This window comes from Eurytemora carolleeae, unplaced genomic scaffold (assembly GCF_000591075.1).
Source record: "Eurytemora carolleeae unplaced genomic scaffold, Eaff_2.0 scaffold23, whole genome shotgun sequence".
NCBI lineage: Eukaryota > Metazoa > Arthropoda > Copepoda > Calanoida > Temoridae > Eurytemora > Eurytemora carolleeae.
The window spans coordinates 370,094-441,579 of record NW_019396045.1 but is presented as its reverse complement, the minus strand read 5'-3'; the positions used below and the strand labels follow the sequence as shown (position 1 = coordinate 441,579).

The 71,486-nt window shown below is 31.7% G+C and overlaps 6 protein-coding genes and 3 long non-coding RNA genes across 11 annotated transcripts in view; 6 read left to right on the top strand and 3 right to left on the bottom strand.

Annotated features, from left to right (window-relative positions):
* The window catches only part of LOC111702273 (para-nitrobenzyl esterase), an 18,561-nt gene extending 15,653 nt beyond the window's left edge, over positions 1 to 2,908 (top strand). For both annotated transcript variants that reach the window (XM_023473912.1, XM_023473922.1), the window contains 4 exons: positions 655 to 751; positions 1,266 to 1,408; positions 1,938 to 2,066; positions 2,348 to 2,908. In XM_023473912.1, the coding sequence (XP_023329680.1) occupies positions 655 to 751; positions 1,266 to 1,408; positions 1,938 to 2,066; positions 2,348 to 2,414 (436 nt within the window). In that variant the 3' untranslated portion in view covers positions 2,415 to 2,908. The remainder of the gene's footprint in view (positions 1 to 654; positions 752 to 1,265; positions 1,409 to 1,937; positions 2,067 to 2,347) is intronic.
* A 4,267-nt stretch (positions 2,909 to 7,175) lies between these two features.
* Positions 7,176 to 17,010, bottom strand: LOC111702200 (receptor-type tyrosine-protein phosphatase eta). Its single transcript, XM_023473817.1, has 9 exons — positions 16,911 to 17,010; positions 16,384 to 16,453; positions 14,792 to 14,845; positions 14,248 to 14,326; positions 12,346 to 12,447; positions 11,264 to 11,369; positions 10,750 to 10,827; positions 9,496 to 9,635; positions 7,176 to 8,919 (listed from the first exon to the last, which is right to left on the bottom strand). Exons 3-9 carry the CDS (start codon positions 14,839 to 14,841, stop codon positions 8,797 to 8,799), a joined length of 678 nt encoding a protein of 225 aa, XP_023329585.1. The 5' UTR covers positions 14,842 to 14,845; positions 16,384 to 16,453; positions 16,911 to 17,010; the 3' UTR covers positions 7,176 to 8,796.
* A 117-nt stretch (positions 17,011 to 17,127) lies between these two features.
* On the bottom strand, positions 17,128 to 18,736 carry LOC111702195 (uncharacterized). The gene is made up of 4 exons (XR_002765374.1): positions 18,633 to 18,736; positions 18,469 to 18,571; positions 18,066 to 18,128; positions 17,128 to 17,166 (listed from the first exon to the last, which is right to left on the bottom strand). It is a non-coding gene; the product is annotated as an uncharacterized LOC111702195 (long non-coding RNA).
* A 7,312-nt stretch (positions 18,737 to 26,048) lies between these two features.
* LOC111701742 (uncharacterized) lies at positions 26,049 to 29,732 on the top strand. Its single transcript, XR_002765261.1, has 3 exons — positions 26,049 to 26,109; positions 28,457 to 28,562; positions 29,655 to 29,732. It is a non-coding gene; the product is annotated as an uncharacterized LOC111701742 (long non-coding RNA).
* A 303-nt stretch (positions 29,733 to 30,035) lies between these two features.
* On the top strand, positions 30,036 to 35,026 carry LOC111702231 (uncharacterized). The gene is made up of 9 exons (XM_023473853.1): positions 30,036 to 30,103; positions 30,622 to 30,721; positions 31,516 to 31,562; positions 31,713 to 31,761; positions 31,902 to 31,979; positions 32,273 to 32,347; positions 32,896 to 32,928; positions 34,175 to 34,309; positions 34,560 to 35,026. The coding sequence occupies exons 2-9, from the start codon at positions 30,683 to 30,685 to the stop codon at positions 34,629 to 34,631; spliced, it is 528 nt and encodes a 175-aa protein (XP_023329621.1). The 5' UTR covers positions 30,036 to 30,103; positions 30,622 to 30,682; the 3' UTR covers positions 34,632 to 35,026.
* Positions 35,027 to 38,077: 3,051 nt separating this feature from the next.
* Positions 38,078 to 40,027, top strand: LOC111701965 (uncharacterized). The gene is made up of 3 exons (XR_002765316.1): positions 38,078 to 38,166; positions 38,684 to 38,789; positions 39,962 to 40,027. It is a non-coding gene; the product is annotated as an uncharacterized LOC111701965 (long non-coding RNA).
* Positions 40,028 to 40,525: 498 nt separating this feature from the next.
* LOC111702184 (uncharacterized) lies at positions 40,526 to 46,544 on the top strand. Its single transcript, XM_023473797.1, has 7 exons — positions 40,526 to 40,599; positions 43,362 to 43,449; positions 44,342 to 44,388; positions 45,030 to 45,078; positions 45,459 to 45,554; positions 45,814 to 45,942; positions 46,054 to 46,544. Exons 1-7 carry the CDS (start codon positions 40,568 to 40,570, stop codon positions 46,114 to 46,116), a joined length of 504 nt encoding a protein of 167 aa, XP_023329565.1. The 5' UTR covers positions 40,526 to 40,567; the 3' UTR covers positions 46,117 to 46,544.
* Positions 46,545 to 50,070: 3,526 nt separating this feature from the next.
* Positions 50,071 to 52,441, top strand: LOC111702211 (uncharacterized). 2 transcript variants are annotated; one of them, XM_023473827.1, is made up of 4 exons: positions 50,071 to 50,283; positions 50,489 to 50,900; positions 51,210 to 51,293; positions 52,205 to 52,441. In XM_023473827.1, the coding sequence occupies exons 1-4, from the start codon at positions 50,092 to 50,094 to the stop codon at positions 52,312 to 52,314; spliced, it is 798 nt and encodes a 265-aa protein (XP_023329595.1). In that variant the 5' UTR covers positions 50,071 to 50,091; the 3' UTR covers positions 52,315 to 52,441. The 2 variants fall into 2 exon arrangements, with proteins under 2 accessions (XP_023329595.1, XP_023329603.1); XM_023473835.1 differs by lacking the exon at positions 51,210 to 51,293.
* Positions 52,442 to 55,689: 3,248 nt separating this feature from the next.
* On the bottom strand, positions 55,690 to 61,768 carry LOC111702318 (uncharacterized). Its single transcript, XM_023473966.1, has 4 exons — positions 61,661 to 61,768; positions 60,497 to 60,618; positions 59,174 to 59,289; positions 55,690 to 56,298 (listed from the first exon to the last, which is right to left on the bottom strand). Exons 1-4 carry the CDS (start codon positions 61,736 to 61,738, stop codon positions 56,195 to 56,197), a joined length of 420 nt encoding a protein of 139 aa, XP_023329734.1. The 5' UTR covers positions 61,739 to 61,768; the 3' UTR covers positions 55,690 to 56,194.
* Between the last annotated feature and the right edge of the window lie 9,718 nt (positions 61,769 to 71,486).

Genomic DNA, 71,486 nt, shown 5'->3' with positions numbered 1-71,486 from the left:
CTGCTATATTAATCTTCTGCAAATAAAACAATATATCTTGTTAACTTTTGAAATATTTCATTCTCTGTGGTTAAGACAGTATATCCTGTTTCTACTGGTAACTCTTGAAATATTTTATCCTCTGTGATTAAAACAATATTCCGAGTTCTGATTAATTAGCATTTTAGATGACTCATTCATTCCATACAATGTAATAATGTCAGGGCATAGGTGGGTTGGGAGGAGGGAGAAGGGGGGAGTGGAAAAAGAGGGGGGGGTCAGGAATGTTGAGCTTATAAACTATTGGGTGTGGTTGGTCACTTCTGATAATCATTTTAATTAACATATTAATAAATAAAGTAACAAATATCTTTAGAAATAATAAATAAAGAAAAGTGTTGATCTAAGGAGGTACACTTCTTGGTTGCACCTTTTAATCTCATGATCTAGTGGAATAAACAACATCAAAGCAATCATATGTGTATTTGATATTGTTTAAAAGCAAAAGCTTGACAATTAACTTGAAAGTTTACTACACAGTACTTGCAATTGCGTTGTTACATGTTCATTGGACCACATTTATTAAATTATTACTTCAGTTTAATGGTTGTCTTTCTATTCCAAGGTCTCCCTGTGTAGATTTTTTTTATCATTATGAATAATTTCTATTTATAGGTTTACCAGTATTCTGACAAAGTACTCTGTTCCTGCATACGAGTACAGTTTTGATTACAGAGGACAGTACAGTGTAGTAAATCTACAGGGTGAACAGGTAAAAATCACAATTAGTGTTAAAAAATGTGGAAGTTAAATTTTGTGTCCAATTGTGTAGTACAAATTAATAGAGTATATTTACAAAGCTTATTAAAGAAATATATCAAATATTACAGCATGTGTTGTACATCTTTGAGATTTCAATGTAATCTAGAAAAATTTTACAAAAATAAAAAGTTTTAAAAAATGTCATTACTAAAAATAAAAAGATTAGATTAAAACTTTTTTGGATAAAATAAGCTCAAAGCGGTAATCGAAAAGGTGAAATCATGACATTTTTTGGTATATTTATGTTGGAAATAATTGGTAGAGATTGTATATAATACATAAAAAAGTTTACCAAAATTTAAATCAATGGTTTAAAAGGTTAGATTATGAGTCTAAAAACTAAATGATAAAAATAAAAGACGACTTTTAAACAGATTTATTTTAAACATGCCAACACTAATTGACAGTTTTCGTGACTTTTATCAATCAATCATGTATTATAGATTATATTTATTTACTCCAAGGTTGACATGGGCGTGGCTCACGGAGACGACGTCCAGTATGTTTTCCAGCATATTTGGGGACAAGATCTAGAAATGTCGTCTTCTGATTCTAAATTCTCTAAGAATGTTTATACAACTCTTCTAACTAACTTTGCCAAGACTAGGTAAGTCATTTATATAAATTATAAAACTAGCGGAAAATTCTAAATCGTCACATAGATCGATCAAAATGAAGCTAAATGTCCAATTTTAAATAAGCCCGTAAGAACTACACATTTTGGAAATTATCAAAAGTCATTATTGAACTTTTATTTAACCAACTCTGTACATTTATTAGCGTATCAAACCCAGTTTTTATACGTCATGTTTAATGTTTATTGGGATCTAACTAACCCTAGCAATGAGACAATATAATCATTTCAAACCTAGCGCCCTTTAATTTTATATCACTCTTAGCTTTTTAGATGCTGATTTATTTAGGCTTTTCTTTTTAGAAAAATATTTAACAATGAAATATTTCGCAGATTTTTCTTTTATAATAAATTTTCGAAATATTCTCAATGGCGCCAAAAAAAACCTGCCCTGGGATCAGATGTGAAATAATTAAAAATGTTGGCACAACAGAAAATCAGTAGACAAGCCAAATAAATAGATTTTGGAAAAATTTAAAGTTTAATTGCAAATATTGTTTAGTGTCCCGACCCCAACTATTGATGAGTTTATCTCTGTCTCCTGGCCCCCTGTCTCTCCTACTCTACACAACGTAATGAGGATCAATAATAAACTTAAGCTGGAAACTGACTTCAACAAGGAGAGGCGCAGGTTTGGTTTTTTTTTATTTTTTATTTGCAGCTTTTAATTGGAACATCTTAGAAATTCTCAAAATCCATAATCAATTTAGTGTATGCCATCAACTGTTCGTAAAAAAACAGGTCTCTTTATATTCATCTTAGTTTTTCATTTTTTGGACTTTGAATGTTTCAATTTACAATAAATCTATTTATTAAATTAAAGATTAAGTGACTGCTGTATAATTTTAAATTAAGTCCATGATTCCTTAATCATTTAATCTTTTAAGTTTTCTAAAGTACTGTTCTCCCTAGGTTCTGGTCTGAAACTATTCCAGACCTCTTCAAGGCTTCTGGGAAGAAGGCGAAGAGTGAATTGTAATCGTTCAACAACTTCATCTTGATTAACATGGTTATATTTAGTTCTTCATATATGTTGTTGTGGGCCATGTTACAGGTCCTATAAAACATGGCACAATTAACACGATTGAAAGATCAACTTCAATCCAAGGATATCTCGAGATAAATTGCGACACAATAATGTGAATTTTTTTCGAAAATAATAAAGAAATTTCACTTAAAACTTGCTTTTGGGGGGACGGATATGGATGCTGCAAACTATTTCAAAGATATAAGACGACCCTTAAGTGGTCTCACAACTTTAGAGTTGCAAGAAAAAATATATTTGTTTCCGGTGCAGGTGGGAGCTAAAAAAACTTCTCATAATTTGCTTCTGTCGTCTTTCCTCACACTTTTACTATACTGTATGATTTTCATAAAACTTTAAACCTTTTATAACAAAATAAAAATCGTTTGTTTAATAACCATAAATTTTTGTATTGTGTATGTGAAAAAAAATTTAATAAATTCAATAAAATTAACAATTTATTGAGAAACATTCATGATTACAGTCAGGTTACTTGATTTAGATTTTTTAATAGAAATTTGTTCTTGCTCCGTTTGTCCAGGATGGGGCCATGTAAATTATGTGGCCCGGGATGGGGCCATGTCAACTAAGTGGTCCAGGTTGGGTGATGTTCATTAAGTGGACCTGGTCCTGGATATATGTATCTGTAGGGACCATAACCGTGTCCTGAATGCTCTCTGAGGTTGTATTGATCTTCATGTATATTTGCTGGTTCATATTCTTCCAGATTTTCAATATTTTCTGGTCCATATTTACTTATTTGGCCGCGGCCTAAACCAATTGGACTTCGCATCATGTTAAATGGCCCAAAATGTCTCCTTGGTTCCGATTTGTATAGAAATGGATAGTATGGACCATTTCCATATCCTTCTCCGTAACCTAGTTGTTCTTGATCGTGCTGGTGTATGCGATGTCCAGAATATAGACCACTGTCTGATTCATCTTGAGAAAAAGGTCTATCATGATTAATAGGTCTGTAATCATGTTCCTCTGTATGTCCATATCCATATTCAGTAGTTGGTCTTCTGTGTTGAATATTAGGTGGTAAACCGGAATATTTTGGTTTCACTCTCAAATCATAAACTTTAGATGATGGTTGTCCATATCTTGCCGGGACATAATCAGACTGTACTGGGCCTAATCCGAAATAATACGCAGGCATCCAATTGTAAGGATTCTGAATTTGATAAGTCTTGGGCTTAGCAGTATGTTTGTCTTTGGTAGGAGGATCTGTAGTTGTTTTTTCTTTATTGTTTACTTTCCTTGAATATTGCGACTGCGTAAAATATGTCCAGGTGTCCAAGGGAGCATTGGGGGGAAGAGCCCAAATAATTGATGCTTCGGTTGGATAAGAAGATGTTGTTTCTTGTGAGGTTAAAGTAGTTGAAGATTCTGTTGTTGATCTTGGTATTGAAGTAGTTGGAGTTGATCTTCTTGAAGTTGTGGTTGTCGATGATGTAGTTGATCTTGGTATTGAAGTGGTTGGAGTTGATCTTCTTAAAGTTGTGGTTGTTGATGATGTGGTTGATGTTAATTTTGTTTCTGGGCAACTTTCAATTGTTATGCTTTACCCAACCTAAATTTAACTACATTTGTTTGATGTTAATGCCATCTAATGAAAGGTTTTTGGTCTCAAATTTAAAAAGATAAACATTTTAGTAGGGTTGGGCTAGGTCTAAACACTGGCTTTGTACCGTTAACAGAACGTTGCCCAAGTCTAGTAAGAATTATTTTCAAATAAGCTTAATTTTTGGGAAAGTTTAAACATGTTAAGTGATTTTAACAGATCTGAGATAATATCAATAATATTATTAATAATTATGCAAAAATGAATATTACCTGGTATATTTTAAATATTTTCATTTTAGCCATAATATGTTTACTCATTGTCAAGGTTGACCTTCTACTGCCATAGGATTTGACCGACAGGCCTTTCTGTATTCTACACTGTAGAAACTACGCAATTTATAGATTTATATATAGTTTCTGAGAAATTGAACCGCACGGCAGTGAAGGTGGGTCATTAATTACGTGTTAGAAGTTTTACTAGAAACAAGAAAAATTTCTATAAGTAAATAAAGTCCCGTACATTATCGAAGGTAATATCACATCAATTGAAACTAAAATTCACCTTAGATTGATGCCTTACTGCTTACATCTGTTTTGAATCATAATTTCTTATCAACCTCCTGAGTTTTTAACTAAACCAAATAGAGAAACTGAGTTTTTAACTAAACCAAATAGAGAAACTGAGTTTTTAACTAAACCAAATAGAGAAACTGAGTTTTTGCCACGAACTCAAATTGTCTAATGCTTATATCTTTGCCACCTGATGGTGCAAACATTTGAAATTTCAAACTTAAATTTTTTGATCTAATACAATTCATAGTTTGAAATATCAAAGGTCAACGATATCGGGTTGCAAAGATATAGGGGTTAATTAATTAGAGTTTGTTGCAAAAACTCATTTCTTTGGCATCAACTTAACCTTCAGCGTTTTTTAATTCAACTATTTTGGTACATGTTGGAAGAAAACAGTATTACAAAAAATAATTGTGAAAGAGTAACGCAAACCGCTCTGAAAAACTATTTGCATTCGTTAGTTTCTGTGTTTGTGTGTGTGAGGTGTGTGTCTGTTTGTTTGAAGAAATCTCCCATAAAAGACTGTGTGAGGAGTTTTGAGTTGTTTGCCAAATTGCCCCTCCAACCTTTTTGTCTGGTGGATCATTACCCATCATTAGACGGACAATCGGACAATTCAACCCCAAACTATTATCCGTGTGTACTCTCAGTACACAATACACAACCCTGATTATAAGAACGCAACTCGGGGGGGGGGGCAACGGTTTGTAGGCCCCCTGATTGATTTCTTAGTAAATTATTTGTTTACATATAGGGATTCAGACAAAGGATGAGACAACCTTAAACTTATAAGATCAGAACGAACTAAAGGCTGAATTTTGTATTCTGAACTTGGGAGTAAAGTGTTAAAAAAGCAAATATTTAAACAGTTCAAAATTTCTAAATATTTTAAAAGTCCACAAACTCTCAAAAATTAACCAAGTTATTTCCCATCACTATTTGCTTGTAGATTTAAAATCATTTTCTTTACGAATTGGAGAAAGAAAAACAAAAGAAAAGACTGATAAATTACATCCGGTCGTATCTGAAGTCTCATCCTTTGTGGGTAACCAAGTATATGTAGTTGCTGCAAGTAAAAAATAAAAACATCATTTTTGACAATCAGGTCAAAAATATTTTTGCCTGTGACGCTTGAGAATGCAAGTTGACATACGATTTCAACAAAAAAATCAATTTCTTTTGTAATTTTTGATAAATTGATACGGCGTACGCTATATATGATTATAAGGTCGCTTATGGATGAATTTTTTGAGTAAATCTTTATTCAAAGAATACATCTATAAATACACATTTTGCAGTCTGTCCAAACTTTTGTGTTGGTATTGTGAATCTCGGGGATCAAACATGAAATCCAACTTATGTGATCTATCTATGCGGATTAATCTAATTACTCTTCGATATCCCGGGGTGGTCAAACCCTGCAGGGATAATTTAAATGGATGGATAAAGCATATATCGTTGAAAGTGTTTACACTCTCAGTTTTGAGTTTTAGACGGTTTAAAAATGCGACTTTTTAATCGTCTATTATGAAGATTTTTTTACTATTAGATGATCGATTGATAAAGATAATTGATGAATCGAGTACTATGTATAGTGTTCACAAAGCCAATATCCCGATTGCCAAGTACAGAAATGCTATTGCGGATCAAGAAGCTGATGATAGTCCTGGATTTAGATGTGCAGAATGCGCAAAATGTGTAATCTTTTAAAGGCAGTGTTCGCGAAAAATGAAAGGGGGTATAGGCTTAATGTGATTAAAAAGCGCTATTGATCGCTACTAATCGTACTTCTATCTGTTGCGTCTATAGGGAGAAAATTGTTAAAAACGACTTATAACGAAGAATGTAGTGTCCATACAAATTCTGAAAGATGCAACATTCAACTCGTATCGTAAACAAATCAATTTAATTCCAAACAAATCATTCAGATATTACAAACAATAGTTATCGATTATTTTTCGACGCATTCGTAAATATTTGATATTTCATAATATTTTGTATTTTTCATGATCTGAGAGTTACTTTTAAAAACATTTATTCCTGTTTCGAGGATTTGTGATAATGAAGACGACATTTTCATATTTTCCAGGAATGTTCGAAAATCCAGCGCCAGCGAAAATTATTTAAAAAAACAAAATCAAAAATATTATGAAATATTAACTATATACGAGTGCGTCGAAATCAACTTTAGCAGACCATGACGAGTTTCGATAACTCTAGGATATTTTTGAGCGAGTAGATTAGCTCGCGAAACACCATAAGCTATCAATGTCAATCCGGACACTATCTCTAAATAATGAATTTTAATCTGTAAAGTGTATACGATCTCTAAACCATAAACTATCAGTGTCAATATGGACACGATTTATCTAAACAATGCCCAATCTATGTCTATCTTCAAAAAGTGATTTTGGGCGCTTTTGCGTCGTTATACACATACACATATTTAAGCTAATCACAATACAGGTTCGACGTAGTTATTTACAGACGTAGCTATAGGTTAGGTTAACCGCAATACAAGATTTGCGTAGTTTAATGATTTATAGACAATGTGCAACGTAATTGATCTCTGTGTAACTATGGGATCTGCCACGGTATTTATTACATGTACACTCAGTACAGTGAATAAGTAAACTGATGTTAATAAGTACAGCACAGTATTGCCAGGAAGTCGCCCATGCAAGAACTAATTTAGCTCAATGTTTATCTCTAACACATCAATTTGGTTGGATAAACAGGCTTTTGTTACTCTTAAAATTTTATATTTTGAATTACGCAAAACTAAACTATAAGTTGTAAAGTATCTTTCTTGGTTCTTTTTTACAATAATATCACAACATATCAGTTATAACATGCAACATCAAGCCTGTTATAATCATATCTTTTAATTAAAGGAAAGGTTAGCAGTTTTGAAAGTGATTAAACTAAAATTTTATCATATTCAAATTCTGCGAACACTCCTTTTAAATCAAAACCGTTTTATAGACCTAAAAATTTAATTTAGTAATATCATAATATTTGATTATAAAAATGTCTCTTTTTATCCATCAAGGCCAGGAACGGAAAACATGGGAAATGATAAATGTAAAGTAAAAATAGATATAATTTTTATAAGCTATTTTTGATTTGAAATAATTGGGCCTGTATAGGCAAGTCTCCGAGTTTTGGCATTGCTTTTGATGATGAATTAAAATTAAAAGATATCTCTAATTGGCGTTCTAATTGCCATACTATTTTGTCACTTTACAAAAATGTATCAAAAACAATAACTGTGCAATGATTTTACAGTAAACGAATTAAAAAATATAATAAACATTATTTTTATAAGTGATAAATAAGTTAACCCATACATCAATAATAATAAATGAAACTGCTGCTGTAAGCGTAAATTCAAAGATGACAATGCCCGATACACAATATGGTAACCTTAAAAACTTTGTCTGATCAAGTATTAATTAGATATCAATCTTTGAATTATCATAACTTAACGAAAATATCTTCCACATTATTGATCAGATAAAGGTTTCAAGGGTACGGTTGGGAATCGGGCATTGACATCTCTATTCTCTGTTTGAAGGGTCAGTTGAAATTACACTTACATTACCTTTAAGTATAATAAAGAGTAAAGAAGGCGATCATGACACTGTTTTTAGTTACCTAGTTTGATTGTAAGCAATAAAAAATATTGTTAAAAAATTTGTATTCCCTGGGACGGCAGGGAGCTCCATTTCTTGTTATTTGTTTACAATAAAACTCTAGCTCCATGCTGTCCTATTACGTCACAGTAGGCATAAGATGGAAATAACCCGTAAAACTCCTTAGATTTGATTGACATGATCCACAAGAATAAATAATCTTTAAAAATATTACGTTTTGCCAGAGTTGGGAATGTATAATGGATATCGAGATCAATGATTGATCTTGATCTACAAATTAATTTATTATTTAAAAGCCTGTGAAGAATGTCGTCTTTGGAAAACTAACAGCCTATCAGAAGCCAGGGAATTTTGCATTCAACCAATGACAGAACAGAACAATTTAGAATATCCAAAATCAAGAGATCAAGCAGATTCTATTTGAAATTTAAAAGTGACCATTGTGGATATCAAGATCAAGCATTCGGAATTAAAGTTCTCAGCTCAGTTTCACTTTTCGTGCAGATTTTTGACGTTTACTCTGCACTCTGGTTTAATGGCTATAACTTGACATGTTCGAAACCAAAGTTATCTATTCCAGCATCTAGCACTGCATCACCTCCAACTCTTCCTACTCCATCCTCTTCATCTACATCATCACTCTTCAAGTAGACATCCAGCACCTACAATTTAGATTATGAAAGGGACTGTACACGTTATTTGAAGTGGTTTTCCATTTTATAAAGAGTGACAGTTCTGACTCAAAACAGTGCATTTAAACCTTTTTCTGGGCAAAAATGATGGAGCTTTTTTTCTAAAAAGTGACATGCTTATTTTTGCTGCAGAATGAAGGAGTTTAACAGAATTCAACAATTTTTTTAAATAGAAAAACGTCTATATTTTCCTCATTGTGACTCATATAAAGGTTTCTTAAGCCATCTTTATCTACTTAGAGATTATTACATCTCATAGGGACAAATTGAATATTTGCCATAAACTCAAATTGTGTCACCGTTATCTTTACAACCTCTCAAATTTCAAACTTAGATTGATTTATCTAACAGATTTTATATTTTGAAATATCTAAGGTCTACGAAGTTGGGTTGCAAAGATATGTGGAGTAGAAAAGCAAAGTTTGTAACAAAGACTCAATTTCTTTCTACACATTAGAACGGTTAAAAAATAATATCAAAATAAGTTTTTAATTACTTGGTTAAAAAATACTAAAACGAATGTCGCGGAGGTTGAAGATGGCTAACCTGGTATAAGAGTTTGTACTGTTCAAATGCCTGAACTAGTTTAGGTCTTAGACTCCTTAGTTGGAACACAGTTTTCATAACATCAATCTCAGCTTTATGCTGGGCTTGGTAGATTAGGGAGGTTAGTGCTATATAGGTTCCTAAAATATTGGTAGATTAGGAAGGTTAATGTGCTATATAGGTTCCTAAAATATTGGTAGATTAGGAAGGTTAATGCTATATAGGTTTCTAAAATATTGGTAGATTAGGAAGGTTAATGCTATATAGGTTCCTAAAATATTGGTAGATTAGGAAGGTTAATGCTATATAGGTTTCTAAAATATTAAAAGATTAGGAAGGTTAATGTTATATATGTAGGTTCCTAAAGTATTGGTGGATTAGGAAGGTTAGTGTTATATAGGTTCCTAAAATATTGGTGAATTAGGAAGGTTAATGTTATATAGGTTCCTAAAATATTGGTACATTAGGAAGGTTAGTGCTATATAGGTTCCTAATATATTGGTAATTAGGAAGATTAATGTTATATGGGTTCCTAAAATATTGGTAGATTAGGAAGGTTAATGCTATATAGGTTCCTAAAATATTGGTAGATTAGGAAGGTTAATAAAATATTGTTAGATTAGGAAGGTTAATGCTATATAGGTTCCTAAAATATTGGTAGATTAGGAAGGTTAATGCTATATAGGTTTCTAAAATATTGTTAGATTAGGAAGGTTAATGCTATATAGGTTCCTAAAATATTGGTAGATTAGGAAGGTTAATGCTATATAGGTTCCTAAAATATTGGTAGATTAGGAAGGTTAGTGCTATATAGGTTTCTAAAATATTGGTAGATTAGGAAGGTTAATGCTATATAGGTTCCTAAAATATTGGTAGATTAGGAAGGTTAATGCTATATAGGTTCCTAAAATATTGGTAGATTAGGAAGGTTAATGCTATATAGGTTTCTAAAATATTGGTAGATTAGGAAGGTTAATGCTATATAGGTTCCTAAAATATTGGTAGATTAGGAAGGTTAATGCTATATAGGTTCCTAAAACACTAAGCTAGGATTTTATTCCCAATTTTGCGTTTTAAAAATTGTTATTAACTTCTCTTAATCCCAACTAACTCAACCAAAAATGAAAAATTATTTTTTGATTTGTTTGCAGTTTGTTTTAGAATCCAATCTTGAATTATTGTCAGAAAACATTTCTGATATTTAGTTTAGGCTTAAAAATATATTTTAATTAATTTGTTGATTAAAAACTAAACCTGTTCTACCCACTCCCGCACTACAGTGTATCACAGTGAACCCTTCTCCACCAAAACTATCTGCTATTCGCAAAAATCCTAAAGAAAAAAAATTATGAATTTTTTTTTTAATATTTCAAAAATTAACATGCTAAATAAATATCTATATGACTAACTTCTATCTAACTAACCAAAAATGTGATTTTCTAACTAAAAAGTTAACGGATAAAAAAAAATTTTAAACGTTAATATTTTTGCCAAAACATTAAATTTACACATTTAAAAAATATATATTCAAAACCAAATACCAAATTCAGTTTAATCTTTTGTGGGTGACCCTGTATTTGATGCTGATTTAAAAGTAAAATGGGTCTGTGTACATTGCACTCTTGCTTTTTTTTCTGTCCGTAGAACTATTTAAGACATGAGTCCGGAGTGTAACAGTCGTCTTTTTCTTCTAAAAATGTATGGGTTCCCACTGTATCAAACGCATAACTAAGAAACTAGGCTATAAAAGTATGAGAAATAAATTTACCTAAAAGATTATTAATATTATTTGGAACACCATGGTCTGGCCAACTGGTTAGATGTAGCTGCTTTACAATATGGTTATCACATTCTGGTTCATCTCCCAGCTGTACCTGTACATTGTACATTATATACTTTATGTACAATATGGTTATCACATTCTAGTTCATCTCCCAGCTGTACCTGTACAATACATATATACTTTATGTACAATATAGTAATCACATTTTGGATCATCTCTCAACTGAACCTGTACATTGTACATTATATACTTTATGTACAATATGGTTATCACATTTTGGTCTATCCCCCAGCTGTACCTGTACAATAAATATGTCCTTCATGTACAATATGGTTTTCACATTCTGGTTCATCTCCCAGCTGTACCTGTACAATACATATATACTTCAAGTACAATATGGATATCACATTCTTGTTCATCTCCCAGCTGTACCTGTACATTTTACATATACACTTTATGCAAACATGGAGTATTTGTATAATGCAAACATAAATAAAGAGGTCGGAATTTTTGTGTGGATTATCGTTAATCTTGAACGCTAGATCTTGATATCCAATGTGGACGTTTTTATATAATATATATACAAAAGTTCTGATTAAACATCTAAACGGTTTAATCGAAAGCTGTTTATGATTGCAAAGTCACTTTTTGTTTGATTAGAGCTGGAAACTCTTCTGTTGTGGATAGCAAGATCAATACTTGCTCTTCTGTTTTTGTTAATCTGCAGATTAATTTAGTCTTTATTCCATATCCAGAAAAGTTTCTAAATTTCGACCAATCAGGGTCTCGCTTACAGAAACCGAACAGCCAATCAAAAGCCTGGAAATTTTGCGGCTACCAATGAAAGAACTCTTATTGGTCGTAACCCAGTGGGGATATCCAAAAAGAGAGGATTGAGCAAAAAAAAAGAGTCCAGACCACCGCGGATATCGAGATTAAGCGATAGGGATTAAGGGTGGTATCCAACACAAAGGTTCCCAGCAGAGTAGAAATTAAATTTAAAAAATTTATGAAAATAATATTTCTGTAAATGTCCAAAAAAGACTAAATTTTTACGGAATAATTACCTCAATAGTTCTAAGGAAAAGTCCAGGTTGGAGTTCAACTTCTTGTTTTGTAAACAAACTGACGTCATCAAAATGAAGCATTTGTCCATTTGGAGGCCAGTACTAAACAATTAGTTGTTTTAATTATTATGTATTTAATGACCCTTCATTGAAGGACATTTCCGATTTTCAACGGTACTCTTGAAACCTTGACCTTATCTATAATATATGGAGGATATCCTGGGATTTTTACTGTTGTGTGCTTTTTTAAATTCTGGTAATTTCTTTATTATTTCAGAAGTAAGAAATACGGAAGTCGCAAATAATATAATCAGTTTTAAAAACATGAATTTCAAATTCATATTTAATCAGACAAATGTTGTTGGGTACCACTGTGAATAGGACAAACCACTCGATCAATGGATTGTCCCTTGCAATTACGTTTACATTCCATTTAAGTTTAAGTTTAGGTAAATTATTTTATATTTCAGAAGAAACGAAAACAAAATCAAATTAAAAGAGTAGGCAAATGTTTTTTTCTCTTTGATAACGAGTTTCTTTCAAATGTTAAAAGTTTGTTAAATGCCAAAATATGTAAATATTTTCGTTAAACTGGGTTCAAAAGACGGGATTTAAACGTATATGGAGTACGATTGCACTTGACCTGTAACTCCTTTTACCTGGTTCGAATCATGCAACGATTGGACTCATGTGAGTTATGTCCAACTATTGTATTTTATAAAAGTAAATCAAAGTATGGTTTATATTAAAAAGCGTCCTCTATAAAATTCGTCTGTACGCTTAACTTCAAGTGAGCCTTCAATCTCCATGCAACTATGGCAGAACCCGATTCACGAAGGTACCTCTTATGGCTTTGTCTGATCAATTATGAATTAGATAATAATGTTTATATATTATGTTTATCTATTTTAATTATTCATCTTATTCAAATATTTATAAATTAAAAAAATGTAACTTTTTCCACTTTTGTTGTTTCACAGAATTTAAGCCAGCAGACAAGTTTATCAGAAAAAGTAATAGCTCTGGAAGTTGAAATTTTTACCAAAAAGAGGATCGAGATTAAATTGTTTTGACAAAAAAGTATTTCAAGATCAGAACATATCTGAGGTTTAATAAAATATAATAAAATTATAATTTAAATCCCCAAGAAAGCTGTTCTATAAAATTGCGTTTTGAGGTGATATCGGCAGATTATTTCCACACAGAGATCATAAAGGGCTTGTCAATGGGATTTGGTAAAAGCCTCCAGATTACAGGTATATTTGTAAAATGAAATTTGTTTTACAAATGGGCAAGATTATCCATCTACAATATCTAAAAATCAATGATTTGCAAACACAAGATATTAACAAAAAAAAATATTATTGCTCAAAACAGTATACTTTTGTAAATCGTTAATTGTACTCTTAAATTACAGATTGTACTCTTAAAATAAAGATTGTACTTATAAATTAAAGATTGTACCCCTAAATTAGATTGCACTCTTAAAATAAAGATTGTACTCCTAAATTAAAGATTATACCCCTAAATTAGATTGCACTCTTAAAATAAAGATTGTACTCCTAAAATAAAGATTGTACTTCTAAATTAGATTGCACTCTTAAAATAAAGATTGTACTCCTAAAATAAAGATTGTACTCCTAAATTAGATTGCACTCTTAAAATAAAGATTGTACTCCTACCTAAATTAGATTGCACTCTTAAAATAAAGATTGTACTCCTAAATTAAAGATTATACTTCTAAATTAGATTGTACTCTAATAATTAATAAAACATCGACTATTACGTTGTTATTCCCTTTAAATTACCGAATTATTGCAAGGGAAAAAATAACAACCCGTTACTAGTAAAACAAGTATTCTGTAATTTTTGTCAAAAGTTGTAAAAAGTTGTTGATCTGACCTGGAAACATTTAACTCTTCCCCCCTCCATACAGTTGGTTAGATTGATAATATGTTGACTTCCCTTCTCTACTATCATCCTAAATAGATGGTTGGTTAGTTAGAAGTTAGTTAGTTAGTTAGCTAGTTAGCTGCTCAGTTAGGTAAGTAGTTAGTTAGTTAGTAAGTTAGTGGGTTAGTTAGTTAGTTAGTTAGCTAGTCAGTTAGTTAGGTAGTTAGTTACTTACTTGGTTAGTTATGTAGTTAGCTAGTTATGTAGTTAGCTAGTTAGTCAGTTAGTTATTTAGTTAGTCAGTTAGTTAGTTAGTTAGCTAGTCAACTAGTCCGTCAGTTAGGTAGTTAGTTAGTTGGTTTGTTAGTTGGTTAGTTAGTTAGTTTGTTAGTTAGTTAGTTAGCTAGTTAGTTAGTTACCTACTTAGTTAGTTAGTTATGTAGTTGACTAGTTAGTTAGTTAGTTATTTAGTTAGTTAGTTAGTCTGCAAGTTAGTTAGTTAGTTAATTTGTTAGTTAGTCAAATATAGTTAATTAGTTAGTTAGTTATTTACCTCCAGAACTCAACAACTGTATTCTGTTTAGGTCCTTGAGTAGCTATCATATCTCTAGATATAACACAGTTAATCCATTTTTGATCAAATAGGATATATATTTGATTATCTAACTCCTGGTATTCCACGGATATATTATTAGATATTATGTCTAATTAAGTGATAAATGATGGGGTTTGAAATGTTTATTGAAATTTTATTACTGAATATATTGGAGCGTTATTAAAGTATGGAGTTAATTGCTGTAGGGGAGCTGCTCGACTGCCAGTATTGAAGAATTCTACACTCGGAGCTGTCTGGAATAGAACTGTTGAAGGCTGCTTCTGTAGGGGAGCTGCTTAACTGCTGGTAAAGATGATTCTAAACCCAGCTAGCTGTCTGAAGTATGACTGTTGAAGGCTGCTTCTGTAGAGAAGCTGCTAAAAGTTTCTTAAAATAGAATCCTGGATCTGGATTGGTTTTCAGCTGTTCAATATAGGCTCTTATTTGGAAGGTGCCTTGGTCCGAAAAATGATGTTTTAATCTAGATTCCACGGATTTACATTTGATTATTTAACTCCTGGTATTCCACAAATATATATTTAATTATCTAACTCCTGGTATTCCACGGATATATATTTAATTATCTAACTCCTGGTATTCCACGGATATATATTTGATTATCTAACTCCTGGTATTCCACGGATATATATTTAATTATCTAACTCCTGGTATTCCACTGATATTTGATTATCTAACTCCTGGTATTCCACGGATATATATTTGATTATCTAACTCCTGGTATTCCACGGATATATATTTGATTATTTAACTCCTGGTATTCCACGGATATATATTTTATTATTTGACTCCTGGTATTCCACGGATATATATTTAATTATCTAACTCCTGGTATTCCACGGATATATATTTAATTATCTAACTCCTGGTATTCCACGGATATATATTTGATTATCTAACTCCTGCTATTCCACGGATATATATTTGATTATCTAATTTCTGCTATTCCACGGGTACATATTTGATTATCTAACTCCTGCTGTTTCACGGATATATATTTGATTATCTATCTCCTGCTATTCCACGGATATATATTTGATTATCTAACTCCTGGTATTCCACGGATATATATTTGATTATCTAATTCCTGGTATTCCAGTGTTTGTATAAAATGCCTTCTTTTTGAGCAAAAATTTTATGTTTTTTTAAAAAGAAAATGGTATTGAAGGTTTTAAAAGCTAGTTTTTGTACATTTTCTTTACACTTTTCAGATTATTAAATGCCTTTTTTTCGAAATCAGAAAATGTAAGTACTTACAAACTAGAGGTTTTTGCAGTAGTGAGATTGAAATTCCAAAATGAGAAAATATAATTTCAACTTTTATTTTCAAACTCTGGTATTGGCGGTAGTGAGATTTCAAATTCAAAATTGAGAATATAAAATTTCAACTTTTATTTTCAAACTCTGGTATTGGCGGTAGTGAGATTTCAAAATCCAAAATATATATATATTTGATTACCTACTCCTGGTATTCCACGGATATATATTTGATTACCTAACTCCTGGTATTCCACGGATATATATTTTATTACCTTACTCCTGGTATTCCACGGATATATGAGGCATTTATGTAATCAGACGGGGGGTTTCCTTCTTCACAGTCTAAATAATATTATATAGAATTAGTGAAAGAGACTCTAGAGGTAATTTTAATCGACATTATACGAATGAGATCACAAAGTCAAAAAGGTAATTTTGTATAAATTTGACAATCACCTTATATCTTGAATTGACTGGAGTAATATTAACATATTTATATATTCACCCACGAAACATGACAGTTAGTAAATAATTTGGAATGTCTTCTTCCCTGTACTGTAATAGATATTACAGACTTTTTGCATTTTTTCGTTCAATAAAATCTTTTACTAAAATATATTTTACTTTGAAATCAATTTTACTATAATATGACTACCATTAAATATTCTTACAATTCTCTTTGGTATTAAACAACTTAAGTATTATGGAGCATTTTAAATTATTCACCAACTGTCATGTTTCGTGTGACACCCTGTAGTTATCATCGAATGGTATAATGTTAATATAATTATATATTTACCTAGTTTAACATAGTTATCGTCGAATGGAATAATATCAACAAATCTATTCCTGGTTCTATTTTTCTCATCCTGTCCAATACTTCTAGACTTATTTGCATTCACTCTAAAAAAAAAATTACTTTAACTTTTAAAAGGACTGTAAGCGTAATTTTATTGCTTGATTTACAACGGTACAACGGTAAAAAGCTTTATCTAGTCATGATTGAATTATATAACCTTCTATGAAAAGCTGAAACACGAATAGGACCAGGACTTCTAGAAGACAAAAGATTTTCAACAAATCAGTAATTTTTTAATATATTGCTGAAGAGATGAAAATGTGTTATATTAATATTGAAAATTGAAACTTTCATAGCAGTTTTGCTTGATCCTTGTGTTCTACCCAATATCTATTTATATCTCAGATTGGAATTTTTTGGTTTTATAATTGAAAAGTATTTAACAAACATGTATTATTGTTTTTTGGTGTACGTAGTAAATAAATGATTTCCACAAACTCTGATTTTCTAATCCCTACATTTTTAAACCCCATGATGTAGTTGATTTAACATATTTCAAACTATAAAGTAGGTGAGATCAAATTATCTAAGTTTGCAGTTTCAAAGATTTACACCATCCTAGGTTATAAAGATATAGGCATTTAACAAATGCCTTACTCCAATAAGTTTTATTTTAAGTCTGTACCAATTCAGGTATAACCTTCTGTATCCTCAAGTATCAATCAATCGAGATACAACTCGCTCTCGAACTCGCTTGTGCGATCAATAATACTCAGTCTGTTTCAATCCAGATACAACGCTGTTGTCTGTTGTATTCTTTAGTATGCATTTGCTCAGATACAACTGTGCTCTCTATAATACTCTGTTTAATTTAATGCCTTAATCAAGCAGAGTTCTTATTTCAACTGATCTATATTTTGAGTTTATGGTATATTTTAAATTAAATGAACGTAAATAAATTAAATCCTAATATATGTTAATGATTAAGGACCGATAGGTTTCTCAGAAAGTAACGAGCGTAGTTAGGGTACAGATAATGTACAACGTAATGTATATAGGTATGTTCAGGTTTACAAATATGGGGTTTACAACTTTATTTATTACAGGCATTAGAAAATTTAATTTTATGACAAAGACTTGATTCCTTCATTTTACCTCTCTACTGTAGATTTTCTAAAAAGTCCTGACACTGGTTTAGCAAGAGGAATTTTACTTCGCCTAAACAAAATCATGCAAAATAGCAAAACATCGAGAAATTCATTAAATTTGTATCTCTGCTTCAAAAACAGAGCATGTAATGTATTTATATGCATGTATTTTATTTGTACCTGTATTACAGTACATATAATTTATATTTTTTACTATGTACATGTGCTTCTAGAATATAGTTTGTGATATGAATATGTACCTGTACTTTTAAATAGTTGCTTGTAAGTTGTACTATGTAACTTTACTTCAAAAATATAGTTATTTCTACATGTACCATGCACCTCAAAAATCTTGCTTGTACTATGTCTATTTATTTCAAGAGAATAGTGTGTATTTTCATACTATGTACCTGTACTTTAAGAAGAGTAAAAGGATGAAAATAAGTACTATAACTGAGACACCAAGAGATATAGCTGCTAGGGCCCATCCTTGTAAAGATTTATCAGGCGATTCTAAAATTAATCAAATTAGTAAAATTATCAATCATATTTTTTGCAGTTTATCAAAACTAACCTGTTGTTATTGAAGTTGAAGTTTCTGGTGTTGTTGTTGTTGTTGTTGTTGTTTTTGTTGTTGTTGTTTTTATTGATGCTGCTGTTATTATTGTTGTTGTTGTTGTTGTTGTTGTTGTTTTTAGTGCTGCTGCTGATGTTGTTGTTGTTGTTATTGTTGTTGTTGTTTTTATTGCTGCTGCTGTTGTTGTTGTTGTTGTTGTTATGGTTGTTGTTGTTGTTGTTGTTGTTGTTGTTGGCAATATTTCTGTTAAAGATTGTGTTTTTGGAATTGATGTTGTTATTTTTAAATCAGAAATTGTTAAACCATCAGAATTTGGTAAAGCATCAGAATCATTGCTGCTGATGGAACTAGTATTACTGGTATTAATATCATATAGTTTGTTTCTCTGAGTATCTGTGTCCAGGACGAATACTGTATCTCGTTTCTCCTGGATAAAGGCGGGACTTGAACCCTGGAGTAGAACTAGGAGAACAAGATATTTCATCTTCAAACCTACTAATTTTTATATCAAAAATATCATTTTTTTTCTGAAACAAAGTCAATCTTAAAACGGAAAACAAATGAACTCAAGTTCTTACCAAAACTCTGATTTTTAATTCCTAAACCCAATATGTTCAGAGACCTTAGATATTTTATACTTTGTATAATTTCAGATCAATTAAGGTTTGAAATGAAGTCAAACTTTATAGAAATCCAACGTATAGAAACAGCTCCGTTTAGCAACATGGCGTATTTTCCGGGAGAACATTTTTTATATTTTTGAGAAATTAAACGTTTTTGTAAAACATTGTAGCTTACCATTATCATTATCATAATTTCTTTTTTTAACATACCTTAGACATTAAAGGAGCAAAATAGTTTAATACGTACATAGCTACTGCTCTCTATTGTGTTTAAGGTCCCCCAGATTTTATTATGCACTGACAACATAAATGAATGATTATGGTTATACATAAAATTGCGTGTTACTATAGAAAAAGATATTTTATAAAAATGCTATCTACAGTTTCATTTTTAGAAAAAAAATTTCTTAAAAGTATAAAAAAAAGTTCTCCAGTAATGCTAATATGATTCATAAAATTCCGTTTTACCATTTAAATAAAAGGATTTTATGAAAACTATATCTACTTTACACTGATTATTGAATTTCTCAAAAATATAAAAAATGTTCTCCCGGAAATATGCCTACGTTGGATTTCTATAAGGCTTGACGCCTACCATTGTCAGGTTTAAAAGATATAAGGAAAATTTGAGTTTGCAGCAAAGACTCCATTCCAAGACTCCATTCCTTTAAATTAAGGGGGAAGGGTAGTTTTAGAAAACCGAAGTATCAAACTTTTGGAAAAATATAATAAGCGCCGCCTAATTCTACTTTCCTTTTGATGAACTTAAATGACTCACTTATATTTTGTCAAAATATTACACATAACAAACAATGAAGCACCTGAATGTTTGTCAACAGTTAGTATAGATGTGTAAATGTAACAGTATTTTTAGATTTTAAAACAACCAATGTCAAGTAAAACTTAATAAAAATTTTGACTCATACATGAAGATAAAAATTGAAATATCTGTATATTATCATTTTTCCTCAACTGTTTTTTTTTGGTGAAAATAAAAATAAATCAAGTGAGATAGTCTATATAATAATAATACATTTTTGTAATTCCACGGGCAACGCCGGGTACTCCAGCTAGTTATCTATGTTTTCTATGTGCATTGGAAATTAATTAAAGATTGATTTTTTAAAAAGAAGTTTAGGTTATTAAGCAAATAAAAATGAGATCAGCTTATGATTTAAATACAATAGCTGTGTTTACTGTTTACAGAATAAATTACTTTTTTTTACAAAAGTTATTTCTAATTTCTAACTGTATAATTATCAATTACATGCATTTTATCCTTAATTAAGTTTTGATAGAAATACAATTTTTATCGTTTGTTTGGAGGAAAAATTGATACTTTCTATGGCTTCCTATATATTTCAAGGTCTTTATAGAAGCCAGGAGGAAACAAGGAAGGTTCAACACAGAATTGGTACACTCTTCTTGCCTCGATGAGAAGGGGGGAGCCCCTATCTTCCCCCTGCCTGAGAAGGGGGGAGCCCCTCTCTTCCCCCTGCCTGAGAAGGGAGGAGCCACTCTCTTCCCCTTGCCTGAGTCCTGCTTAATTCTGATAAATATTTTGTTGAAAATAATTATTTTTAAAAAGATAAGAAAAATCAATATTTATTTTTTACAACCCAGCCACCCCCCATATTGATGATACATAAGGGATGCTACTCAACCACTTACTACTTATATATTACATTCTTCTCCTAATATCCGTTCTGTCGTTAATTGTTATGAAAATAAAACAACTAATTGTCGAATTTAAATGTCTACAAAAATGTCTTCCACATATCAATTGAGTAACTACATAAAAGGAAAGTATTCGTGGTTAACGATATAAAAATAATTATGAACGATAAAAAACTTCCGACGTGATCACCTGATTTCATTAGATAACGTAATAAAGCTGTGCACGTAATTACACCAAAACATTTGCTAAGAAATTCAGTCTTTGTCACGAACTAAAAATGTTCGAATCCCCATATCTTTGAAACCTGATTGCGTAAAACTTAATATTTTAAATTTAGATTATTTGGAAACTTTTGAATGGTTGATATCGGGATTAATGCTTGATCCACTCTTTTTCTTAATCTCGAGATTAAACAATGCTTGTTTTTCCCTTATGATTAATCTCCAGATGAATTAACCGATCTGTATTAAGGATATCCGATTCTAAAGTTTTCAGCTCTGAGTTTATAGTTTAAATATCCAACCCAAGGACTTCGCCATTGGGTTGCAAAGTTATGAGAATTTAAAAGTCAGAGTTTGAGCCAAAGCCTCGATTCCTTTCTTTTTTAAGAAATAGGTTAGAATCTATTAAAGGTATTCTAATATCACTTGCTGCCTGATTAGGCTAGTCTCCCGTAGGCCGTAATGTACGTTTGCAATACGGATAAATGCAGGTTCTCTGCTATACACAGTACTCGGAGAAATACGGGTCCTCTACTTTACACATAGCTCGGAGAAATGACTAATAACACCTGTTCTCTCTCTACCTCCGATATACGGGTTTACCTGCCAGAGTTTCCGTTCTTTAACAGAGGGTCTCCGTTAGTTTAGGAGGAATGGGAGAATAAAATAAACAGGGTTTCTATCAGTTCAATGAGAACTGGAGAGTATAATAAACAGGGTTTCTCTCATCTCTCAGTTCAATGAGAACTGGAGAATATAATAAACAGGGTTTCTCTCAGGTAAATGAGAATTAAAGAGAATATATTAAACAGGGTTTCTATCGGTTCAATGAGTACTGGAGAATATAATAAACAGGTTTTCTATTACTTCAATGAGAACTGGAGAATATAATAAACAGGGTTTCTATCAGTTCAATGAGAACTGGAGAATATAATAAACAGGGTTTCCGTCAGTTTCGAGGGGATTAGAGAATATAATAAACAGGGTTTCCGTCAGTTTCGAGGGGACTAGAGAATATAATAAACAGGGTTTCCGTCAGTTTCGAGGGGATTAGAGAATATAATAAACAGGGTTTTCATCAGTTTAGAGGGGATTAGAGAATATAATATGCAGGGTTTCCGTCAGTTTCGAGGGGATTAGAAAATATAATAAACAGGGTTTCCGTCAGTTTCGAGGGGATTAGAGAATATAATAAGCAGGGTTTCCGTCAGTTCATAGATACTGCTGAATATAATGAATAGGGTGTACGTCATGGGAGACTGGATAATGATTGTATATTGTATACTACTGTTAGCCTGTTAACCCTATTCCTGCTGGGGGGGTCAATTTGCCCCCCTCCTGTAGTTTTTTTTTACATAACTCAAAAAGTATTTGTCTGAAGCTGTTGAAATCTTCTGACTTTTCCTAAATACCCAAAGCCCTCCCTTAAGGCTTAAAACCGGGCTTTAATACTAACTGCCTGAATGACTGTTTTTTCCTGGAACAAACTAAATCTTTGTTTTGACCCACTTCCACTTGTCAGATTTTGATAAAATTTAGCTTTTTGGAAAGCCTTTGACATAAGGAAACGAATTGCATAAGTTTTTCGAAAAAAAATTGCATATTTTTTGCAAACAACCTGTCAAAGAAAATTTTCACATTTTTAGTTTTTCATGATTAAAAATTAGGTCATTTAAGATTTTTTGCATATTTGAAATGGCTTGGTCAATGGCTTTTCAAAAATGTATATTTTTTCATTTTTTGGACAAATTCTTTTTGCAAACATTTTTACTATATAACTGTATTTTGCGATAAAAAATTTAATTTTTGCAAATTTGCAATTTTTTTTTGCAGATTCTAAAGTAGAGCACAAGAGCTTTCCAATGATGTATCATTTGTCATATTTGGACATCAAACATGGGATTTAGTTTTTGCGATAAAAAATTCAATTTTTGCAAATTTGCAAATTTTTTTGCATATTCTAAAGTAGAGCACAAGAGCTTTCTAATGATGTATCATTTGTTATATTTGGACATAAAACATGGGATTTAGAGGGGGGTCAAATTGACCCCCCCCCCCAGCATATCCTGGTTTGCAAGTACCCCAGCAGAGATAGGGTTAAGTCAGGTACTTTCCCGATGGATTTGCCTAAGCAACTTCCCTAGGGTATTTTTCCCAGTGGCAATTCCTAGCTGTGTAATTCCCAGCCCTCTCATGCCCATCCTAGGCGCAGTGCTCGCCCCCCCCTCCTCCATTAAAGCCTACGATGCCTCATAGGGACTACTTAATAACCTTCAGGAAGCTGCCACTTGGGAAATTGTCCCTTGGGAAGTCGCCCTCGGCAAGATGCCTCTGGAAAATTCCTAATACATTATTGAAGAACTCTGTATTTCACCGAAAACATATTTCATCGGAAACCCGCCATTGCTCATCAGGGAACTCCTTGATACTTTTTTAACAATGTTCAAAGTTTAACATTGTTCATGTTCTCCATGTTTTTCATTAATATTTTCATTACTAAGTAATTAGCGAAATAGTTTTTAATAGCTGAAGGGCCCAAAATTGAAAAAAATAAAGTTTGAAAAAATTTTTGAAAAAATGTCGAATTTGTTTTTGCCTATAACACCCCCGCCACCCATGAGTGTCCACAAAAATTTCAGCCTATACGGTCCAGCCGTTTGGCCGGCTATACGCAACATATATATATGTACGAATGTCTTGTCTTATTATATAGATTTAGTTTTATTTATGTTCTATATAGGACGATTCCGAATTCAGTCCTTCATACACTATACATACGGTGTTAGAAAGCATGATTTGATGGATGCGAGGTCGGAAAGGGAGGGAGAGACCGGGAGGGAGGAGGGTAGGGAGGGAGGGAGGGTAGGGAGGGAGGGAGGATTTCTAAAGGAATATTTCTCTGGTTTGAAAAGGGCAATTTATTAAAGTTTCCTGTTATAAATGGACCACAAGAAAGCGAAGGACAAAATGTTGAAATATTATTAAATTTAATTTTCTTTCTTTAAAACATCAAGGGACAGATTAAATCAGAAAATGAATAATTATTGAGAAACAAACCTTTATTAGCTTTATTCAATTTGCCCTTCGAACGATGGACTTCAGAACTTCAGAAAATGTTATCAGAAGTCCAAACGTTTGTGTGAAGTGTTTGACCTCGAATTACTCCACACAATTGGTATTTTTAAATTCAATGCTCGATCTCTTAATAAAAGTTATCCCTGCAGGGTATGAACGCCGGAATATTGAAGAGGTATTAAATCATTTGGGAAGGTCAGCAAAAGAAGAAGATGATTGTTTGATACCGGTTTGATGCCGTTTTTTTTCCCGCACAAAATTGTGTTGACTTCAGATGTATTTACAGCTCAATTCTTCATTAATTTTATTCTGAAGAATGAATTAAAAAACGGAATATTGAAGAGGTATTAAATCAATGGGATGGTCAGTTTGAAACCGATATACTTTTCACAACAGTTTTGACTACAGAAGTTAGATTTTCGACCTTTGACGATAAACATATCTACATATGTCCTTATTTACAGCACAATAAATTAAATTCCCTTAATAATTTGATTCTTGACAATGCATTTAAAAACTCGGGCGCTTTAATGTTTCAAAAAATTGTAAGCCCCTGAGCTCGGGAAACATTTATATTTTGTAAATGTCCTCTTAGGGCAGCTTAAAATGATAAATTTTTTTTCCAACAAAGAGTTATATAATTTATATTAAAAAAGCAACAAATATTTGTAAAATAAAATCAATTATATAGGTTTACCCACAAGAAAGGATGAGACTCAAGAAACGAGACATACAACTCAAAAAACGTCCCACTCTAAAGATTAATTTTCCGTTAGATTTTACCCTTTTCAATTTATTATTTGTGGAAAAATTAAATGAAAAAACCCAAATTTTGTTGGGTATGGAAGACTTTAAAGGATCTGTACGCTAGCTCTCTTTTTTAAGTCTTTTATTTTGTGGGTAACCTTGCATTACATCCTGTCTGAATGACGACACAAATTGTATTATTATAAGTGCAACATTTTTTCTGTAATAAATATAATAAATGTAATAAATCTGATCAAAGTATGTAAAAATAATCAATACTTTCTAAACAGAAATGGACTGTTTTGTTTTTGTGTAAAAATCAGCTTTACACAATTAAACCGTTCTGCTTTTAACGATTTTTATGTCATTTATAATTATATTGCTTTTTATTTATGTGTGTCATCTACATTCATTTTCCACGATTATTGTTAGTGATTTAAACTAAAACTATTTCTGGATTTCCTATCTTGGGATTATAAAGTTTTACAACTCTGCTTATATGTACTCAGACTAAATTAATTAATAATTTACACTCCACAGTCGGTAGTCAGCTTCTGAAATATTTGTGATCATGTTTTGAAAGATAAAAACACATTTCTGGAAATTCAGACTTTGTTCAAAAATTAAAATTTCTTTTATTAGTGAGAATTGAGGAATTTTATAAAACACAAAATTATAAATTTTGCAGCCCTAGATCTGTACATTTAGAAAATTTAAACGCCATTGGTTCTAGCTTAAGCTACAAGAAGAAATTAGCAAAGAATTCTTCTCGATTTTCTGCGTGAGAGCTGCAGTGCACATCTTGGTTCGCAGTGATGATTTTCAGAGATTTCCTAAATTGCAACAACAACAAAATAAGAAACATCTTAAGCATAGAAAGTCTTTGTCACAATCTCGAATTTTCTAATCCCTATATCTTTGCAACCTGATGGTGTATACCTTCGATATTTCAAACCTAGATTATTTGATCTCACAGAATTCAAAGTTTGACATATCTAAGATGAATATAAGGTTGCAAAGTTATATGGATTAGAAAATCAGAGTTTGTGGCAATGAATCAATTTTTTTCAGATCTGATATGTTACGATTTATAAATAATTCCACAGTTCAAGTGTTAGATACATGTCAAGGTAAAATTGTTGATAAAAAGTAATAGAAGTTGACAAGTAACACCAAGAATAGAAGTTGACAAGTAACACTATAAAAAAGAAGTTGACAAGTAACAGTATGAATTCTGTTTGATCAAAAAGTTTTAATTTGAAAGGCTTACAGCACCAGGTTGCAATAATATATGGATCAGAAAATTATGATCATGAAAAATATCTGCATTTTTAATAGATGAATGGTACTTTGATCTTCTAAAGTCAATGTACAGTACATACAGTAATAAACAGAAGGTTGCAAAGGTTGGTTACTCTCGATGCTCTCCAATGTAAAGAGAATTTCGTCTCCCAAGGTAGATAAAAACCTCATATGACTTAACTATCGCTATAATCAGTGACGTCATATGAGGTTTTTATCTATCTATCTTAGGAGACGACATTTTCCGTACATTGGAGCGCATCGAGAGTAACCCCACTTATTATACAACCTGAATAAGCCAAAGAGAATAGAATATATATTAGAGAGGAATTTACTAGAAAAAAGTGTAAAACGGCCATTTTGTTGTACTGTTTCCATACTGCAGGAGTACTTCATATATTTATGCTATATAACCTTTTGGGTCCTGGAATATCATTTTATATAAAATATAAAATTAATGTTAATAGAAAACCAAATTATGAAATAGGCTGGTTTCTTAGTTGACCAATGATCATTTCACATGGACTCTATGCATTTCACTTTACAAACGATGATTTTCCGTTATAACTATAAATCAAATGATGTTTTTTATTCACCTAATTCATTTTATAAAGTTTATTTAACAACTTTAAAAAATTCGAAATTGAAATGAATAGTCTAGGGAACATACTGTATTAATGTACTCTACTGCATATAATTTGTGAACATTTACATGATTTGTACACTTTGAACTCCCTTTCAGGCTGAAAGGAACTGCAAAAATTCATACCATGAGATTCTCTAATATATATTATATTCTCTATGGAATAAGCATAAACAGTTGAATCTTTGTCGTCTTTGTAGTGAATCCGCGGATTAATTTAATTCCTCTTCGATATGCTGTGATGTTTAAAATAGCTTTCATTGAGGGATCAAGCATTGATCCCTCAAGTTTAAATTTTTTATAAAGTACGAATTTAAGAGTAGCTAATGATTAGTAAATCTTTATTTATCTGGTAATTCTTTATTACAGAGTTCTAATTTCTCCTTTATTTATCTGGTAATTCTCTAGTTTTTCTGCAAGTTTTTATTAATATTGTGGTCCTCAACTTTGTGCAAATGTTTACAGACTCAACAAAATTTGATAAACTAACTAAAGTTAGAAAAACTTTAGAACAGTAGCAGTTCAAAATGTTCAAATACTTTTTCGCCTCCAATTTTAAAACTCAAACAAATGTAATAAAAGGCTTCGCGTCTATTTTCTTATAACTATCTGAACCTTTCAATGTTACATTCCCTGTAAGCAATTTTTTTTAACATTATGAAAATTATTATATTCATTTGTATGTTCTGTACAAAAAGTAAAATGCACTTTTTAATGCATGAACACATATTGGAGTTAAAAACTGAGACACTGAGAAAGTGAGAAACTGAGAAAAACGACATAATCTTCTATTTTAATAATAAAGGTATCAAACATACCGTTGTGAATCCGGCATTAGCATCTTTGCATAGAGGATCATTTACGTTTACAGTCCCTTTAACCTCGCTTTAATATTAATAGAATCTTGAAATTACGTTTACAGTCCCTTTAACGAAACTTTAATATTAATAGAATCTTGAAATTACGCTTACAGTCCCTTTTACGTAACTTTAATATAAATAGAATCTTGTAATTACACTTACAGTTCCTTTAATGTAACTTTAATATTAATAGAATCTTGTAATTACGCTTACAGTTCCTTTAACGTAACTTTAATATTAATTTGAATCTTGAAATTACGTTTACAGTCCCTTTAACGTAACAATAATATTAATAGAATCTTGAAATTACGTTTACAGTCCCTTTAACCTCGCTTTAATATTAATAGAATCTTGAAATTACGTTTACAGTCCCTTTAACGTAATTTTAATATTAATAGAATCTTGAAATTACGTTTACAGCCCTTTTAACGTAACTTTAATATTTATAGAATCTTGAAATTACGTTCATAGTCCTTTTAACGTAACTTTAGTATTAATAGAATCTTGAAATTACGCTAACAGTCCCTTTAACGTAACTTTAATACTAATAGAATCTTGAAATTACGCTAACAGTCCCTTTAACGTAACTTTAATACTAATAGAATCTTGAAATTACGCTTACAGTCCCTTTAACGTAACTTTAATAGAATAGTTACTTTTCCTTTACTCTAGAGCCCGGGAACTCCTTGGTTTTGAGTGTTTTCTACATCACTTTATTCACCGCTTCTCTCTTCCTTTTCATCCTTGTGATATTGATAACTGTAGTACTAGCCTGCAGGTACATTACATATAGAGATAGAATTAAATTATTAAAAAGTGACAAACTCATGAAGGGACAAACTAATGAAGGGACAAACTCATGAAAGGACAAACTCATGAAGTGAAAAACTCATGAAGTGACAAACTCATGAAGTGACAAACTCATGAAGTAACAAACTCATGAAGGGACAAACTCATGAAGTGACAAACTCATAAAGTGACAAACTTATGAAGGAGCAAACTCATGAAGTGACAAACTCATGAAGGGACAAACTCATGAAGGGACAAACTCATGAAGGGACAAACTCATGAAGGGACAAACTCATGAAGTGACAAACTCATAAAGTGACAAACTTATGAAGGAGCAAACTCATAAAGTGACAAACTCATGCAGTGACAAACTTATGAAGTGACAAACTCTGTTTATGTCAATGATTTATTTCAAATGTTGGTTCTCTTTAAAAGTAACTTATAAATTATAAGAATTAAACAGTTTCCAAGGTGGTAGAAAAGCGAATCTTCTTCATTATTTATCAGATTTTGGTTTAAAGGGAACCGTTGTGAATGAAGGGTCGTATGAAATTACAACAACATTCCCTTTAATATTCAAGATAAACTCCCTTTAATATTCAAGATAAACTCCCATTAATATTCAAGATAAACTCCCTTTAATATTTCAGAGCACGAGGTCAGGTTCAAGATAAACTCCCTTTAATATTTCAGAGCACGAGGTCGGGTTAGAGATAAACTCCCTTTAATATTTCAGAGCACGAGGTAGGGTTCAAGATAAACTCCCTTTAATATTTCAGAGCACGAGGTCGGGTTCAAGATAAACTCCCTTTAATATTTCAGAGCATGAGGTCTGGTTGAAGATAAACTCCCTTTAATATTTCAGACCACGAGGTCGGGTTAAAGACAAACTCCACTTTAATATTTCAGAGCACGAGGTCGGGTTCAAGATAAACTCCCTTTAATATTTCAGAGCACGAGGTCGGGTTCAAGATAAACTCCCTTTAATATTTCAGAGCACGAGGTCGGGTTCAAGATAAACCACCTTTAATATTTCAGAGCACGAGGTCGGGTTCAAGATAAACTCCCTTTAATATTTCAGAGCACGAGGTCGGGTTCGAGTTAAACGATCCTGGATGATAAACCTTGATCTTATCCCTGAAGAAAAGAATATAATGAGGAAAATATCAAATAAAATCAGTTCAAATAATTTATCAAAAAAAATGTAAATGTACATTTAATTGAGTAACTTTCTAGTGAGAACTTTCTTTTTTTGAGGTACAATTCTTAGATTTGATGATCTTTATTAATTTTTGACTCAAACATTTTCTGAATAAAGCTGTAAGTGAAAACCCAACTTAAATTTTTTAATCATGGAAGTTTATGATCGATCAATTTTTTGGTTTTAAAAACAAATTAAATAAACGCACAAACAATCTTAAGTTTTTAAAACCTACGATCAATTTGATAAAAACTCAGAGATTCGTACGCTGTATATCCAGCTGAATATAACAGTGTAGAGGAAACCGATTTAAATCCTAGATATTCAAGGTATATACTGAATCCTAGATATTCAAGGTAAATACTGAATCCTAGATATTCTAGGTATTTACTGAATCCTAGATATTCAAGGTAAATACTGAATCCTAGATATTCAAGGTATATACTGAATCCTAGATATTCTAGGTATGTACTGAATCCTAGATATTCAAGGTATATACTGAATCCTAGATATTCAAGGTAAATACTGAATCCAAGATATTCAAGGTATATATACTGAATCCTTGATATTATAGGTATATATACTGAATCCTATATATTCAAGAAAGAAATTGTATTATATATTATATATCAGTACAACCTGATGAAGTAAACCTTTTATATTTCAAACTTATATTTTTTGATCCAACAATTAATCGATAGTTTGAAATATCGAAGGTCTGCGACATAGGGTTGCAAAGATATAGGGATTAGAAAATTAGAGTTTATGGTACAGAGTACAGACTTAATTCCTCGAGGAGATTATTCAAAATTATCTATATTTTTTAAATAAATAAATCTGATTTTAGTAGTAAATCTGATGAGGAATCGCGGAACTCCAGTCCTGAGAATGTAAGAGAAGTTCAGACTATGTTTGAACAGACTGAACAAGATTTGATTTTACGCAAGGCAAGAAGTTTCTCAAAAATTAATGGAAAAAAATTATTTGAAAAAAAAATGTCAACGCGACACTTTCTTCTACGATAAATACTTGAAATAAAAAGGTTCAGAAAAATATTCACAATTATGAATTGTTTTTACGACACCCCAAAGTAATTAAGATTTGTTTAGTTGTATTTTCATGATTACAACAAGTATATGTTTCCATTAAAAGCAATAATTAATAATGTAATTGATATATATAGGTCTATCCAATTTTACTCATTTTACAGCAGGGCGAAAAAGTTACTTTATCGACCTATAAGGGGATGAATTCATTTTCTCAAAAAATTACAAATACTTAATTTTTTAAATCAAAAAATAAATCATATTATTATTGTGATACAATTACATTTTAATATATTTGAATTGAAATTCTATTTTTTTACGAGGGCGGATTATGCAAGATATAAACAGGCGGTCCATATAAAACATATATACCACATTCATCCTCAGCTTTAGTTTTATAAACGTGGTATAAATAATCTTTTTATTTATTTAATAAATTATTAAAATGCTGAACGGACCGAACAGAATTTTTTGGTCTGGATTTAAAAATGATTTTATTTTATTTTCAAATTTAGATACTTGCAAGAAAATAAATAAAATGGACAAGACGCGAAATATTTTACTGTCATTGTTTAAATGTAAAATGGCAATTAAAAGACGGCAGGAAGGTTGCAATGATAAAAGGATAAGAAAATTAGAGTTTTAGGAGTTAGGAGTAATAATATTCGACTTTTAAACTAATTTTTTTCTTTTAGAATTTGAAGCGAACAGTGTCCGAGGAACAGGCGGATTTTGTTATCAGGTTTAATCTAGTTTTACTTATAACATATATTTTTACATATAAAGAGTAATCTCTGTTTTTTTCTGCCTTTTTGTTTGTTTGGTTGACCGATGGGCTGAAATGAAAAAGATTGTTTTTACTAAATATGAAAAGAATAATAAAAACTTTTAGATTACTGAACTGTCCTGATATCTACTTCAATAAGCTACCATCGAAACAAGTAAGATTCCGATATTCCATATGTTTATCAATGGTTAAAAAAGCTGCATTACATTGCCAACTTGTTTTTTGAAGATAAAATTTCTTTCAAATTAGAAATCTTGTTTAAAATTAAAAGATTTTAACATAAAACAATTTTAGATAAATGAAAAGAGAAGGCTCAGCTCAATTTCCGAAATTATCAAAAAGCGATTGAGTATACCAAAACTATTTGAAAAGGTAGGATTATTTTGAGTAACAGATTACACGCCACATTCTCTAATTCTTCAATCTACCCAAATTGATATTGTGATAGACTTTTGATATTTCAAAATATAAATGTGTATACCAGGAGGATGCATATATATGAAATAAAGATTTAAAAAATATACTTTTCAGTTCCGTTGTCCGGATTTGTATAATTAAACGCTTTAAAAGGGACAGAATATGTAAATTTCGCAGATTTTAATACTTCAAACAGCTGAACCCCCTTAAAGAAAATGGACAAAAGTCGATGCTATATTATTTTGCAGATATCAGAAGAAGAAGAAGTCGAAAGTAAAAGAACTTTCAAGACTAAATACAGAAGTAAAAGCCTCAGTTCGCAGGTTTTATTATTTTAGAATAGAGATTTGACCGATTTGAATAACTTCGTATAATTGTCAGTTCAACAATCTGAAAGTTCAAATTGTTTGTTATTTCTATATTAAACTATATTTGCCTTGTCTTTTTTTATTTCAAGCCAAACAAGCCATAACGACTCCGTTGGACATGCATTGTGTGGGACCTTACTCGACTCAGGGGAAGGTTGCAAAGGAAAGAATAAAATCAGTTCAGCCGTTTATGAAGTCTCATCTTTTCTGAGGCCGGGTTTAAAGAATTTGAACCGCAACATGAGACTCGGTTCAAATATGGCTGGTTCAACTTGAAATTTGAATCAGTGTTTCTAGATTTACGCTAGCGCACTAGTTGAACTGGTGATTCGAAGTTCAGCGACGCAGTTCAAATTCATTAAATTCAGACTCTGGGGTCCTTGTAACTTTGTAAGCAATGAATATAAAAAAATATTCTGTAAAATAAACTCTCTGCAAGCTAAAACTTCAAAGAAAATCTGAATCCAAAAAATGTACAAACACTTAATAAGAATATTTTTTAGGGTAAAAATGAGATAACAATACAACAAATACAGGTTTTAAACATTTTATCATAAGATACATTATGTGAGGAAGTTGAACTGAGTATGCAGTGTTGTGGACAAATTCTTTGGGATTCATTTGAGACAGATAATACATTTTAAAGATCTGTAAATCCTGAGTTTGAGCGAAAAGTCGTCGTTCAAAATCATATTTTTGGGTGGATACGTTTTTTTTTAAATTATCAAATAACGACTACAAAAAATGTTAACAAAATACAACAGTAAACTAATTAGTTGTTTAGGAACAGGTTGAAAAAATAAAAATTTATCTTATCATCGAAAATAAGTAATCTTGTTCAATTATTAGTTTCTATTTTTCATTATTCTAGTTTCTCATTATTTACAAAGATTTTCTGCAGATTTTCTGGAATTATTATCGAAAAGACGACATTTGAAGAATTTGTAGAAATCTGCGAATAAATTCATAGAAAATAAGAAACTCAATATAATAATGAAAATGAAATATCTGATTCTAGCATTGATTTATTGACAAAGTTCTTTTGAGAAATATGTTCCATCCAATTAGTTTACTGTATAATTTTTACTTTATTCTTTATCTTATCTTTTATTACTTTATCTACCCAAATTAAAGATTTTGAACGTCGACTTTGCGTTCAAACTCAGTAATAATACATCGTGGAAAATTTTCAAATGAATCCTAAAGAATTTGTCCACAACACTACATACTCAGTTTAATTACCTAGTTAGTTAAACTACCTTACATAGCCGGTCTGTCCCTTTAATGTTGATTTCGAAAATACAAGCCTTGGGACTTTTGAAATGTGGTTTGTTATTTTTGTGTCTTCAAACTCGATGGAGATCTTACGAAATTCGTCCAACTTTCATCAAATTGAATCAACACCTTCTAAATATCTAATATTTGTGTCAATTTTAAAAATTCCAAGAAAGAAGAACATATTTTGGAAAACGTTTAAAACTTTAAACATGTTTAATTACTTCAGACTTAAATAATAGAGATCATTAACGATTTGTATGTCGTCTAAATACCAATGCTTATTTTAATTAGTAATAGACAATCATAATACTAATACATGTTTAAAGCTTGTGTCTTTATGGTCTAGATAATCAAATACAACAAGTCAGTCATAGATTTTTATTACCTTCTTTTATGTCTAGTGGAATTCGTTTTTTTTATGTGGAACGTATTGATAATCCATAGTCAAATATATTTCAAACTTTTTTCTGAATTCTCATGTTTGTTGGACCCCCTGTATTACAGGCTCTGCGAGCAGTGGCCGAGGGTGAGGATAATGTGCAGGAGGTAGTTAAACCTGAGGTCTGGCAGCGGAGGTCAGGGGTTGCAGGAGACGGAGGTCGAGCTATACCAAAAGAAATAGTTAGAAGTCTAAGCGAGGTAAAAATTCTAAATTTAAAAATGAAAGTTTATTGATCAATGATTAGCACACCTTATTTATGATATTAAAAAATTTCCAGTTTTTAACATCTATCAGTAAAACAAAAAAATCCGCAAAATTTTTTTTAAAAATTAAACAACTTTAAAACAAACTTTATTTCTGAAAAAAAAATTTAAAAAGAAACCTAAACATTATTTTTTTGTTTCTTTAAACTGCTTTAGATTTAACTTTTTTTCTAAACTTGTTTAGGCTGGGCTCACTAATTATGGAAGATTGAACGGGGGAAGACGATCAGCTGTTATATTTTCAGAGGAATTCTAAGCGGTGTTGCGCACACACGAAATTATCCTTCAACAATCAACACCGAAAAATATCTCCTGATCTCACTGTTTTGCCAAACATTACGGACCTCTGTTTCTCCACAAGAACAAATATTTGTTATTCTAGTAGTGGCTACGGACTCCAGGGCCAACAAGGTCTCCATCTTTAAATGACTCCATGCAAAATGACAATGCACAATTCACACTTTTGTACGTTTTGTTTTACAAATTCTGTAGATTGTAGAATGCGCAAGTCACGTTAGTAGATAAAATAATCAGTTTAAGGGTACAGTTGTGAATCGAGGATTTTCATCTTTGTATTAAGGTTCACTGAGATGTTATCGGAACAGAGCTGAAAACTTTAGAATGGATAAACTTTAATCCTGACTTCTTGATCCGAATATCCACTTTGGAAACTTTTCATTTTAGTCCTTAATCCACTCTTTTTCTCTATCCTTGGATATCCGTTAATTGTTTTCTCCAATGAGAATATTTCTGTTCTCTCATTGGTTGCCCGCTTTTCTCTGAATGCCTGCTACAGTTTCTCAGATGATTAAAAATCAATTTTAATTTTATCGTTTTTCATACACTTTTAAGATAATCTTGCAAGATTATGTTAATCTGGAGATTAAGAAAAAGAGTTGATTAAGCCTTAATCCCGATATCCACCATTCAAAAGTTCCCAGCTCAGATCATGTTAATCCCAGATGGTAAAAATTGACAAAATTAAATCAGTATTTGATTCATCGCATAAATATATCTGAATAAATATATACTTTTTTAAACTCGCACTTAAAAATTAAACAAAAAGTGCTGTGAAGTCAAAATTGAATTAAGAATTCGTGTAAAGATGAGAGGATAAAATAAAACGTGGATGAAAAAACTAATTTAAGTTTTTAAGAACAATAAGTTTTCTTCCATGGCAAAAATACTAAATTTCTGGGACAAAAATGATATAAGAACTCGTAACTTATCTCAAAAATGATATAAGAACTAGTAACTTATCTCATAAATGATATAAGAACTAGTAACTTATCTCAAAAATGATATAAGAACTACTAACTTATCTCAAAAATGATGTAAGAACTAGTAACTTATCTCAAAAATTATATAAGAACTAGTAACTTATCTCAAAAATTATATAAGAACTAGTAACTTATCTGAAAAATACAAGTACTTCCCTCTTTTTTGTATTTAAAAATCTTAATGCTCAGACTTTCGTCAAAAAATGAAACTTTCATTATATAGTATTCAGTATTAATTCACTCACAAAACCTAGATTTTACAGGAATTTGGCAGATTTGTTAAAAAAAAGAAGTATACCAAAAGCAAATCAATTTTCGCACAATTTCGCACAAACTGCAAGCAAAATTGAGCGAAACTGTGATAAACAAAATTCCGCAAAAATGTGCGTTCTTCTCTATTATTATGTATAATCCATGCGGCTCTTTTTTATTTCCTCCAAAAAACTGCAGTACAAATTTTTGTAATAAAAGTCCAAAGGAGCAGGGTTATCCACAAAGGATGAGACTGTAAAGACGAACCAAATTTCTGAAAATATGACTATTTAAATCTTGATTTTTGGTTCTACGTGTTACGGCTTAATAAATGATTAAGCACAGAAATATGCCAGCTTTGGCCTACAAGTAACCTTGAAAGCATAAAAAAGGATTAAAATTCCGTACAATCGTCTTTGAAGTGTGAAGTCTCAACCTTTATGGTTAACCCTGTTCTTTGTGTTTCTTGTGTATCTGTCCAGCTTAGTAAAGAGTAGTTCGATAACTTTGTTTGTATTTACTTTCCAGTATGATAAAATTATTATAAATGTCAATTATTAAGAAATTGTTTCAGTTTATATTGAGATGTTTTGCGCCTACGAATCAAAGCATTCGCTGTTATCAAGCCATTTTAGGAACTTACATTTCGAGCAGAAACTTTTGATAAAGAGACTGTACGCGTAAATTCAAATAACCCTCCATGAGAGGATAGAAATTCACGATTCACATCTGTATCCTTCAATGCTTTGTCTGATTAAGTATGAATTAGATAACATGCACAGTCTAAGGGTGTGAATTTTTTCTGAAACAATTTTACAGAAGGAAAAAATTATTCTACAAGGAATATTAAGTCATGTTTATAAAATATATTTTTCACAAAAATCAAAAATGTGCCCCTCAAACGGGGGTTAATATTTAAAAAGTATAAGTGAAAATGAAAATTTTGAAATACTTATTGAATTGGGTATCATTAGAACCGAATTGAATTTCTCAATTCAAATCAATTTACAGAATCGAAAAATATTAACATTTGACTGAGTAAGGTCAAAAAAGACATTTTTTTAGTAATAGTGAAATTTATTCAAAGAAAAAATCTATTTTTGGCCATAATTTGCCCAATTTTCAATATTTTTCAATTCTGTAAATTGTTTTGAACTCAGGTTTTCAAGCTGGTTCAATGGATACCCATGTTATTAAGATTGTCAAATTTTTCATTTTCACTAACACTAGTGATTTTTTTATCATTAAACCCCATTTAAGGGGCATATTTTTAAATTTTGTGAAAAATCTATTTTATAACCATGCCTTAGAATTCCAAGTGGAATACTATTTTTAGAGAATATAATGATTTTAGAAAAGTTTTACTAAATTTTACATCTATAGGCAAACATTTAGGAACTATCCGAATTAAATACGTTTAAAACCCAGAAATATCTCCCCACAATATTGAGCAGATAAAGGTTTCAAGGGTACCTTTGTGAATCAGGCACTGCCATCTGTGCATGGAGGGTCACTTGAAATTGCGCCTCAATGCTGGAGTTTGGTTTTGTTTTCTAGCTAATCCTCGGGTTTGGTTTTCTGGTCAATGCATGAATTTGGTTTGGTATTCTTGTCAATGCTCTGCACTGAATTAGTTTAGTATTCTGGTCAATACTAAGATTTGGTTTGGTATTCTGATCAATTTTCTGGTTGAGTTTGGTATTCTGGTCAATCCTAAGGTTTGGTATTCTGGTCAATACTAAGGTTTAGTATTCTGGTCAATCCTAAGGTTTAGTTTGGTACTCTGGGCAATCCTAATGTTAGTTTGGTACTCTGGTCAATCCTAAGGTTTAGTTTGGTACTCTGGTCAATCCTAAGGTTAGTTTGGTACTCTGGTCAGTCCTATGCAAGGGCGTATACAGAAATAAATCTAGGGGGCGAAATTTGCGCGAAAAGCCAAAAAAAAAAATTTGCCCCCACCCCCCACCCCAATAGGAGCTTCTAGGGGGGGGGACAAATTTATACTGTAAATTCAAAACATTTGGCTTCTTTGATATGTTCAAGCACTACTTTATCTCTCCTTTAAACAAAACTAGCAAAAAAAGCATTGTTTCTAAAAATATTTGCACCTTCCCCCTTCCCCCCCCCCCTGTATACGCTCTTGATCCTAAGGTTAGTTTTGGCATCTGTGACTAAAAATTGTTTTAACACTGATAATTAGATCTAAAATGTTTAATACAATCAAGAATTCAACAGTTCATGAACTAAATTCATGTTTAGGTATTTATTCTTGTGATAAAAATGTTATAATAAAAAAACTTCTTCATCTCAATTTGTGAACAATTGGATAATCAACAATCGCACACCCGATTCACAAGAGAACGCCGTTCGTTATTCCTAGGAGAGCCAACAAACCAACCATACAGGGTTACTCAAAACGGATGAGACTTTAATGAAAACATTAAACGATTTAAGTTTTACAATCTTAAGTTTATACCGGGCCTTCTAAATATTTTAATACTGTATCTTCACTGATTTGATAAGGAAAAAAAATCAATGTTACAGTACAACTGTAGATGCCAGAAAAATATATTCCGTCGTCTGTGAAATCTCATCCTGTTGGGGTAACCTTTTTTTTGTAACAAGGCTATAAAGTCAAACGATTTAATGCAATTTGTCAATTTATTGAGGGCAGCTTATTAAATGGTTCAATGTATAAAAAAGTGTTGCTTTATTTCTAGTTAAAATATCAAACAATGACGAGTTTTCTTCCGCTTAGAACTTTACCCTATTATAGAACCATGGAAAGCATTATCACTGAGTGTCTTCTACATCTCATTATACACAGTTTCCCTTCTATTCTTCATCATTATCTTCATAGTTACCATAGTACTAGCTTCCAGGTAACCAATATAAGAGATAGATACCATAGTACTAGCTACCAGATAACCATATATAAGAGATAGTTACCATAGTAATAGCTTCCAGGTAACCATATATAAGAGATAGTTACCATAGTACTAGCTTCCAGGTAACCATATATAAGAGATAGGTAACTATAGTACTAGCTACTAAGTAATCATATATAAGAGATAGGTACCATAGTAATATATTCCAGGTAACAATAGATAAGAGATAGGTAACTATTGTACTGGCTACCAAGTAATTATATATAAGAGATAGGTACCATAGTAATATCTTCCAGGTAACAATAGATAAGAGATAGGTAACTATAGTACTAGCTACCAAGTAACCATAAGATAAGAGATAGGTAACTATAGTACTCTATATAGCTACCAGGTAACCATATATAAGAGATAGGTACCATAAAACTAGCTACCAGATAACCATAAGATATGGTTTTAGGTACTCTCCAAATGGCATTTTCCCGAGGGCAACTTCCCAAGTGACAATTTCCCAAGAGGCAACTTCCCAAATGTGCAATTTTCCAAGCGGCAACTTCTCATAGGTTAGGTTAGTTCCTCTGAGGAGCCGTAGACTGCAATGGGGGCCGAGCGCGTCGGCTAGGATGGGCTATGGGCCGAGCGCCGCGGCTACAACAGACTGGGGGCCGAGCGCGGCGGCTAGGACAGACCTGGGAAGTTCCGCTTGAGAAATTGCACAATTGGGAAGTTGTGCTTGAGAAAATACTCTTGGGAAGTTGCCATTTGGGAAAAATCCTTTGGGAAAGTACCTAACATCAAACCATATATAAGAGATAGGTACCATAGTACTAGCTACCAGGTAACCATATATAAGAGATAGGTACCATAGTACTAGCTACCAGGTAACTATATAGTACTTTGTGGTTTTCAAAACTTCAGAATTTGCGCCATTTTTCCCCAAAACTAAACCGACCTTATTCCCAAAAAGTAGCTCCAAACATTTGAGTTGCAATGGATAAGTAACCTTGAAACATTAACCTTGCTCAGGGTTAAAGTTATTTTTTTGGTATTAAAAAAACCTATTGAGGCTTCAGGACTGCGTCGTAATGTGAACAACTATCACTAAAATATATGGACGCGACTAATATTTACTATTTAAAAGGTATTTGCATAACGGGTTTATATTTCAGAACCCGAGGAAGTATAAGAGAAGACCGGTCGTGGATTATAAACCTGGAAAAGAAGAATTCAATGAGGAAAAATGTTTATCTGTAGATATATAATTTAGCATATTCTTGTTTACTTATTTTTATTTATAAGTTGATCAACAAAATCAGTTAAAATCATATTGCATTTACTATTAATAACGGTAACCAATTGAAATCTTTAAATGGAGAGTCACTTACAATCAAGGCTGTTTAATAAGGTTGCTTAATCTAGATGCGGTCCAATGGACAGTTTAAATCCGTAAATTACTTTATTGATCTTGGGGCAGTGTTCTTCGGAAGAGGGTTTGAAGGTGCACGGACAGGTTTTATACACGCAAACCGTCTCCCTAAGCACACACCTAACGCCATTTACGGTTTTCACTACTCAATGCTTTGGAGACGACATATTCCGTGCATTGGAGCCTATTGAGAGTAAGCAACCTTACTAAATAACCTTGCTCAAAACTATGTAAACAGTAATTTAAAACAACTTGTTGGTTCACTCAATGCACGATCTGATTCTTAAATATCTAAATGACCAGAGATTGCTACGCTGTCTATCCATCAGAATATAATCAGGAGAATATAATGGAGACTTCTTCCGATTTGAGATATTTCAGGTATTCAATTACGAAATGGAGTCTTGCAACAAACTAAAATTTTCTAATCCATATATCTTTGCACACCATATATCTTTGGGTTGCAAAGATAAATAAGGACTAGGCTTTTAGGGCGCCCATCTTCTATTTAAATTGTGAACACGTTCTTTTTGTTTACATTTTAAAACAAAGAAGAAAAAAATTTTGCGGATTTTTAAAAAAAATTCACGGATTTAAAGAATTTAAATTTTTTTACAAAATTAAAAACCCTTAAAACACATTTTTTTAAAATTTTTATCATTCGTAAACCTTCCCTGTGGTCACGTGATCCCACAAAAAAATCGGGCCCGACCGGTTCAGTCGTTATGACGTTTATTGGATACAAACAAACAGACGAACAAACAGACAGACAAGCCAAATTTATATATAGAATAAAAAATCAGAGTTTGAAGCAAAGACTCAATTCCTTTAGTGAGAGTAGTTCTTTATTTTTGTATTAAATTGAAAAAAACGACTTCAGGCACAAGATTTTCAGTGAGATAGATAAAGATATGTCCGTCATCAAAGGTTTCAATAATAGCTATAAAGTGAGTTTATTAGTTAATTATTAAACCAAAATGTCTGTTTTTAAGAAACCTTCTGCAGTACGCTTTATATGGCGTTCAAAGTAAACCGTTATAATCCAAATTTAAAACGTTAGTATAATTCTACGCCGATTCCTTTGGGTTCGAACAGGGTTCTGCTGACTATATCTGGGTTCGAGCAGGGTTCTGCTAACTATACCTGGGTTCGAACAGGGTTCTGCTAACTATACCTGGGTTCGAGCAGGGTTCTGCTAACTATACCTGGGTTCGAGCAGGGTTCTGCTAACTATATCTGGGTTCGAGCAGGGTTCTGCTAACTATACCTGGGTTAGAACAGGGTTCTGCTAAATATACCTGGGTTCGAACAGGGTTCTGCTAACTATACCTGGGTTCCAGCAGGGTTCTGCTAACTATACCTGGGTTCGAGCAGGGTTCTGATAAATATACCTGGGTTCGAACAGGGTTCTGCTAAATATACCTGGGTTCGAGCAGGCTTCTGCTAAATATACCTGGGTTCTAACAGGGTTCTTCTAAATATACCTGGGTTCGAACAGGGTTCTGCTAAATATACCTGGGTTTGAACAGGGTTCTGCTAAATATACCTGGGTTCGAACGTGGTCTAGCTGGACACATGACCGCATGCCCCCCTCTTTACAGGGTTCTACCTATATCTGAAGAAAAGTCTCCTTTTTAGAAACTATCTTACCAAACACTTGCTTATCTTTATGTTGATGTCTATTACTAATTTTATGCCGTCTAGTTTTTTACCTTTTTCTTTAAAAAATCCTCTAATATATATATATATATATATATATATAAATGTATAAAAGTATTTATTTCTCTTGATCAGATGTTTATTTGCATTGCAAAATTGTATCGTAAAATATGAGAATATCGTCATGTTGGCGGATTTTTCTTTAAATGAAAAAGATAAACTTCTTAACCTTTGTCGGCTTCGTAAACTTTTGAAAATATAAAAATGAAACATTAAATAAACAAATTGTGCCGGTTTCCTTGTGTATATCTGACTCAGTATAGAGTTTATAGTGAACATTGAAAAGTGTGAATTAAATTAAAACCTTAAACATGATAAAGTAAAGTGGTACCGATAAAACTCTGGAATAGAAACACCGCTATAGCGACGACTTGAAACTCTTTAAATATGACGATTCAAAGTTAAAATTAAGTTGTCTTTCTTTAATAAAGTCTTTTAACGGCTTATTTGATAATCGGAACGAAAGAAACAAGTTTAAAGTTTTAGAGAATCATGAATAAAAGAAAGTAAAAATTTGAAAAAAGTGGTCTTAATGCCGGGGAGGTCGATCGGGGTACATCTTTAAACGCTAAATACAGTCCATTAGTTTGTTTTTCGATATCTCAAACATTATTTAGTTTAATTCGGTTAATTTTTAATTATAATTTATAATGTATTAAAGAAAACTTTTGGACCGTTGCAATTTGTTGGATTAGAGCATTTTTTCAGAAAAGTGAACCATAGTTTCACAATAATTTTAATAGCATCCAATATTATTATCAGATAAGTGAACCATAGTTATATAATAATTTTAATAGCATCCAATATTATTATCAGATAAGTGAACCATAGTTTCACTAAAATTTTAACAGCATCCAATATTTGTATCAGATAAGTGAACCATAGTTATATAATAATTTTAACAGCATCCAATATTATTATTAGATAAGTGAACCATAGTTATATAATAATTTTAACAGCATCCAATATTATTATCAGATAAGTGAACCATAGTTTCACTAATAATTTTAACAGCATCCAATATTTGTATCAGATAAGTGAACCATAGTTATATAATAATTTGTAATGCATCTAATATTATTATCAGATAAGTGAACCATAGTTATATAATAATTTTAATAGCATCCAATATTATTATCAGATAAGTGAACCATAGTTATATAATAATTTTAACAGCATCTAATATTATTATCAGATAAGTAAACCATAGTTATATAATAATTTTAACAGCATCCAATATTATTATCAGATAAGTGAATCATAGTTTCACTAAAATTTTAACAGCATCCAATATTATTATCAGATAAGTGAACCATAGTTTCACTAAAATTTTAACAGCATCCAATATTTGTATCAGATAAGTGAACCATAGTTTCACAATAATCTTCATAGCATTCAATATTTAAAGATAACCTTATTTTCAGTAAATCTGGAGCAGAAGTTCAGAATTCAATTCTGGAGAATATGATGGATGAGGATGAAAACCACGAACAGGATTCGAGTGAACGACCGGTAGATTAATTATTTAAATACAGGGTTACTACAGTAAAAAAAAAACTGTCTAAATGACATAAAACTCGTTGGACCCGAAACGGATTAACTTAAAACAAGCCCTAACCCTTACTAAAAATCAATTTAATATAATAAAGACATTTTTGGCTGAATAATATATTTAATATCAGTTGACAATTAAAATCTAAGAAAATGATATCACGGGGCACCCCCCTGTATTAGGGGAGGGAGGGGGGAGCAATATTGAGTTTATACCAGAAACCTCTAATTCGAGTCGAATAAGGCTTGTTCCCTTGAGTATTTTTTTGTAGAGAAGTCTCCAAGTCATCGTAATGTTATATTGCAGTTCTAAAAGTTGACGGAAAACTGGGAATTTCCGTGAAAACTCTTAAAATGGGTATTTTATACACAAATCAGAGCCCAAACCAATACATGGGCGGGCGTGTGGCGCCCCTACATCTTAAATTAATGGTTTTTAGACTCTATTTATATATTTAGATTATCTCGAAACCGCGGTGCTTTCTTTCACTTATGCTATAAAATATTTGTTTTTCTCCCGAAATAGCTCTAAATATATTGCGGGTTTACAGGATCCATTCCAGGATAATAGATCAGGAAAAGTAATTATAAATTGAAATCATTATAAATCAATGCAAAATACAATTCATACAATGTTTCTAAATGAAAAGATTATCAGAATATACTTATGTTGTCAATTCTTGCCATGAAACACAAGACATATGCATTTTCCAGAGAATTGTGACCAAAAACCAGTCATCCCCCCCCCCCTTAAATACCCCTCCTTGGGGGGTATGGAAAGATTTGCTTACTATAGATACTTACGGATAAACTTTTTGACTTTTCTTTTGCATTTTCATAACACTTTTTTTAGACTTTGAATCGAACTTTATCTCAGGAACAGGCAGATTTTGTTATCAGGTTAATGCATTCTTTAATCAAAAGTTACTTTTCATTTTATTGATGTTACTGCAACATTAAAGGAAATTATCAGAATTTAACACGTTTAAAGATAAAAAAAGTAATATCTTCCTCAAGAGGTAGAGAGAGAGGGTAACATTTGGAATCGGACATAAACTTTAGACGGAGGGATACTTACTTTTAACTTTAAAGTCTAAATTTAAGTTGCATTTTATCTAATGTGTAAATTAATTATTTCAACTATTTAATTTGATAATATAAAGGAATTGAGTCTTTGCCAAAAACTCTGATTTTTAACCCCTATATCTTTGTGACCAGATGTCGTAGATCTTAGATATTTCAAACTATGATATCTGTTTGATCAAATAGCTGTAGTTTAAAATATCACAGGTTTACACCATCGAATTGCAAAGATAGGGATTAGAACATTTAAATTTGTGGCTAAAACTCAATTCCTTTAGATTAATAAACTGTTTGAATATTAATTATTTAAAAATAATAACTTGATAATATAAGTTTAGATTAATAAACTGTCCAAATATTAATTATTTAAAAATAATAACTTGATAATATAAATTTAGATTAATAACCTGTCCAAATATTAATTATTTAAAAATAATAACTTGATAATATAAATTTAGATTAATTAACTGTCCAAATATTTACTTCGACAAACTACCACAGAAACAAGTAAGATTCCAATTTTTTCCCCCAATTCTGCGATAGTTATTAAATTTTGAAAAGTATTAAAATCATGATAAAGAATTAAATTTGGCGTTTTCGAAAAAGACCGATTTTTTCACTCAAGTATATTGAATTTCAAATAAAAAAATGACAAGAGGTTGAAATTATGTCTGAACTCATTTGTATAAACTTATGAACTGCAGAAAGTTTATAATGCCTAAAGTCTGATATCACTGGTTTAAGATAAAAAAAGTTTCGCTCTGATAACATAGTTTTGTGAGGATTACCTTTCATTTGTTTTTTTTGCCATTGGTATTTTGAGCAACCTATTCAACAATTTAAAACTGCCAGAGATTTTAAAAAAAAATTTCATTTGATAATTTTAGATAAATGAGAAGAGAAGGCGTAGCTCTGTGTCTGATATAATAAAAAAGAAATTTAGTCCCCAAACTCCCACAGAGTTTAATATACAACAAATACAGGTGAAAGAAATGTTTATTATATATTTTTTTCCTTTTGTGTACTTTGATCCACATAAAACTTTAGAATGTGTAGATGACATTAAAGAAATATTCAATTGTATTGCATGTCGCTATAAAGCGAAGAATTTGTATTGTACAGCTTTCAAATCAACTTATTAGTTTTTGCTTACTCATGCACAATTGCCATTCATTCATTCCACTATAAAATCATATCTTTTGTCTTAAACTCCATCGTTTTATGGGGACCACTGTATTGAAGGCAATGCAAGCTATTGCTGAGGGTGGAGAGGATGTAATGAACATGAGACAAGACAGGAGAAGGAGGTCAGAGATCTCTGGAGAAGCGCCTCGGCATATACCTGATGAAATACTGAGAAATTTGAGAGAGGTAAAACGTCACAGAAACTTATTTTAAAGTAACTGGCCGACTTTTAGGCAGCTAGAACAAATTGCACAGTATATATTACTTTATTGGTTTTCTATGTATTTTATTTTTCAGGCTGGAGTGACGAACTACGGAAGATTATATGGCGGAAGACGATCCGCTGTTGTATTTTCATGACAGTATTCAGCGGCATTGCGCACGAAGCAATAGCATCTTTGTAATTCTGAACACGTCTTTCAAAACTTACTCAGAACCATGTTACAAATGATATGATGAACGTACTTTAATCAGTATTTAATTCTTACAAGGACCAAAACTAATAAATTGCCGAAGTAGTTGAACTACTTAGATGGAATCGAACCACTCCTCTTCATCCTGACCCAGAGAACTAGTTAAACAAGCGGTCTCGGTATTCATTAAATCTGGTTCCAAATCATTACTATTTAAATCATTGTAAATTTATTTGCTTTAACTATATGTATTATATATATGTATTAAATAAAGGAATAGTACTAAAACATTGCAACCTGTAAATATATGTTCGTTATAGTTTGTTAACGCATAAACGGTCAACTTATTTACCTGTACACATAAATAAAGATAAGTTGAATGCAGATTGCAGACTCTATTTATTATCAGACCAGGTTTACCAATGTAAGGTAGAGAAGACAGAGTTTGAGACCTTTGGGTTATAGATAACCCTGTACTTAGAAATACTTTCAAAGTAACGCATTTATTACATATGTAATAAATTACTGCCTATCCATAAATAGCTGTACATATTAACATAATGGTAAATATCCATAAACACCTGTACATATTAACCTAATGGTATATATCCATAAATACCTGTACATATTAACCTAATGGTAATATCCATAAATACCTGTACATATTAACCTAATGGTATACATCCATAAATACCTGTACATATTAACCTAATGGTATATATCCATAAATAGCTGTACATATTAACCTAATGGTATATATCCATAAATACCTGTACATATTAACCTAATGGTAAATATCCATCAATAGCTGTACATATTAACCTAATGGTAAATATCCATCAATAGCTGTACATATTAACCTAATGGTATATATCCATAAATAGCTGTACATATTAACCTAATGGTAAATATCCATAAATATCTGTACATATTAACCTAATGGTAAATATCCATAAATACCTGTACATATTAACCTAATGGCCGACACTGACTGAATGGAGAATTGGCAAGGAAAGGGTTGTAAAGAGCTGAGGAGAAAATTGAAATGTTAAGCATGAAAGGAAAGAAGAAGTTTAAGTCGATGAATAGAAGAAAAATAGGTTTTCACTCTGGAGCTCTACTCCTAGTTGAAAATATATGCGCACAGAATATTATTATCTAGAAGAAGATGTTTATAGGGATTGAGAACAAAATCAAATATTTAAACCTCAATATCTCAAGAACTCGATGTTGTAAACCTTTGATATTTCAAACTCAGATTATTGGATCTAACAGAATTCATAGTTTGAAATATCTAAGGTCTGCAACATTTGGTTCCAAAGATATAGTGATTATGAAATCAGAGTTTGTGGCAAAGACTCAATTCCTTTACAAAAATACTTTGATTAAGAAAAGATTAAAGGAAGGTGGACGTGACTTTGAGTCACATTTTATTTTCTCTTTAAACCTTTGTCTGATCAAAGATGAATGATATATCCTAATTCTTCTTTTCTAGGAAGATAAAATTCAATTGTGGCTTCTTTATATCTGCTACGGAGACATCACTCGAGAAAGGGAGTCAGAATTCTACTCCTTTCAAAATAGAAAATTACCGATAAATTCCTCATTAATATCCGAACAAAGTTTTAAAGAGTACTTTTGCTTTTTACTTCAAAAAAAAAAAACTTGAAAAAATGCATATAGGGTTAAATATGAATTTATTGATTTATAAAATCTTATAGTTCGATTACTTTTTGTGGACAAAAACTAGAGAAAAATATTTGTACCAAATCCCGTCATTAAAGTGTTAGCTTAAAGAATATATCTATGTGAAAGTATATACTTTAATGATAAATATCTTTCTATCTACCCTTTATTTAAGAAACAGTTTTCGGATGGTTCCGCTGCTCATGTTGTTTATTGTTTAAGCTAAATATAGATTAAAGTTCATGGTTTGGAGGAGACTTTCTGCGGAAAAAAACGGTTTTATTTAATGATGCCTTGATCTATACACAGGATACGTTGTACTCTGGGTTAAAGAGACTGTAAGCCAAATATCAAGTGACCCTCTATGCAGAGATGGCAATGCCCGATTCAAAACGATACCCTTAAAATATTTGTCTTATCGACAAGTATGAATTAGGTATCAATGTTTATATATTATCATTCGAAAACTTATTATATACATTTGTGCTTTCTTTACAAAAGTGACATTATCAAAAGAAAATTTTTAAACAGAGGAAAATGGCAATATCTCCCACATTATGGATCAGATAAAGATTACTATGGTACCTTTGTGAATCGGGCATAGTCATTTTTGCACGGTCACTTGGAGTTACACTTACAGTCGCTTATATATGGACGACCCCTTTGTACAGGACAGATTTTCCGCTAGATTAAGAAGAATTGATTCTCTGTAAAGTTTCATGGTTTTGTGTCCCTATCTTTAGTTTAATGGATGAACACACAATAGATAGAATTCTTTTCCAATACTTGTACACTTTCTAACTTACTTTACATAGAAGTAAATAGATAGATAGAGCAAGTGGATGAGTAAAGGGTGGGGAAAAATTAGATTAAAAAATAGGAGAAAGAGAAAAGGAAGGGTAAGGGAAAAAGGGAGGTGAAGGGCTAGTGGAAAGGAACTGGGAAGGGGCCGAAACGGAAAGGTGTGGAAATGGAAACGGAAGTGGAAAGGGAAGGGGAATTAGAAATTGAAACTGCAAAGGAAAGAGAAGAGGATAGAAGGGAAACAGAAAAGGAAGTGAAAAGCGAAGGGGGAAAAAAGGGGAACTGTAAAGGAAAGAGAATGGGAAAGGAAGTGGAAAGGGAATTAGAAAGGGAAACGGAAAAGGAAGTGAAAGCGAAGGGGGAAAAAGGGAAACTGAAAAGGAAAGAGAACGGGAAAGGAAGTGGAAAGGGGAGGGGAATTAGAAAGGGAAAATGTAAAGAAAAGAGAAGAGAAAAGGAAGGGAAGCTGAGAAGGAAGTGGAAAGGGAAAGAGAACGAGAAATGGAGTGCAAATTAAAAAGAATGGGAATGAATTGTAGTTAGAAGTGCTCGGATGTACTGGTTAAAGAGTATTTAGATTTGTAACCATTTAACCCCATTCAAGGTAGATATTTTGAAAATTCATTTAAAAATCTTTATTTTGCAAGACGTTTTAATGTACAAGTTTTAAGGTCCATAAAGCGTTTTTGATGACTTATGTCTGAAATTAATCCGATTAATGCAAAACCTATTTAACTCAAGTTTTGTGTGAGAAGAAAAGGACTTAGAGAAAAAAGGGATTAAATTAATAAGAAGGAACAAAAGGCATAAAAGATGGCACGGAATTGTGGAACTAATTACAATATTCGGGGATAGGTACGGGCTGTTTGCATTTCACTTCGGCTTGTAAGGACAGTTCAGGAACTTGTTAATTGTTCAGGAACTTGTAAATTGTAAACTCTAACCTCTATCGTAAAAATTGAAATCATGCTTACTAAACATTGTTTGTTTACAAAGAAAAACCTAAAGTTAGAGCTCTTCTTATTCGTCACAGAAGAATGTAAAAAAAAAAACATTTTCCTTAGAGATTGATGAAAATAAAGTATATAAGAAGAGGGGATAGGATGGAGATTGAAGAGGGTAAAGTAGACGGGAGTTGAACAGTGTTTAATCTATTCCATGAAATTCAACAGAATCAATATAATCTGGGAAGGTCAGATTAAAGGTTTTCGTTCATCCTAACTATTCCGGCTAAAAATAGTCGGCGAAATTTAAATTTTCAATATTCATTTTTTAATTTTTTAGAGATTTTATTTGTCTCTTCAGTCTGAATTTTAATTATTTTGTTTGTCGACATTTCGTTTGTTTGACTTTTTACTTCCGGGTTTGGGTTTTGATATCTTTAATTGTATAAAAGGTTTGATGGTAGATATACTCTGCAGTTGATGAAAGGATGATGGTAAGTATCTGCACTCTTGTTGCTACTGTATCCTTCACCCTGGTCCAGGCTAGCTATGAGTCCCAGCAAGAGTATGAGTACAGGGAGGAGAAGGAGGTTGAGGGATCTCCAGGTAGTGATGAGAGCAGAGATGATACTGAGAGGAGTCTTCAGGAGTTTAAAGAGATCATTAAAGATGGTATTGAGGTAGAATAAAATCGTTTTTTATAAGTCTTCCTTTGATAATTTTTCAGGAGGTTATTCTCCTTTCAAGGGGGTTCTTCCAAATGATTTGAACTTTCAAGTGTATTGTAAATTGTGAACTTTGCATTTCAATGGTTAAAAAAGAGTTATTAGATTTAATTGTTTCTTTTAAAAAGAATTGTACTAAAGAAATATTGTCATCATCTAGGCACGAAGTGACTGGATCCCTATACACAGTAGTTCCAATCCAGATGAACTTGTAGAAAAGTTTGGATTTGCAGCGAGAACATTTAATCTGCTCGGAGGTGGTGAGGAAGAAGAAAAATACGTTGATTATGAGCCAGAGTACAAACCTGAGTACAAGTCCCTCCCACCAGTCTATGTACCAGTAGTCGATAACACACCGTTGTACGCAGCGCCAAGCTATTCCCCTAGCTACTCTGCTCACTCTGCCGCACAAGTACATCACTCTTCCGTGCCAGTACATCATCCGCCCGCGCCTCCCGTCCACGTGACCCACGTGGTGCAGCAGTGTGATACTAAGGGATCTTACTGTATGTGTCACTACTGCAAGTGTGAGAAGGGACATGTTACCTGCAAAGACTACTATGAAGGCTATGGTAGGTGTTTATTTACTTAAAGGGAATCTAGACATTATTTAAGTCATCCCCTTTCTAAAAAAGAGTGGTATGTTTGATTCACAAGAGTGTACAGTTTAAAGTTCCCCTAATTTTCTTAAATGTCTCCATTGCAAAAATTCACAAGTTATTATTAAGTCTACAAGGAACAAACCTCTTTTTAAGCCAAATTTTTTTCATCTCATTTTGAGGATTGAGATTTTAAATATTTTCTCCTTAATCGCAAAAAATCGCTAAAATATCAAAAGAGTAAAAAAGGGGTGCTCCTCTTATTGTATGTATTGTGTACAGGTGAAGGGCGGTCGTTTAGCCAAGTTCTAATGCAAAGAATGGGTTCAATCCTTGAGTCTATTACCGCTAGAAACGATGCTGTAGGTAGGAGCCATTTTATTTTTACTTTTACCTGGAATAGAATTTTTCCATTTTGTAACTTTTTTAAAAGTGAAAACTAAAAAATACAGAAAGAATTTTGTAAAACATTCTTTGGTTTATATTGTTTTGTTTTTTTTATTAAAGATGGACAAGGAAAAGTATAAAATTCATATTTCATTGAATCCAATTTATCTACATTAAAATAAGCTTCTCACAAACATTCCATCGGTAAAATTAGATTTTTTCATTAAAGATATCTGAATAAAATCCTCCAAAGTAAACAAATTTGTGTGAACTTGGAATTAAAGAAAGATTTTGTATTTTTACTTAAAACGATATGGATTTATTATCGTCTTTTTTATTGACATGAAAAAAAACAATGTGTAAACCTTGTTCGTTTTCCAATTTTACTCTGCTCTTGTACTACTACAGCATCTTTTCTTAATACTTTCTTTATATATCTTAATATACAGAAAGCCCTATTATTTTTTATTTTATGAGTCAACACCAGCTAACTAGGTTTTCTGGCTGAAATAGAAAATATTAAAAAACAAAAACAAAAAAAACTTAAAGATAGAGAACACTTAAATTTTTTCATCTCTATATCTTTGCTACCAGATGGTGCAAACCTTGGTATTTCAAGTTTTGACTATTTGACCTAGCAGAACTTTTAGATTAAACCTGCGACATGAGATTGCAAAGATATAAGGATTGGGAATTGAGAGTATGCCACAAACTCTGATTTTTAAATTTTATATTCTTGCACCCGAATGCCATAGACCTTAGATATTTCAAACTATGAATTCTGTTATATCAAACAATCTACGTTTAAAATATCATCATCAGGTTACAGAGACATGAAATCTAACGTTTGAGTTTTTGTCGTTTAACTTAAAATTCATAGTATTTTTTAGGTAAAAAGTATTGTTACGGCGAAGCAGAGGGAGAATTTTGCAATTGTGATTTTTGCAAGTGTCAGCATGGGTACGGGATAAAAGGAGGATACAGCAGTTGTGTGCATTGAAAACGATATTCAGAAAAATCCAGAAAATCAGAGTGTTAATCAGTCGCTCATTGTCAATTCTTATGGCTTAAGGATTATTTAAAATTGTTTGTTTTCATAAAACATCAAATAATGTCAGTACCTTGATACTGTGATTTTTATTAGAAATAAAATTTTTAAAAATGTCATATTTGATTTAACAAATAAAGAAAATCTGATCATATTCTGTTTAATATAGTATTATTTAATTAGGTAAAGACACCTCTAAAAGTTAGTCATCAAATTGTCGCAAGTGTCACAACGCACTTGTTTAAAAAGAGTAATTGGCAAAATACTGCTCGATTTTTGTTTGAGATCGTGCACATCTTGGTTTACATTGTACAGTATTGATAAAAACTATTTTTACAAAATTAGTAATGTAAATGGCTTAGCTGTAAATTTTATAGATGTGCCCTGTAAGATAAAGTTCATTAAAAAAGAATGAAAAACAGCAATATTTTTTTATTTTTAAAGAAAAACATCCAAATTTTTGCTTAATATATCCTGAACACACCTTTAGAAAAAGTAGTATCGTCAGCAACCCTATCTTATACCATGTTCACTCTGAATACTAAACATCTAGTTACAGAGTAAATATTCTATAGAGTTGTAAACACACTATAGTTTACCATGTTCATTCTGAATACTAAATAACTAGTTACAGAGGAGATATTCTACAGAGTATTAAACACACTATAGTTTACCATGTTCACTCTGAATACTAAACATCTAGTTACAGAGGAAATATTCTATAGAGTAGTAAACACACTATAGTTTACCATGTTCACTCTGAATACTAAACATCTATCTACAGAGGAAATATTCTATAGAGTAGTAAACACATTATAGTTTACCATGTTCACTCTGAATACTAAACATTTCGTTACAGAGGAAATATTCTTTGGAGTAGTAAACACGCTATAGTTTACAATGTTCATTCTGAATACAAAAGATCTATCTACAGAGAAGATATTTTTTAGCAAATATGTTTACTATATAACTGGATTTAAAAAAAAATTTTTTTTTGGCAAATTTGCAAATTTTTTGCAAATTCTTACAGTAGAACGCAAAAGCTTTCCAATGATGTATCATTTGTCATATTTGGACATCAAACATGGGATTTAGAGAGGGGGTCAAATTGAGTATCCTGACTTTCAGATACCCCCTGAGGGCAAAACTTAAAAGAGTATCGTTGAACGAAACTCCCGAATTTCCTCTTTGGTGGCTTAACATTTCTGTAGATTTTGATCTATTCTGAGAGATTCGGAAAAAGGGGTAATATAGAGAAACTAAATAAAATATAGTTCATAATAAAAATATGATTTTTACAAAACTGCCTGACCCCATTAATGAAACCCAGGTTTTAAAACTTGTTCTCATTACGATAGCCTGTCTTAAATTTTGAGCTCAGCAGGGATAGGGTTAAATACACACACAGAGGAGATATTCTAAAGAGTAGAAAATACGTTATCACTAGAATTACCCTAGAAGGGCCTAGCTCATTTGATGTACTGTCCCGTCTAGCCTGGTATAAACTGTATGTACCGTACAGCTCGCTCTAGCTGGTTAGATGTCGGTCTGGTTCTTGTAATGAAGAAGACTTAACAATGATATAGTATCGTTTGAAACCATTCTTTTTCTGTTTTCTTTTATCTATTTTAACCGGAGCTGTGACATCAGCCTCTAAAACCAAATTTGGTCAACTGCAACTTGCTTTAACGTATCGGTTGCTCTTTAAAGGGAGTGACCGGCTATGTAAGGTAGTTAAACTGAGTATGTAGTGTTGTGGAAAATTTCTTTCGGATTCATTTGAAACATAAAACTTTTTAAATATCTGTAAATCCTGAGTTTGAGCGCAAATTCAACGTTCAAAACTCTTACTTTGGGGGTGGATACGTTTTCAGAATATGTTTTTTTAAATTATTAAATAACGACGACATAAAATGTAAAAAAAGTTCTACAATAACCTACAAACGTCATGTATAGGAACATGTTTAGAAAATAAAAATTAATCTTATCATCGAAAATAAGTAATCTTGTTCAATTATTAGGTTCTATTTCTCATTATTTTGGTTTCTCATTATTCACATAAATTTTCGCAGATTTTCGAGAATTATTGAAAAGACGACATTTGAAGAATTTGAAGAAATCTGCGAATAAATTCAAAGAAGATAAGATATTCAATATAATAATGAAAACGAAATAATCGATTTAGCATCAATTTATTGACAAATTTCTTTTTGAGAAACCATCTAATTAGATTACTGTATAATTTTTACTTTATTTTTCGTTGTCGTTACTTAATAATTAAAAAAAAACTAATTCTAAAAACGTATCTACCCCCAAACTCAGGATTTACAGATCTTTAAAAAGTTTAATATGTCTCAAATGAATCCGAAAGAAGTTTTCCACAACACTGCATACTCAGTTCAACTACCTTACATAGCCGGTCATTCCCTTTAACTTGTCATTTTTTACAGTTTAAACCTAGTCACTTAGCCGTATAGCCGCAGTTCTCAAATTCATCCAATGACTGGTGAAAGGTTGCAGGGGACTAAAGTGTTTAAACATCCTCTCCATTGTTACGTACTGATATGTGTCCAGGGGGGGGGGGGGCTCAGCAAGTTTATAAAAAGGATAATCTCCACACTTAAAGTTCTCCAACTTTAGATAGAACTATTTTCTGTTCTTTCTGATATACAAAACTATATAAACTAGAGATGGAGGGAATTATAAAGTTTTAAATTCAATTTTACACATCATTCACAGCCACAGATATATACAGCACAAACTTTAGTTCAAAGCTTTTCAGGACTAACTTTTATTTGACATTTTCAGCTCTTTAGTTGCCTTTTCTTGATGCAAAAGTTATCTTCAAAGAGTTATATAAATGACTATAGGCTTTCAGGGAGCTTTGCAACCATCTTTGATTTTAACTTTTAATTGTTTCTCTATCTGCAGAATTTTCTCTTTTAAAATTAACAACAATAACACCAAATTTTTGCGGAATTATCGATTTTTTCATGAATTGTGAAAAATCGAATTTTTTTACGGAAACTTTTTTTAATTCTGACTATTCAGAAATATTTCATGAACAAAATTGGGCTTCATCATTTCAGCCGTTTTGGCGTTTATTAATTACAAACAAACAGACACTCAGACAGATTAAGTTTAGAAATAAGTTGTTTATTTAATATAAATAAAAAATACATACACATAAATAAATATTTTTAACGAAAATAAATACAATTAATGTCTAAAATATCTTAATGATCAAAATAATTTTAACAATTATTATAAAGCTAACAATTCAAAATGCCGTCTGGGAAAGAACCATGATAAAGAATTAATAACAATAATTACGATATAAATGAAGCAGGGTTGCTTTAATTTTAGGAAATTTGAGTTTGAAAAGTAAAATTTACTGAAATCAGTCTCATTATCAACATTTTTTGATGATTAGATAATTTTACATTCTCTTCATGTCTATTGTCTAACATTTAGAAACAAATTAAACAATTATCACTTAATTGTTTCCTCATCGTTAAAAGTTTTAGAGTAGAGAAATGTGTTTTACACATTTTAATGCATTCATGAGGGTCTTTAGTTGAGGGGATGGGGGGGGGGCGGGGTTTGTTGTTTGATAAAAAAGAAATAGGATAATTGTAACTGTGTCTTGTGTTTTAAAATTTTAGTATAGTTTTCGACAAATTATTGATTGGTACAAAAATTTAAACTCTTTCTGCTTATTTTTGTAAATAAGAATGGAATGCCAAAAACATGCCATTTTTTGAGGCAGTTTTCCAGATTAATGAGCATGCTCGTCGTCATATAATTTTAGTGGCACGCTGCACACCATTCCTTAATAACATGCTGCCCACCCTTCATGCCCGTAACCATGCCGGCACTTGCAGTAATCACAATGACAATGCTCTCCTTCCATGCTACCATAGCAATATCGTTTTCCTAAACAACAAATTCAATATATTCCATTGGAAAATATCGGAATTCCGAGTATTCCTAACTTGGGGTATTCGAATTCTATCATATGATTGGAAAGTTGAAACTGGCACCATTTTGAACATCTTAAGAATATCTAATTTTTTAAGTGTAAAAAACCGAATTACATGAAAAAATTAATAAAATATTAATTATTGAATTAGGAAAAAGCTTTTAAAAAAGTGCAACATACTTTCAATGCACCAAAGTTTAAAATCATCTCTAACATTATGGTTCATCATTTTTCCTATAAAACTAGAGGCAAAAGGTTGCCCTGAATAGATTTCTATAATTAAAAAGAATCTGAGTAAATTTTATCTAAAGAGAATAATCAGATAAGATTGATTAATGAATTGGTCTAGGCGGACAGTTTTATAAATAGATTAATGAATTGGTCTAGGCGGACAGTTTTATAAATAGATTAATGAATTGTTTTATAAATAGATTAATGAATTTGTCTCGGCGGACAGTTTTATAAATTGATTAATGAATTGGTCTAGGCGGACAGTTTTATAAATAGATTAATGAATTGGTCTAGGCGGACAGTTTTATAAATAGATTAATGAATTTGTCTCGGCGGACAGTTTTATAAATTGATTAATGAATTGGTCTGGACGGACAGTTTTATGAATAGATTAATGAATTGGTCTGGTGGATGGACACTGGACAATTCGATTAATTGACTAAAAAATTGGTGTCGGAGGAAGTTCAATTAATTGATTATTGAATTGGTTTAGACGGACAGTTTTATTAACTGTCTAATGAATTGGTCTGGGTGGATGGACAGTTTTATTAACTGAAAAATGAATTGGTCTGGGTGGCTGGACAGTTCAATTAATTGATTAATGAATTGGTATGGGAGAAAATACAGTTAAATTAATTGATTAATGAATTGGACTGGTGAATGGAGGGTTCAATTAATTGATTAGTGAATTGGTATGGTGAATGGACAGTTCAATTAATTGACTAATGAATTGGACTGGTGAATGGAAAATTCAATTAATTGACTAATAAATTGGTCTGGGAGAAAATAAAGTTCAATTAATTGACTAATAGGATGGTTTGGTGAATGGACGGTTCAATTACTTGACTAATGAATTGGACTGGTGAATGGACGGTTCAATTAATTGATTAATGAATTGGACTGGTGAATGGACGATTCAATTAATTGACTAATGAATTGGACTGGTGAATAGACGGTTCAATTAATTGATTAATGAATTGGACTGGTGAATGGACGGTTCAATTAATTGACTAATGAATTGGACTGGTGAATGGACGGTTCGATTAATTGACAAATGAATTGGACTGGTGAATGGACAGTTCAATTAATTGATTAATGAATTGGACTGGTGAATGGACGGTTCAATTAATTGACTAATGAATTAGACTGGTGAATGGAGGGTTCAATTAATTGACTAATGAATTGGACTGGTGAATGGACGGTTCAATTAATTGACTAATGAATTGGACTGTTGAATGGACGGTTCAATTAATTGATTAATGAATTGGACTGGTGAATGGACGGTTCAATTAATTGACTAATGAATTGGACTGGTGATTGGACGGTTCAATTAATTGACTAATGAATTGGACTAGTGAATGGACAGTTCAATTAATTGATTAATGAATTGGTTTGGTGAATGGACGGTTCAATTAATTGACTAATGAATTTGTTTGGTGATTGGACGGTTCAATTAATTGATTAATAGGATGGACTGGTGAATGGACGGTTCAATGAATTGATTAATGAATTGGACTAGTGAATGGACGGTTCAATTAATTGACTAATGAATTGGTTTGGTGATTGGACGGTTCAATTAATTGATTAATAGGATGGACTGGTGAATGGACGGTTCAATGAATTGATTAATGAATTGGACTGGTGAATGGACGGTTCAATTAATTTATTAATGAATTGGAATGGTGAATGGACGGTTCAATTAATTGATTAATGAATTGGACTGGTGAATGGACGGTTCAATTAATGGATTAATGAATTGGTCTGGTGAATGGACGATTCAATTAATTGATTAATGAATTGGTCTGGTGAATGGACAGTTCCAATTTAACAGTGTGAACTTGTATCCCTTCTAGTATAGATTAATACACAGGGTTAATCAGTTCATTCATGGAATAGTCAAGGACTTAAACAAAGGAGTGTAATTGATTGATAACAATGTGCAGGGGGGTAGTTTGTGAGAACGGTTTTTGATTTGAATAATTTTTTTAGTAAATCATCCATAATTATAATTTTTCATAACAATCCCAATAAAGTATACATGACTTCAAGTGACCCTCCTGGCGTCCATGTAAAGAGTTTCAGACCCGATTCAAAGCTATACTCTTCGAAGGACATCATCGTCTTTTTCCTATATTCTACTGTTTTACAGTTGATTTTTCATTTTTTTCAACCGTGACTCTGCTGCAAAAAGTCACTTTTATAAAGAAGTAATTAAAAGTCTAAACCGAGCATATACCTCTTTAGATGGAGGATCCCATGAAATTAGGTTCACAAACCGTTTAAAGAGACTGTGAGCGTCAAGTGACCTTCCATGCAAATAAAAGGCAATGTCTGATTTACAACGGTACCCTTGAAAGCTTTGTATATATATTTGTTTCTTTAACCTGTTTATATTCATTTGCGATTTCTCTGCGAAAGTGACTGGCGCATTTCTTGTATAAAAAAATGGAGAAACTCATGGAAAAAACACACTTGTCTTCCACATTTTTTATCAGATAAAAGGTATAAAGGGCACCGTTGTAAATCTAACATTGCCATCTTTGCCTGAAGGGTCACTTAAATTACGCACACAGTCCTTTTGTGTTTTTGTAGCATTACCGTATCCATGTTTCTTATGCTCCTCAGGATCCTTACAGTGAAGTTGTCCCTTTTCACACCGACAATAATGACACTGGCAGTAGCTTCCCTTCACGATGCAGTGGTCACCACTTTTCCTAAACAAATACTGAATTAATACATATATTTCTAAAATTAATTTGAAGGTTTGTAAAACTTAATTATATATCTAGATATTTTGTTGCTCGGCAGATTAATTTAATCATTATTTGATATCCCACATGGTAACAATATTACACTGTAGGAAAAGCATTTAGACGAGAGTAAGACAAAAAAAATTGTTTTCCTTGCATCGAACATTTTTTTTGATATTTCTATCAATCTTTGAGAAATTTTCTCAGAAATAGAAAGTTAGGCCAACGAAAATTTGTTTTCAATTGTTCTAAAAACGTTTCCGATTGAACTAAAAATTTATGGTCTAATGCAGTTTTAAATGTGAGCCGATTCTAACAGAATTTGCGTCATTTTAAGTTTTATCGAAAATGACCAAATGCATTTTGAACTGGCGCAAATTCTGTTGGAAATGCATCATGCATTCAAAAATGTTTTTTAGACTTATCTAAAAAGTTTATAGAACAATCTAAAAAGTTTTTAGAACCATCTAAAAAGTTTCTAGCGCAACCTAAAAAGTGTTTAACAAAAATAAAAAGTGTTTAGAGTTATCTGAAGCATTTTTACATTAGCCTAACTTTTTATTTATAAGAAAAAATCTCAAGAAAAAAATGTTCGATGTAAGGAAAACTTTTTTATTTGACACGCTCACGACATAAATGCTTTTCTTACATACATTGTATGAAAACATAACTTAAAAGCAGAGTTATTGATCCTTAAATCAAAAGTATCCGCAGATCAAACGATCGTGATTTAAAACCAAATGATTCTCATCTCTGTTCAAATTTAAGATCTGTTTCTGTATTTTATATCTTTTTTAACTTTCCGAGCATAATCGTGATCTTAATCTGAATTAATGGGTTCAGTTCAAAATTTAAATTTTGCTTAATAATTATGCCCATCAAATAGATTCTTGTCACAGAGTAGATATAAAGGTTAAGTACAGAAGGCAAGCTGGGCTAAACTGTAGAATTTTAGAAAATTGGTGTTTTTTGTGTATGTATTCTTAAAAACAAGTTATTTTTCCAGTGCTTTCTTTGTTTACTTTCGTTTTTGTTTGTTAATATTTTAGGGTGAAATATCTATCTATTTCTCAGATCATTAAGTATTGATGTATACACCAGCAAAATGCCTACTAAATATATGATCTAAGCTAACGTTTTTTTTCTAGAATCACATTGATAAAAAGCTTACCCTGGATGAACACCATGTGGGCCGTGGTTTGGACCTCCATGTGGACCTCCATGATGAGGTCCTCCAGATAGAGGTCCATGAGCTGGTTTCAGGGTTTCCCTCCGATGAACAACGTGATTACCCTAAAATAAAAATTTTCTAAACCTGAAAAATATCATCCGGAGAAACTTGCAGAAAATAGATACTTTTACTAGTTTTAAAGTAAATTTAGCATTTGTCTTTCAATCCGATAAACGTCAAACATTAAACAAATCAGGCCTGATTTTTTTGGTAACTCTAATGACCACATATGGAATGTTTTTTTTTCTGTAGCATTTTAAAGCTTTGAAAGACCAAATTTTAGAAATCCACCATTAATACAGAAAAATCCTCAAAATTTACTTTTTTATTCAGAGAAACAATAGGCTTTAAGTCAATATTGCGAAATAGAGCGGAGCGAATCGCTATGGAAGCCATTTAACTTAAAAACTCTATGAAAGCCAGACATAATTTATGAAACTTTATTTCTTCTGGAATTTTTAATAATACACCATAATACAACCTTTAGACTCGGTTAGAATGTTCTCGAATGCTTAACATTTTTCAAAGTAATTTCAAAAATAGTTTTTTTCCCCAATGTAATAACAAAGATTGGAAAACTATTGAGAGAAAGATGAGAAAATGACGGGTTTTGTAAAAACTATATACTAATTACAAATACACTGTCGTAGTCATAAAACTTTAGTTTTGGTAGTTATTGAATTGGTAGACGACTGTGAGACTAAAAAAATCGAAATTTTACAAATTTCAATTATTTTTTTAATTCCACGGGCAACACCGGCAACTTTAGCTAGCATCAAATATAAACATCCTCTTCTTATTCAACATTTATTTTCTAATTTGAGACCTCCCATAGTTTTGCAACATTTATTTTCTAATTTTACAAGCTCACCGAAATCTGAAATATTTATCGTATTTCAAAATTGAAGCTTTTTTAAATTTTACTCTGACAAAAGATATGACACCAAAAGAAAAAAAGAAAAACTATTGCAAAATCGTTTTAAAAGTTTTGTTTTTAAATTTTGTGTAAATCGGTTTAGTTGAAGTATCTTTTGTCAGAGTAAAGGTTTTGAATACTTAAAACGAGAAAAAAAGATTTTCAGGTCAGAATGAAAAATGTAATACCTGATTTTCTTCAGCCTGGGAATGAACAAAAACAGCGAAGAAAACGACGACATTTACTAAAAACACAAGTTCCCGCATTTTTTCTTTGGTAAGAAATCTGGACTTTTCTTTGCGGCTTGATTGCTTTAAACTAATGGTTTGGAGAAAACAGAAGGTTTTATATGGACGCCCTCTTAAACCTTAATGCTTCAGGGTCATCGGGTTAAAAATAACATTATTTGTAAAAAAAACTGTTCCTTTGTCAAGGTTTGTGGTTCAAGCACTTCAAAAACATCAAATGGTAAAGTTACAAATTAAAAATATAACATTTTCTTTGTTTCGTTTCGTTACAGAAAATTTAAAAAAATCATCTGAATAAATAATCTTTGATCAAATGTTGTACACAAATTATCAATTACTCTGAATAGAATGGCTTAAAACTATTTCTTTACAAAAAATTATAACATTTCAAATATAAAAAGTATAGCATTTCAAATATAAAAAAGCGGAAAATAAAACGATTTTTCTGGTAACCACCCTATCTTTATATTTGGTAACTAATCTATATTTACAGGGTGCGTGCGGTATTGAAATCTCCCTAAAATGACCTGCACTCCACACATTTCCTGAAAACTAGAGCAGTCACTTTTGCGCGCGGCATATCATTAAATACTCTGGTGATTTCAGTGAGATGGGACTGTGTTGTGTTGTAAAGGGTTCTGATGACATCCTTTTCGATCCAGGACTACACAAAATAATCGAGGGGATTCAAATCTGGGTACCTGAGGAGCCACAAGTTCGTGTCCAAGACGTGCTTCATGTGCGCAATGTACCCCATCCTCTTATGCTTCATTGCATTGCTAATGAACTATGATGAATATGATGTATGATTTGTGAATTGTGCCTTATCTCCTCCTTCCCAATCTTCCTCACCAGCCAATCGATATTGCCCAGCAACCTCCAAATCTGCCTGATGGACGTGCCCAGGTTGTTATCGATAATGTTTTGCACGCTATCGACGATTTCCTCACAGTGACAGTCACCACTGTGCCAATTTTTTCCTTTTTGCACGAAAAATTCTCTAGCTGGCATCCATCCTTGAATAAACGCCGGAATTTTGCCTGAATTTTTAAAACATAAATGCCACGGGCAGCAGTAGTACATTTGAATTTCCGAGCCGGGTCAACCCGGACATTTGGTAAATAAAGCAGACACTCAATAGGACTAGCCGGTGCAACAAGGCTGACGCGGTCAGACTTTAGGTTGAATTTACTAGAGGGTCAGAGGTGCGTGGTGCTTGGATAGTCCTGTGCTTGCCTGAATCTCCCTGCAAGTCTTTCCCGTGCGCAACAGGGCTACAAGGACCACTCTGTTAGTCTTTTTTTAGGGTTACCAACCCCATAGACTAAAAAGATAACAACTTGATAGTAAAAACACACCAAAAAACACCAACAAGACTTGTAATACTTCTTTCTTCTAGAATTATACAGGTTTGTTCTGCGATAATCATGTGATTCATAATTTTCTTTGCCAAAAATTCAAAAATTAGAAGAAAAACAACAGAAATACACCTAAAGGTTTAGGTTTAAAAACACCAGGGCTAAAAAAACACAAAAAAGGTAAAAAAAAAAAACCCACCAAGGTCACGACAATGACTAACTTCACATTGCCGTGACCCTCCTAATCAAGATATCCGGTCCGATTAAATTTGGATCAGCTGATCAATTTACGATTATGCAATGGAAAAAACTACATTTCAAAAATGTATTTCTTCATGAATTAAAGTTGATTTTGAACATTTTATTGTTTTACACTTTACAGTGTAAATAAAACATTTCCGTAAAGATTAAACTCTAACTTTTAAATTTAGAATTCTAATTAAAATTAATTCATTAGTTCGAACATATAAACTTAGCTTCAATGTAGAAAATTTAACTTTTAAAACGTTGGATGTACCTTGAAGAAGCTAAACTAATTTGAAATAAGTGAAAATATAAATTTTAAATATTCCAATTTTATACATGACCCCCCCCCCCAAAAAAAAAAAAAGAATATTCGAAATTTAAATTTTTTGATTTATCTTTAAGGCCGTGATTGTCTAATTTCGATCAATTTGCACTTCATCATTAATAACAAATGTTGAATTTAAAGCAGATAGTTAAACTTGGTATGGTTAGTTCAACTACTTCACAAGCCTCTTCTCGGCTCAATGTAGAACTATCCGTATTCAGACAAACTACTTTTTACAATTCCTTAGTTCCGATATGTGAGGTATATTTCCTCACGGACATATTTTAGTTTCTTCCTTCTACTCTATACTCTATAAGCGCAGTTTTAGTGACATCCTGGAATAATCCAATTTCGTGATGTGCCTGTAAATCTGCTGTATATATAATATATATGTATATATATATATATATATATTTATAAAAATATTCATGTGTGTATATATATATATATCGTCATGTTTAGTGTACAGAGTGAGTATAAAGGGTTGTGTCTGTAAATCAAGGACTAGACAGCTCTAATACAATTGTCTCGGATTCTTCCATCGAGATTATAGACATAGATCGCTTACAGCTCTGGTACAATTGTCTTGGATTATTCCATCGAGATTTTATATGAACGCTTACAGCTCGAATACAATTAATTTTTGGATTCTTCACCGAGATTATAGACATAGACCGCTTACAACTCTGATACAAATGTATTGAATTATTACATGAAGATTATCGGCATAGACTTCTGTTTTACAATTGTTTTGGGTTTTTCCATCGATTTCATAGGCATAGACAGCTTACTGCTCGAATAGAATTGTTAAGTAGAATGGTAAATAATTTGTTCTACAGGATGTTCTGCTAATCTTACATCGACATTTTAAACATAGAACTTTTGCAGTCTAAGTTTTTCTATCATTCATTCATCGACATTATAAAATATGAAAATTTACATTCTAAACTAATCTGGTAACATTTCGTTGACATTTTAAAACATAGAACTTTTGCAGTCTAAGTTTTTCTTTCATTCATTCATCGACATTATAAAAATATGAAAATTTACATTCTAAACTTATCTGGTAACATTTCCTTGACATTTTGAACATGGAGCATTTATTCTAAACTTATATGGTATTCAATCCTCGACATTATAAACATAAACAATTTACAGTTCACTTTATCAATCTAAACTTTTCTGATATTCTTGATTTCTTTTGGTCGGAAAAAGGTTGTTTGCACTTCCTTCTCTTAAATAATAATATAATTTTTATTTTTTTGTTGTTGTTGCGTTCTCAATTTTGGCAAGTTGAATGAAAGTTAGTTTTGCTACTGTCATCCTATCCAGTACCTATACATGTTAAGAAATCCACCGTTATGTGTTAAATGAGAAGAATTTTTTTTTTAACTTAAAATAAATATAAATATTTATTTTAAATGAAAAGATATCTTTACAAACACCTGTAAAAAAACACATCTTTAGGACAAAGTAAATTTTTTCCTCGAGATTTCCGAAATTGAACCAAGGAATTCTGAACTTTACATTCTAAACAAATAGTATTTTTAATGTTTTGCATTTACCACAATTATTCGTAAACAGTGCTTTCATGTCTTTACTTTTCAGCAGAACATGCTAGAAATGTTGTTTTGATTTGCAAGGTTAGAATGAGACTGTAAAGGTGACTGAAACGCACATCTGCCCCTTTAGTAAAAGTAAATTCAACCTATGAAGCATGAAGTCTGTCCGCGTCAACCTTGTTGCACCGGCTAGTCCTGTCCATAGAGCTAGGTACAGTTCAAAGGGGAACCGGAAAGGTTGACCCGGCTCGGAAATTTAGATGTACTACGGCTGCCCGTGCTGGGAACTCTGCAAATATGACGATCCCAAGTTTAAATTTAGCCTTTTTGCATGAATCATTAAACACTCCTTTATGCCAAGTCCATTAGCGCCTGATCAGGGTTCAGCCATGTGTTTGTTGTCTATTCTGAACCAATGAAAATAGTATGGCGGTAACATCTATCTTTCTATCTATCTCAATAATCAATAGGAGATATGAATCCTTCAATCTGCGCTATCAGTAAATGGAAATATTTACTTCTAAAGAAAAGTGGCCTTTAAATGGTTAATTCATTGATTTTGGCAAAGAAATAACCAATTTTTCAGTTGCAGGGAGTCATAAATATATAATTAAGGTAACAGACGATAGAAATTCCGTAGAGAAGACTCTTAAATCTAATCCTTTGTGAGTAACCCTGTACTTTAATTCCTTTACATAAAATTCTTTTAAAATAAGAATGAATTTCACTTTCTAATAGTACACTGGGGACCACTAATATGTCTCTAAAGGCGCAAAATAAATTATCTTAAAATCATCAACGTTTTTATCTTTAATCTGAAGAAAAAAAATTTTTCAGGTAGATCTGTCTTTTTTATGTTTTATGTTTTTATGTTAGATGTTTTTGTCTAATAATATTGTAAATAATCTTTAAATTATGCATGATTTATTATGTATTAAAATGTTTAAAATTTCAGTCCTTTTTCTCGCGCCCCCCCCCTCTCTTGACCTTTATGTTATATAATATTGCCTGATATGTGAGAGGATATATAGACTATATACAGCTACACACAATCAACATAAACCTTCCAATCCTTAATTCTTTCAGACAACCATATTGTTAGTCGGAGTATACTGTTTCCTTGGAATAATGAGGCACCAATCAATCAATAAATTCGTTTAGCAAATTGATAACATCCAAGGTTGGTTCTGGAGCGGGGGAGGCAGAAGGTTGAAATGCTATATTTGTTATAGCAAAAGTTTTTTTTGTTTTTAGTTTTTATGTTGAGAAAGAGGGTGATAAGCTTCTCCAATGTGAGTTTTCCCTTAGATTTGAGATAGGGGAGTACTTTACAAGACCTTTGTAATTTCCCTTAGAGTTGAGATAGGGGAGTACTTTACAAGACCTTTGTAATTTCTCTTAGAGTTGAGATAGGGGAGTACTTTATAAGACCTTTGTAATTTCCCTTAAAGTTAAGATAGGGGAGTACTTTACAAACCTTTGTAATTTCCCATAGAGTTGAGATAGGGGAGTATTTTACAAGACCTTTGTAATTTCTCTTAGAGTTGAGATAGGGGAGTACTTTACAAGACCTTTGTAATTTCCCTTAGAGTTGAGATAGGGGAGTACTTTACAAGACCTTTGTAATTTCGAAAATTTTAAGCCTCCAACTTTAATAGTTTCTGATGAGAATCGGAATCTTGCGAACATTGTATGCCAAAAAAAAGTATTTTTAACCCCGGTTTTTAGATACTTTAAAAAGGATAACTTACAACTCTAATGTTCTAGTCCCTATGTCTTTTCAACCCAATTTTGCACACCTTGAGTATTTCTGTTACATGAAATAAACTAAATTTGAAATATCAATGATTAACATCAATGATTAAAGATGTAGGAACTCGAAAATTTGAATTTGTGGCAAAAAAAAAAATATCTAAAATATTAGAAAGTGTTTGTCGCTTTGAATAAACAATTTTTCTTTATCATCCACATCGTTAGGTTTTTTCGTCTTCTTTATTAGTTCAAACTTTAACATTTTTAGACAAATGAAATTGGTGAATTTATGGTTTGTATTATATTAAATTGTTTAAACCTGTTGAAAAGAAATATATTTCTATAATTTATTATTTTCTAACCAACGCCGCTGCAACTCAAATAAATGAAATTCCAAATTCTCCGATTTGAAATATAAAATAAATTGATAAATGGTTATATTACTTGACAGATTGTTAAAACAATGTTAATGTATTGTATTTACCCCCCCCCCCCTCGTAATATACACAACAAGCGAGGAGGGGCTCCTTGGATATTGTATAATAATATACAAGGTTACTCACAAAAGATGAGATTATAAAGACGACCTGAAACTATAATGATTGGGTAAAGAAAGAAAAAAATATCCAATTTAAAGGAATCAGAAATATAAGGAAACAGACAGCTTAAATTTCGTAAAACCGTCTCTGACGTCATCCTTTTGGGTAACCCTGCATTTAAATAAGTATATAGTCCCTTTAACAATCGCACCCCTGAACCCTGTATTTAAAGAAGTCCCTTTAAAATTGCACCCCTGAATCCTGTATTTAAATAAGTGTACAGTCCCTTTAACAGTCGCACCCCTGAACCCTGTATTTAAATAAGTCCCTTTAAAGTTGCAGCCCTGAACCCTGTATTTAAATAAGTGTATAGTCCTTTAAAAGTTGCACCCCTGAACACTGTATTTAAATAAGTGTAAGTTGCACCCCTGTACCCTGTACTTAAATAAGTGTACAGTCCCTTTAAAGTTGCACCCCTGAACCCTGTATTCAAATAAGTGTGTTGTCCCTTTAAAGTTGCACCCCTGAACCCTGTATGAATATATTTTCACTCCTCAGGATAAGAAGATTAATGCAATAATAATAAAGTGTATAAAGAGTATAATCTACCCTCTGGAGAACAAAGAATATTAGCACCAAACTAAATTTTAATAAAATTTAGGTAACAATCACAAGTTTTGGTTAAACTTTAAGAATTTATAAAAAGGAGCGTTCAGACTTTTTTAAAAAGCCGTTTGTTAACCGTTAGTTACGTTCATTATTTAGAGCTCAGAACTGAACGTTCCGTTCGTTATAGGCATTTTCCGTTCTTTTGATCTCAATGTTTCCGTTCGTAAACCATTTCAAACTTTAAAGTTTTTCGTTCGTTAACGGACTCTTAATTCCGTTAATTTTTAAAAACTGTAGGTTAGATTATAAAACATTATTGCAGCTCTATGTTAGAATAAACTATGTATCTGAGCTCTAGGATATAATAAAACATGTATCAAATCGTTAGGCTAGAATAAACTATGTATCTGAGCTCTAGGTTAGAATAAACTATGTATCTGAGCCATAGGTTAGAATAAAATATGTATCTGAGCTCCAGGTTAAAACATGTATCAAATCGTTAGGTTATAATAAACACTGTATCTGAGGTCTAGGTTAGAACAAATTATGTATCTGAGGTCTATGTTAAAATAAACTATGTATCTTGGCTCTAGGTTAGAATAAACTATGTATCAGAGCTCTAGGTTAGAATAAACCATGTATCGGAGCTCTATATTATGAACCATGTATCTGAGCTCTAGGTTAGAATAAACCATGTGTCAGAGCTCTAGGTTAGAATAAACCATGTATCGGAGCTCTATATTATGAACCATGTATCGGAGCTCTATATTATGAACCATGTATCGGAGCTCTATCTTTTGAACCATGTATCTGAGCTCTAGGTTAGAATAAACCATGTATCGGAGCTCTATCTTATGAACCATGTATCTGAGCTCTAGGTTAGAATAAACCATGTATCGGAGCTCTATCTTATGAACCATGTATCTGAGCTCTAGGTTAGAATAAACCATGTATCGGAGCTCTATATTATGAACCATGTATGTAGTTTGTACCGGGAACCAAAGGTTCAGGATTAACCCAAACCAAGTGTGTCTCCGACGGATAAGTATATCAGAGGCTCAGTATGGTTTCAATCTCTGACGGAGATACAAATATCGGTTGAACCAGGGTGCCGCCAGGATGGATCTGGCTCCAGAGATTATGTCCAACACAGAAACCGTATCTTGACAATATAACAAAAGTCTTTCATCATTATTTTCCCAATCTCCAGGGGTTTCGGGATTTCTTTCTGAAAGGGACATGTCTAGTTCTGCATTGATGATAAAGGCTTCTATGTGTTTTTAAATTCAATAAGTGATCACCATTTATTCATCTTTGACGAATGGACTAAAACAGCAAAAAAAATCAAGAAATAGGCCGATTATAGTCGATATTTAACTTATTATAAATTAAACTATGTATAAGATCGAGAAGTTTCTTTTATTTCACAATCATAGCAGTAATTTTATTTCTTTGAGAATAAACAAAAACTAAAACTGAAAAAATATTATTGTTCATTTTATCTTGCGTATTTTATGTAATATCTATTAATATTAAAAGAATAATATAATCCTGCAATAATTTAATATTAATAATTCTTAAACGTAGAATAATTTTAATACCTATCGAACTCAAAAGATTTTTAATACCTATCAGCATCGAACCCAAAAGATTTTTAAAATCAGGAACCCTAGCTGATAAGAACACACATGTAATCTTTGAACGTACATTGCACAGTTTTAAAATTGAACAATCCTAATTATTAAAAAAGTTGATCAATTCTAATTTCTAACCTATTTTAACATTGAAATATACCACTCTTCCAATTCAAGTGAACAATGCATATTATTAAACCAGATAAATACATTTTTACAAGGTTTTCTTTAACTTTGAGAATAAATATTTAAATATTTAAAAATACGTTTTTAATTAGTTTACTGTTTGTATTTCTATTTGCCTGTTTATATAGCATAAGTGGTTTTTCTACTTTTTCTACTTGTTAAAAATTATTTTAACAAAAGAATTGAGTTTTTGCCAAAACTCAAATATTCTCTAATCCTGAAATCTTTTCAACCTGATGGAAACCTTTGATAGAATATTTGATCGAACAGAATTCATAGTTTGAAATATTTAAGGTCGAATGTTAATCAATCGAACTGATATTTGTTTCATACTCAACCTGTTATATTTTCAGCGGAAAAATAGTTTATAAAATTAGATTTGATTAGACTTTTTATTCAATTTTACACTTTTTCTTAGAAAAAAACTCACATTCCCTTCAAAGCAGATTCAGACAAGATTGAAGCGATTATTCCAAACATTGTTTAGTATAGTTTGCATAGCAAAGCAATGCCATAAACAATAAAGAGGACTGTTATTTTGATTGTATTCCCTCTTTATCTCTACACCATTACAAAATATATTCTACAGAAATGCAAACACAATTTTTATAATTCAATACAAATTCTTAAATATTATCAATTAAATAAACAAATGCAAAAATACTACATTTTCTGATTAGAACCATTAAACTGAAGAATGAATGTCGTTTTTGTTATTCATTTTGTAATTTTATTTTGCTGCAATTGACCTATGTTCAGCTAGGGACCCAATTTAATGAATTTGAGCTACGTTATTTAGCTACCTGCTACCGGTTCAAATTTGTATCACCGTTTCAAAGTTAAAGATTAAGGAAGGATTTAAATCTGTGATTCTAATTTGAAACGGTGGTAGGCAGTGCACATTGATTTCATTCGGTCCCAAGTCAATTTTTTAAATTATTTAAATCTGTGAAAATACTATCCTATGTCGAAAAAAGGAAATTATTTCTAATGTTTCAAAAACTTTACGTAAAATGTTTAAATTTCAGATATTTAAATGATTTAATCTGATGGTGGTGAAGAAAGAAGGATAAAACCATTTTAATCCCCCCTAGTGGATTACTGGTGGATTATAAAGTATTGGATTTGGGGGACACATAATCCCCAATCCCCTATAAACTATGGGGTTTGGATTAAAACAAAGGTAAAGGGAAACTGAAAACCGTTTAATTTCAGCTGCATTATTTCAAGAGCTCACCCCAGCAGCACAATATTAACAAAATACAAAACAGTTGAAAAATCATGAAATAAAATAAAAAAGGAGAACAACTCCCAAAAACATCTTTTAAAAAGATCAAGAGTATAATTTGTTGTAAATGGTTGACAACTTACTTCGACTGTTTTGATGAAAAGAAATAAAGATTTTGCCACAAACTTCTTTGCAGACTGATGTCGTAGTTTAATTAAAAAAAAATTTACGTCAACTTTAAAAAAATCAAATTTATATTTTAGATTTCGAAGAAAAATGTAATGAGGATCAAAATAAGAAAGCTGTCGAATTAACTCCTAAAGCAGA

Bases quoted from the DNA above. Each gene is read 5' to 3' on its own strand.
- LOC111702318 (XM_023473966.1), bottom strand. From the start codon at position 61,738: ATGCGGGAACTTGTGTTTTTAGTAAATGTCGTCGTTTTCTTCGCTGTT. The intron at 60,619-61,660 runs GTATTACATTTT...TTTTTATTTTAG, and splicing joins CCCAGGCTGAAGAAAATCAG to GGTAATCACGTTGTTCATCG. The intron at 56,299-59,173 runs GTAATGCTACAA...TTTGTTGTTTAG, and splicing joins GCATAAGAAACATGGATACG to GAAAACGATATTGCTATGGT.
- LOC111702211 (XM_023473827.1), top strand. From the start codon at position 50,092: ATGATGGTAAGTATCTGCACTCTTGTTGCTACTGTATCCTTCACCCTG. The intron at 50,284-50,488 runs GTAGAATAAAAT...GTCATCATCTAG, and splicing joins TCATTAAAGATGGTATTGAG to GCACGAAGTGACTGGATCCC. The intron at 51,294-52,204 runs GTAGGAGCCATT...AGTATTTTTTAG, and splicing joins CGCTAGAAACGATGCTGTAG to GTAAAAAGTATTGTTACGGC.
- LOC111702184 (XM_023473797.1), top strand. From the start codon at position 40,568: ATGGAGACTTCTTCCGATTTGAGATATTTCAG. The intron at 43,450-44,341 runs GTAGATTAATTA...CACTTTTTTTAG, and splicing joins AGGATTCGAGTGAACGACCG to ACTTTGAATCGAACTTTATC. The intron at 45,079-45,458 runs GTAAGATTCCAA...TGATAATTTTAG, and splicing joins ACAAACTACCACAGAAACAA to ATAAATGAGAAGAGAAGGCG.
- LOC111702200 (XM_023473817.1), bottom strand. From the start codon at position 14,841: ATGATAGCTACTCAAGGACCTAAACAGAATACAGTTGTTGAGTTCTGG. The intron at 12,448-14,247 runs GTCAGATCAACA...CTAATTGTTTAG, and splicing joins GAAGAGTTAAATGTTTCCAG to TACTGGCCTCCAAATGGACA. The intron at 11,370-12,345 runs GTAATTATTCCG...TACAATGTACAG, and splicing joins TTTTCCTTAGAACTATTGAG to GTACAGCTGGGAGATGAACC.
- LOC111702231 (XM_023473853.1), top strand. From the start codon at position 30,683: ATGTTTGAACAGACTGAACAAGATTTGATTTTACGCAAG. The intron at 31,563-31,712 runs GTTTAATCTAGT...AAAAACTTTTAG, and splicing joins CAGGCGGATTTTGTTATCAG to ATTACTGAACTGTCCTGATA. The intron at 31,980-32,272 runs GTAGGATTATTT...ATTATTTTGCAG, and splicing joins TACCAAAACTATTTGAAAAG to ATATCAGAAGAAGAAGAAGT.